This window comes from Boleophthalmus pectinirostris, unplaced genomic scaffold, assembly GCF_026225935.1.
Source record: "Boleophthalmus pectinirostris isolate CB_2022bp ecotype Guang Dong unplaced genomic scaffold, ASM2622593v1 HiC_scaffold_1, whole genome shotgun sequence".
Taxonomy (NCBI): Eukaryota; Metazoa; Chordata; class Actinopteri; order Gobiiformes; family Gobiidae; genus Boleophthalmus; species Boleophthalmus pectinirostris.
Window position 1 is genome coordinate 27,972,806 of NW_026570970.1, and position 72,089 is coordinate 28,044,894.

The 72,089-nt window shown below is 38.1% G+C and overlaps 1 protein-coding gene across 1 annotated transcript; it reads left to right on the plus strand.

The window, feature by feature from the left end:
- Positions 1-1,727: 1,727 nt before the first annotated feature.
- wnt10a (wingless-type MMTV integration site family, member 10a) lies at positions 1,728-40,121 on the plus strand. Its single transcript, XM_020920297.2, has 4 exons — positions 1,728-1,789; positions 4,232-4,497; positions 14,091-14,464; positions 39,576-40,121. Exons 1-4 carry the CDS (start codon positions 1,728-1,730, stop codon positions 40,119-40,121), a joined length of 1,248 nt encoding a protein of 415 aa, XP_020775956.1.
- The last annotated feature ends 31,968 nt before the right edge of the window (positions 40,122-72,089 follow it).

The following is a 72,089-nucleotide window of genomic DNA, read 5'->3' on the forward strand; positions in this document are numbered from 1 at the left end:
TACGATATCGTATGAACCTCACGGTATGATATTTTCTGAGATATCATGGGAAAGCTCACGATATGGTGGGAAGGCTCACGATTAGGGATGTAACAATATCCAAATCTCTCGGTACGATATTTTCTCGATATACATCTCACGGTACAATATTTCTTGCGATATTTTGTGGAGGCAAACGAAACTGTGAATATGCTACTTTTTCCTCTTAAAATGCCTTGATAAGACTTAATCCAAAGAACTAAGACTTTAAAGTGCTTAGAACTGTTATTTCTTCTTGTAGTCTGCACTGAAGTGGAGCAAAGGATCATGGTCTACGTAGTTCCCTCTATCTTTTTTTTTAGCGTTGCTGCACCATTACTCTTAATTTAAGCAAAGAGACTTGTAAGTCGATATATTGTGATGGTCCACGATATTATTGTGAGAACTTTGAGGATACGATATCACGATATTTCGGTTATTGTGACATCCCTATGAAACAGTGAACCAGCCTTTAAACTTAAAAATTACTTACATACATTTGGGGATTTAGTAAAAAATCTGTGCAAAAATAGGGTAAAAAAAAAAAAAAGTATAAAATAAATACATTAAACTCAGCTGCATTAAGATTACCAGGCATTCGATTCAGAATGAAAGCCTTATCTATTGAAACCAAAAGAAGAAAAATGCTTTGAAATACTGGCTACCCACAAGTAAGAAGAAATGTGATTACAAACGTAACATATCCCTATTACCACAATACCACAATTTGCCTATAGTTTATGGTTCAAAAAGTACTGCATTACTGGTTAATGTCAGTCGTTATGTCTCTTATCTTTATTCATGCACTTCTGCATTCTTCCATCATCAAAACTTCATTGAAGTCACTGATGACGGATGCGGGACTACTGTTGAGCCCTCCTCTGCGCTCTGTCCCTGCGCGTTCACGTGTGGCTCTGTGCACGGAGCGGTGTCTCTTCTTACATTATCTTCACAGGGATCCGTGTCCCGCAGGAGCAGCCACTTGACCTCTTTTGTTTTTTTGTTTTTCTTTTAAATTCATAGACAACAAGTGTACAGTGCATCGAGGTTCGGGATAGAGACAAAAAGACAAGAGAAATATATAACCTAGCCTACACTGAAGTATGGTTAAAGTAGGGATACACTTTCAAGGTAGAAACTGGAAAAGATAATCCGAGTTTTTTTTTTTTTTTTTTTTTTCATGGCTGGAGGATTCAGTGGTTGGCACTTGACCTCCCCCGGTACTTCTCTGACTGAGTGACGCACAAAGTGGGCTGGCAAAGCGCTAAGTGCACTAGTTTAGAGTGCTATTGGTGCGCACCGTAACATCACAAGTGAATCCGACTTCATTCTGTTCAGTCTGTCCCTTCTTACCTCTCACTCACTCTCTTTCGGATGTAACTTCTACAAATCAGATATCCAGCGGAGATACTGTACAGATGCGTGACGTTTCCTTTGCAAACTTTGCGTAACTACTGTACGTGCACCCTCCAGTGAGTAAGTTGAGAGTCTTGATGAAACTTCTCCTGAATGAAAGCGCCTCTCGCCACATCTGGACACGGAGTACAGCCGGATCTGTCAAGTCCAGCGGCAACTTTTACACGGACTTCACCTGCTTTTAACCGAAGTTTGGTTTTACGCACAGCTTTGAAGAGGAATACCACACTCTTAATTTTTTCATACACTTTGCAAAAACGTTTCTTAGTATTTTGTATTTATCAGCGCACAAAATGGAACTCTCGTGGATCAGAATTACGTGGATTGTGGTGATCGTTTCTGTTTTGGATAAAAGGTAAGTGGCGCGCAATTGACCAAACGGTGCCAATAGCGTAGTAGTAGCAAGTTAACACGTGCATTCAAATGACAAAACTTACAGAAGAACTAACTTTATAAATAATATGATGAAAAGACGTAAATTCTGAGTTATGTTTTGCACTTTTATTTATTTCGAGCTGTATGCTATTAGTTGTGAAGCAAAAAAAAAAAAAAATCCTTTGCTATTAACGTAACTTGCAAAATGATTACAGACAGAAGTTTTGGTGTAATTACGTTGTAGTTGAAATAGTTCGCCACCTGCATACTGCAAGCGACTGTGAATTAGCATAAGGTCTTTCAAGTCAGATCACAGGGCAGGTAAAGCACTATAAAGTCTTGTAAAGTTGAAAGGCTGCTGCGCTATGCAAATCCATCCGCCGCAGCTGTGTGTGTTGTTATACAGTGCTGGCTGCACACCTGGATCGTTGCGCACATGTCAGGAGCGGACTAGAGTATGTGCAAAGAGGTGTGCGAGCTTGCCTGTGACTGTGCGTCCTACATGGCTATACACAGACACTCACACGCAACCTATGTTTTAGCAATGAAGTAGCAATCAGGATGACCGGAGTCCGTTTGGGTGAAAAAAGTCTAGAGAGTTAAAATCGGTTTGTCGAGAAAAGTCCACATAGAGTTAATATCCAATGCAATATTTGGTTTTCTTTTAAAAACAGAAAGAGCGTTGATGTGAATGTTGTGCGTAATTGAATTTCATGAAGCTGTTGATTTTTACAAGACAGGTAAGATTCTCTGGAACAACTGTAAAACTAATCGCGTTGAATTTGAGCCAGCATGTTCAAGAGTGGGCCAATGATACGATCAGCTTTTTAAGCGAGTGACGTTGCACAGTGCGCAGTCACGCCAAGTGACCGGAGTATTAACGATAACAAACATAAGCCACAGTCACGATCAAATTAGCTTTCTAGAGGGAATTTCATGTTTTGGAAGATCTAGTATTTTCTTTTTTATACATTTTAAACCCAAATACTGTTCTGTTTAATTAAATTGTATGGGCATTTTAAACACATTTACACATTAAAGTACGCATGTGCAGGTGCAAGTAAAACTTTTCTTGAGTTAATTTATTTTGTGCAATGTGAATAAAATAAGGGGAATTTTCTTTGCATTCAACTTGTAAAAACTGGACTGAATAGAGATAAAAGTTGTGGTCAGAATTTAGCTATATTATTGGAGTAGGACTACTATGCAGTTGAAAAGCAGACAGAAACCCGTACTCATAAATTGTCAAACTGTCAGACTGTTAAACTGTTATTCTTTTCATTTTTTCTTCAAATTACAATTGATGATTCATTTTGATACAACTTCAAAGTCAGCATGTTAATACTTATTCCATAATTCTTCAACTATGCAAGCAGTTTTCAGATTCAGATTCAGACAGCTTTATTAATCCCACTAGGGGCAATTAGTTTGAGCAGTAAAAAAAAACACAGAGTGACAAACCGAACATTCAAAACATTCTGAACATAGAGGAGCTCAGAGGTCAGTGAAGCATCCAATAAAAAGACATTACATCTAAGTGAAATTTAAGAGAATTTAAGGGGAGTAGTTGGCATAAAAGATTTCAAATACCTATCTGTTATTGAATAGGGGACAATATAGAGATGGCCTGAAGGCAGCAAAGAAAACTCGCTTACAAAAGGAAACCAATTGACTCTGCTGAACTCCTTTGATTTTAGAACAGATTTGAACAATATAATTAAGACTTCTCTGTTCTTCTGTTTGACGGAGAGGCTGTTAAACCAACAACTAAAAGAAAAACACAGGAAACCCTCAGTAAAAGACACAAAGACTTCAGCTTCCTCAAATGGTGCATGCTGGCCACGTTTGACAACAGATGCAGTATTCACATCAAATTTACGTCCAAAAAAATGCCCATATACTTCTAAAAAGCAACGATTTCAACATTTTTCATTGTGGCTAATGCTCTCTGCAGCTGTGCTTTTGTGTTGTCTAAAATCAAGGATGAGCTACGTGGTTTCAGCAGCATTCAAATCCAGAAAATTTATTGTGACACTAAGTAATAAAGTCAGTGTAATATAACAGTCCATAAAACTTGTAATAACTTGAAAGTGGACCAAAATGGGAAGATGTACCTGAATTAACATTGCTTTACCTCTGACATATCAGAGTTTGGTATGTTCATTGCACAAGTTTTGATTTAAATGACTCACTATATACAACTTGTCAGGCAATTACAACGGCAGGCATTACATTACTGAGGTTTTTCCAATCAGGGTTTTGTTCATTACTGTGGGAATCTTCTTTGGTGACACCCAAGGAGCATCATAATAAGAGACATTACCAGTGCTGCTGTTTCAACATGTGTCAAGACAAAGAATGAAAATTGATTTATGACATTGTTTATCTCGTAAATAACTAAACCTGTACGTCCTGTTTGCAGGGTAGACTCCAATGAAATCTTGGGCCTGAAAATACCCAACGGAGAGCCCATTTTGAACGCCAATACGGTATGTCTGACGTTACCCGGTTTGACGCGGCGCCAACTAGAGGTGTGTATGAGAAATCCAGACGTGACCGCTTCGGCGATTCAAGGGATCCAAATAGCCATCCACGAGTGTCAGCATCAGTTCAGAGGGCATCGCTGGAACTGCTCCAGTCTGGAAACAAGGAACAAAATACCATATGATAGCATAGTCTTCAAAAGAGGTGAGTGGAGTTTGGTCATAATGAATTTAGTGTAATGTCTTAGTACCATAACACTTATATTGCACTTGTCAAAATTCCCAAAGACAGTTTACATAAGGAAAGAAACACAGACAAACTGAAGATAAAGTTACTGACAGGCGGTTTTGAAGAGATGGGTTAGACTAGAGTATTTTAGACAACAAGTTAAAATTGTGTCCCAAATGTTTACAAGTGGCAGGATGAAAGAGCATTTGGTAAAGACTGAATTTGACAAGTGTGAAATTGTAATGGTTAAAGCAGCTCCAAAACGGTTACTCTTTGTGGGTGTTTCCATCTTGTGCTTGCCAATATCTGATCAGACCTAGCTGAGTCCTGGTTTAGATCTGGTTTAGTCGTGGGTGAGACCTAGCCAGACTGGCACCACCTCGTGCCTCCACTCAGTTTCATTTCTCTACAGCGACTAGGTCAGGAATCAGAATACACTAGATGTTTCACAAAAAACCCGGGAGTGTGAGCTCGGGCACCAGCTAATCAGCAATCAACGATTTCCAAGATCGAGGATTTAAATCCGGAATAAAGAGAATGTTTAGTGAATTTTATCAAGAGTAAGTACGTTATTGCCCTTCTTCCCTTTTAATTTGGGAAAAGCTTTACATACATCACGACCAAATAGCAGCGATTGGTTAAATGAAAAAAAGTACCCACCTACCATCGAGCGAACGAATTCTAACGCTGCGAGGTCAGACGGTTTCTGCGAAGTGAAACCAGCTGATGAATCAGGCTAGGTGAGACCTGCTTTAGTTGTGAACCTGGTTTAGTTTTGGGTTAGACCTGGTTTAGTTCTAGTGGGATATTTTTGTTTGTTTTTTTCAGTCTGCAGAGATCAGTATTCAACAAAATTGGCCAAAGAAATGAACTGTGTTAGACTGATAACAAGTGATACATGTTGATTGGCCTAAATACCAAAGGAGGAGGAGATAGCTATAAACGTTTCAGTCCAATTGAATTTATTTTTGTATAGCCCAAAATCACAAAAGTAGTCACCTGACAGGGTTTAGCAAAATTGTTGAGTAACTAATAGAAAAGTCATTGGTTATTAACAGACAAACAGATTCAAATTGAAAAAACAAACCGATAACTCACCCAGAGCATTCCCAGGCCTCAGGCAGTTCTTCTGAAAAAAGACAAAGATTTTGTCTTTTTTGAGAAGGATGTTTTAAAAAATGTGGATATTTGGCATTGTAGTAAAAGCTTACGCAGTTGTTGTTTTTACCACAAATCAATCATTCACTGCCAGTTTAATTAAGCAAAAGTATTATAGTATTAAGCTTTAAAGATTATAGAAGTAATTAAAATTTGGAGCAAGGCCATTAATGTGGGTGGAGGCTGTCAGTTTTTATTGCTTTTAACGTTGAGAGAATAACTGTGCGGCCAATTTTAACTCATTATAGGGTATATTACACAATCTCTGGATCTCAATAGAGCTATGAACATGGCTATGAACATTATTATTTGGATTAGAATGGCTATGAACACTGTTACTTGGATTAGAATGGCTATGAACACTGTTACTTGTTTGAATACCTGCATTTGAATTGCATTGGTTGAAGAATTCATTAATAATAACCCATAAAAAAGTTTAAGTAATGTTGCATTGTCTTGTTATTTTCAATGTTCTGTGCAATATTTTGAAGGAGAAGGTGGGCAGATATATTGGCAAATGGTCAAGATTGCAAGGTGCAATTCTAAATCAAAGTTTAAAGATAGTTGTCATAACTTAATTTATTGAAGCAGTGAGTATTATGTGGAGGAATTCGTTTTGTTTGCTTTTTGATCAAACAAAAGCAAATGCCCCATTGACATAAATTTCACAATTGCTGTGTTTGTGTATTCAGCTGTAACTAGTTCTGCTCCACTAAGTCATACTCAAGGAATTAAACCATAGATTTTGATCACTTTTGTTTTTCAAGAAGAGGTGATATTTTGCCTTGTATTAGTTCATTCTAGTTCATATTAAGTTATTACAGCTAAGCAGTACAAATCAGTCATAACAAAGTATGTATTTTAGAATCGCGTGCTCACTCCAGTTCACAAGTTTAGCCTTTAAATAGTTTAGCCTTAAAATAGTGAAACTATAGTCTTTAAAAGATGAAACTGCTTAAAAGAAAGAGTCTTATGGGGATTAGCCACCGCAAAGAAACGCAGCCCACACAAGTACTATACGTAAAACACAACTCAATAAATCGTAAAGAGATATAACTTTTCAAAACTTCTATTATTTTGCCTCAGGAATGGGCCTGTCCATATGGTTAGCCTATCTGTAGTGACTAACATTGGGATCTACTTTCTCAAAACCTTACAATATAATCCTCAATGGAGCGGACAAAAGAGCAGGTAGCTTCAAAAGCAGTTAGTCACCTCAAGATTACCAAAGCTTGAGAATATCAGTTTTCTGTGTTGCTTTGTGATGCTGCGAGTCAAACCACAAAAGGATGAAAGCGGATCTGTGGAGCTGGGAAGCCCTCAGACAGACTCATCCACGGCTAGTGACTGGAAAAAGGCATCAATTTCTTAGTAGCCACGAGCACTGGACAACTGTATACAGACAGTGTGGTTAGACGTTTTGGATGTCCGAGAAGGTTAGCTTAGTTTCAGATTAGTGGCAAAAGTAAGTGCAAACAGTGATGGTGAAATGTGTTTTGAGACTTAAAAGTGCTCTGTGTATAGCGTTTCTGGTCTATAGGGATGGGTCCTCACCTGCTTGTCCCCATGGAAATATTTTGGTGTGTTGGTCATGTTTCACAGTTTAGGGATGCACCGATTCAGGTTTTTCTGTTCTGATATTGATGCCGATACTTTGGCTTTAAATATCTGCTAATAGTCAATGTCAACCAGTAATAGAGCAGAAACAAAATAAAGCAAAACTATAATTTACTTAATTTAAATGCACAAAGTATATGTATAAAATATATTCAAATGTGTTATGTAACTGTTATTTATCATTTTAAGTAACTACATAACAACTTCAAAAAATATTACTAGTGTGAACATTGTCAAGTAAATTGTCTTATTACATAAACTTACAGACCAAAGTAGGATATTGACTGAACTGATATTGACTGAACCAGTACCAGTATCACATTGGTGTATCCCAACACAGTATGGCTTTAAGTTTCTCTATCTACATAGAAACAGATGTAACCACCAGGCCAAGTCACACGTCAGATCTGTGGAGAGGGGACTCTATAATTGTATAAATGCAAGTATATGTTTAGTGTCTGTGGTCTATGTTTGGCCAATGTTTTCTAAGTCCAGAGGAGCGGTCAAACACTTTTTAAAAGCCGATGAACTTTCACTTGGATGACAAATGTGGACAGTATTCAGTGCAGTTTTTTCCCCCGAGAATTGAAATTATGTCTTAAAGTTGTGCATGTTTGCTATTACATTTGTTATTTTTCACTACAATTGACACATTATTACTCAAACCTCATGAAAGCAAGTAAGTGTTGCTCCCTGGCTGGTTGTCTATGCTTGTCTTGTTCCTCTTCCAGCTAATTGAGTGTCTTCTCCTTGAGACAATGGCGATGTCTATGGTGTGGAAATCCCCATCGTAACTTCTCCCGTATAAATGTATAATCTTTTTACGACCTTATAATTTATGCTCTGCTTGATCTGAAAACATTTAGCCTGAATATAATGCCACATTGATTGACCTTTGCTACTGTACATGCCGCTACACTTTCCATGATCTTGACTCATTCAAAAGCTGTTTGCCATCATCTTATGGAAGACAGTTGCTTTTTCGTCTGGTGTCCCTGGTTCGCCTCGGGTGCAGAAACTCTGCGGCATCTGACATAAACAAGCTCTTTAAAAGCGAGTGATTCATCTGATACACGCCGATAGCATTTGTTTCACTGTTGCTAAAGATTGATCCAAGTGGAAGATCTTACAGACTTAGTTGCGTAGTTGCATGCGGATACTGCTCCACTGCCAGCTGAGTTTGCATAAGGTAGTTTAGAGATTAAAAGTTAGGCCCATTGTTAATCCTGAGTAAATGTCACAGAATAATAAACCAAATTTTGTTACATAAATTACTGTAATATTCAGGTTTGCATGCCCCGAACTGTTATATCAGAAGAGGCAACTTGAAGGAAAGAGCCAGGGGAAAATGAAGTTAAATTTTTTGCCTTTTTGGACTTTTTTATTTATATATAAACAATGTCAGTTGTAAGGGCTAGCACATCATATCATTTATATTTTAGTTCCAAAAAAACTACCACTAAAGGGGAAAAATGTCACCATTGTTAAAGTGGGTCAAAATTAAATAATTAAAACAACCTACTGACTTCCAAAGCTTTCCCAAAATGACAAAGTTGCATTTTACTTTACTGTACTCAAATACTGACCTAAATTTTGAGTTTAATGGCTTTAACCTTTTCTGAACACATTTACTATATGTAATTTATTAGCCTACCCATAAACCTAGTCTTAATTGACATCCATCCATCCTGATTGACAAGAGAAGAAGATGCTCCCTCAGTGCTTCCATTGGTCTGCTCCTTCCTCTCCGAATGCTTTTACTCCCATTGCCAGAGCCAGTGCTTGTGAATTCGCTCACAGCACTTTCCCAACTCTCAAAAGCATAAACCTGTTTAGTGGGTTTCTGAAACACAAAGTGACAGTTTCCTTTCAATCTTTAATTCATTTTGCCACTTCCTCTGCCATCAGTTCATCCGGGCGTGGCACAAGCGGTGAATTATTTCTTACATTGATCTGTTCTCGGTCTTCAGGGGCTCTCTGTGTGTCGCGGAGCCATGACTCAGAGCCAAAGACAGGAGCTAAAACTGTCCCATGTACTGGTGCGGGGGGTCAAGGTAGAGCAAGAAAACAGGGCACTGACTTCTAAAGCACTGCTACTACTTCAGATACATAAAGTAAAAGTACTTTCAGTAATAACTGCAGAAGTAGACAGTGCACTTGAGAAAGATCATCAAGAACCACAAACTAATACCTCAACTAATACCTCAATACCTTTCCTTCTAATTCTAAAATAGCAACTCAGCCCCAACTTTTACTATTACTGCTACCTTTGCTAGCACTAGTAATAATAGTAATAATGCATTAGTCTTATACAGCACTTTCCCAGACAGTTCAGTGCATTATTCATCTACTCTACAATCAGCGGTGGTAAGCTGCTGTTGTAGCCACAGCTGTCCTGAGGCAGACTGATAGAAGCTGCCAATTTGTGCCATCAGCCCCTCTGACCAGTGTGGGTGAAGTGTCTTGCATAAGGACACCTATTTTCCCAGCGGTTTCCCATCTATGTCCTAACCAGGCAAGGATTTGCTTAGCTTCTGAGACCTAACAAGATCAGGCTTTGACATGAAAGTTGAGCCACATTAGTCTATTTTTATTGTGGGTTGACAGTGGGTTGATCCCTTTACCATGTAATGTGCATATTGAGATTATATCCTTGGGCAAGACACTTCACCCACCAGCTTTGTGTAGATTTGTGTGACTGTAATTGGTGGTTGTCTGAGAGTCTGATGGTGCAGATTGGCAGCCGTGTTTCCATCACTTAGCCACAGGGCAGCTGTGTTATTGTTAGTTGTGACTTTTGATGACTTTGTTAGTAGATTCATTTCATTAAGTGGATGCAGAAATTCTCTTGATAACAAATGTAACTATCAAATTTAGTTTTGAATTGGAAATCAGTTGCAAAGCAGTTTATGGTGGATGAAACAAAACAGCACCTGTTTGTTTCAATGGGGCTTTTGATGTTTTGCCTAATACACCAATTTGTAATTTAACTATTTAACTATTATCTCTCATTTATTCAATTGGTATTTATTGTAAAACTAAATACATGGGAAAAACACGCATTCTGTCTATGAGAGGGATCTTTTCTCCATAAATATGAGCTGCAACTTGTCCTAGCATCAGCTGCTTGTCTCCATGAAAGATATATTTAATGCCATAAAGTGAAACAATCTAGGTGCAACAATAACATCTCCATGGAGACAAACATAGTGTACCTTTAACTCATATACACATTTAATTAAATAACCTTCATAATAAGATATGGCTACTTTGATTAAAGTATTTAAAAGTTTGGCTATAGTTTACACATTGAATATCAAAACAAATGACTCCATGCAGTATGCAAAGTGAAAGTCCCTTTATCATTTCATACACTACCAAAACAGCAGACCATTCATTTACTTCCAATTGAAAATAAGGAAGCAACATCAAACACGCTAACAAGGCCAGGCCTGGTTAATAGTTTTTTATTTGACTCCAAAACGCAGTCTGAATCATTTCCCCCTCGAGCAGCGTGCTATAAAGTCCTGAGTGGTTTCTTTTCATGTTTTCTTTACAAGTTTCCATTATAATCTCTAGTGCAGTAGCAGTAGCAGCCGTGATGGGGGCTGATGTAAAAGTACCACAGTAATGCACAGACAGTGAGCTCAGAGGCGACAATAAACAACAAACAGGCCACACTTCATCAACACACATTCCACATTCAGACAGACATCACTTTACCAGAGGAATTTATTCTTCTGTCATAACAAGTCAATAAAATACTAATATATAGGTCTAACATGGTGATAAAAATGTACTGAAGTAGTTTAAAGTTCAGGGAAATTCAAAAGATAAATGTCGAAGTGAAAATACGTGTGTAAAGTATAATTTAGAGTTCTGTTATGTCTAGTTTATTGCTTATTGTTTAACTACTATTAAGAGATTCTACAATAACATTCTACAATACAGCTATCACCACTATACTTTTCCTACAATAAAACTATATCACTACTTAGGTCAGGAGCATTGGCGCCACAGTGAAGCGTTTGGGGACCCATCTTCAAATCTTGATTCAGGCTTGGTCAGGACTAGCCTGATTCATCAGCCGGTTTCACTGCGTAGAAACAGTTTGACATTGCAGTGTTAGAATTTGTTCGCTTGATGGTAAGTGGGTACATTTTTTCATTTAATCAGTCGCTGCTATTTGGTAGTCATTAAGCTTTTCCCAAATCTCGTAGGAAGAAGGGCAGTAACATCTTTCCCCTTGATAAAATTCACCAACATTCTCTTTGTTCCGGTTTTAAATCCTCGATCTCGGGAATCGTTGTCAACACTGAATATATCACTCTGCACTGGTGCCCGAACTTGCACTTCCGGGGTTTTTGCAAACCATCTATTGTATTTTGATTCCTGACCTAGTTGCTGGAGAGAAATTAAATTGAGCAGAGGCACTAGGTGGCGCCAGCCTGGCTAGGTCTGGACTGCCTTAGGTGAAAGATTTTACAGGTTTACTACCACTTCTACTTTTAGCGAGCAAAGATCATCCAGATAATTTGCACCTTTCCCGTTTGAGTAGAAACACCGTCTCTCCTCATACTAAGATCTTAAATTAGATGCTCAAGTGAACATAAAATGCTGGAAAGTAGTTTCATTTTCAATATTTTATGCATCCCTCAATTAGACATGGATGTACCTTTTCGTAATACAGTACATTGGCAGAGTACTCTCTCTATCTAGACTGTAGTTAGTGGTGTATAGTTGTACTCATTACACATGTCATATAAGTTTAAATGACTCTTAATGAGGAGGATGTGTGCAGAGACATTACACTTACACCCATCTAACCACCTCCCCACAGTGTGTTTAAGGCACATTTAAGTCATTACAGGGCTAAGACAGCATGAAATGAAACCAGGTTACAGAAGTAAAAGTTGACTTGCTTAGGTGCGGTCTTCATTCAACTAAACGGAGCATATTTTGATCATTTTAGGTTGCTTTATGAAGAATCTGTCCTTAGGCGGGATTACCTCAGGATTGTTGTTAGCTTGTAACTGGGATGACATTGCCTGTGTTTAAATTTGATTATTATCTGGTTTCTGGATTTTTAAGAATGCAAATGACATGCAAATGGAAAACAGCTAAATGATACGATGTGAGTGTACAGAGGGACCATGATCAGAAAGAAATCAGAATTTGTTTGATGAAGTTGAGGTTTTAATAATCAAGAGTGCAAAATCATAAAATTGAGGATTATTATGAAACATTGAGTATAATTGTAATCGTGCAGTGTCGGTAAAAACTCAAATCGAACTTCTCAGAGGTCACATTGAAATAGGCCGTTGAAGTAGGGACATTTGTGCTCTACATTTGACCCATCTTTCAATACACTGGCTGGAACAACCTGTCAGGAGCAGCGGGTGATAGATATCAAAATTTAATCCAAACTAAAATATCCTTTAACCATACTAGTGTATATTGGGCAGATGTGTGACAGCTACCTTAGTTGTGATAGAAATTGCTGTTCACGAACCCCTTGGAGACATGTGTTGGAACATTTAATGAGTTTAGTCTCAGATGTTTCCTCTGGTTTTATGGACTTGGCGTGACTATATTAAAGTGTGAAGAATTTTGTATAATACCGTGGAGTCAAAAAAAACAAAAAACAAAAAAACATTGTTGTTTTTGCCTCATTGTCACTGTCTCTTATGAAACAGCATATTTTTTCTATGCACATTTCCAACAAAACTATTATGCTGCATACACAACTTTAGTTTGTAAAGCTTTATTTACAACTGTTTTTAAACATGTCTCCAGCTGCTTTATTACAGCTGTTTTATATGAGGTTTATAGTCTTGTTTACTGCTATTGGCATATCAGTGAAGAGGCCAAAGGGGATGTTAATATTTATGTGTTTAAAGAACAACATGACACTTGGTGGGCACTAAAAGATTATATTAGTTATTAGTGAGTATTAGTTTAATTTATGTATTGCCTCCAAGAACTCCATGTTACTGCTTTGGAATGTTCCACAGTGTGGCATTATATTTACAGTATCAACCTTGCTACCTTACCTATTCAATTGCAGGTCTTTTAAGTCCAAACAAATCCACTGAAAAACATGCATTCTTTGTGTGTGCGGGTCTGTGGGATATGATGCTGGTGTCACCTGCTTGTCTCCATGGAGATAGATAAGTTTAATACCATAATGTGGAAAAAGCAAAAGAATAGACAGTATGTGGTAGACACTTATCAAATTATTTACATGCCGCAGTGCAGCTTTAATACAAAAATGGGACTGAAGTAAACTTAAACTATTGTGAACAAATATTTTCACTTTTATTTATTATGCTGATAGATGAGACATTGAACAGCTGCATAAACCCAGTCAGTACAGCGATATTAACCATAAACCAGGTCAACAAATCTGCAAACTGACAGTTAAACAGGAAATTCCACCATAATATTCTGATCTATACCGGTGTTTATGGTCATGTTTAGGTGTTTTCAACAGAAAGGTGTGACAAACTGACAAACTGTTGATTGGAATTTTGTGTGAGAGACTTGTGTAAGAGCATAGATCATCTCACCTGTTGTAGTTCCAACCAAGCCATGTCAGATTGTGTTCAAACAAAGCTCTGATTAAGTCTAACTTGAGTAACAGAGCTTCTAACAGAATAGTGCTTTCACTTAGTTTCACACCCCCAGGGACTGTTAATGACATCAGCTATAAAATATTAATAAGAAAGCACAGCTGTATTGTAAATGACTCTATAAATAAAAACTGATTATTGATTATTATTTCTTCCTCCCAGGTTTCAAGGAGAGTGCTTTTGCTTACGCCATCGCCGCAGCAGGGGTGGTCCATGCCGTGGCCAATGCGTGCTCTATGGGGAAACTCAAGGCGTGCGGTTGTGACGCTAAACGGCGCGGAGATGAAGAAGCTTTTCGACTTAAACTCCACAGGTTGCAGATAGAGGCCATCCACAGAGGGAAGGGGATGGTGCACGGGGTGATGGAGCACTTCCCAGCAGAACTGCCCAGCGCCCAGGACTCGTGGGAATGGGGCGGATGCAGTCCCGATGTGGAATTCGGAGAGAAGTTTTCAAGGGACTTCCTGGATTCGCGAGAGACGTACAAAGATATCCACGCAAGAATGAGGCTGCATAATAACAGAGTGGGAAGACAGGTAGGTCAATTGAATAAGTTGTATTGGTGAACAAATTTGTGCACAAGTTTAAACGTGCACGATGATGTTTTGTGCTTTGCCACAAATGTCTCGCAGTATGGCATTAAAGCTTTTTATCACCATGATTCAAGTAGGAGACCAGCTCTATCCAACCTAAAATTAAAATCATTAAGTTAAGAAATGCATTAAACATGTTATATGTAACTTTTCTGGAGCACTGTGTGCCAAACTCCCTTTCAGAGAAGTTACTTAGTGCTCTTTTAATATTAAGAGACCTTTTTGAATACTGTAAGTAATTTTGCTAAAGTTGGATTCCTGTGAAGACAAAGTACTTACAGCCAAATTTGTATGTCTTAATTACCTATAGTCTACCAATTACAGCGGCCTGAGTGTTGACCGCTGCACTAATACAGCTCATTATCCAGGCTGAACTCACCGTTTGCCCAAAGCAGTTAGAATAGGCCAAGTGTCCCCTCAGGGTATTAATACTTTGCAGTGACATCACACTAGGCGTGTTCTACGTGTATGTATATGGCAGAATGGTCATTATGTACTATGGTGACACAATGCACACATTAGCAAACACTGTCAAAATAAATAAATAAATAAAATTCTAAATACATTTAAACAAAACAATCTGAGCGTTCATGTTCCTGTTTAGGTGTTTGAGAGAACACGAGAACACTTGGGGGTAAAAACGACAAAATATTTTATCGGAAGTGCCTTTCGTTTAGACGGTGACAGCGTTTTGGGGGCTTAAAAGTGCAAAAGTCTGAAACCACCTTCCAAAGTGGAAAAGTTGAATACGCTCTGCCGTAGCGTTTCCGTCTACACTGCCCAAGATGGACAACTCTGGTCTGATCTGCTCACGTCACGTACATGTTTACGTCACATTCATCATGCATGCCTAACCGAATTCCACACACTTTTGCATCACCGTATGCACGCAGATTTCTTCCCGAAAACACTTGTCTAAACGCGGAATAAAAAGTGAAGACGTGACGCCACTTTTTTGTCTTCTGTTCAGACCATCATCATATAAATGTAGCCTGAGAGGGACTTGTTCAACAGTAAAAATCAGCCCCCCTGCTGTAATTCCAACCAAGTCAGTCCTTTATGGCCAGATTGTGGTAAAATAAAGCTCAGATTAAAGTCTATCAAAGCCTAAAACAGCCTACAGTTAGCATCACACCCTCAGGAAATGTTGATGAAATCTGCTGCAAAGAAAAAATAGTGTAAATAATGAAGTTGCTATGGTAAATGTAAAGTATTAATTGATGGAATCAAATATAATCTTTTTAATCAGAGCTCGGTGACTGTATAATCTTTTTAATACAGAGCTCAGTGACTGTATAATCTTTTTAATACAGAGTTCGGTAACTTTTCCTTACTATCTTGTCTCACCTCCCTAATTGGAGCTTCCCAGACAAGAGCACTATGAAATACTAACTAGTGTAGTTTACTGCTATGTGATTCATTATGATTGCTCAATTTTTCCTGGTATAATTTACCCTTGTGTTTCCAAAAAATCATTGTTGTTTAGTTAACTGGTGCAAGGGCCTGTCAAGACACATTTTGAAGCACAATATATTGTTACAGAGAAATATTGAAATTTAATACTAATCATAGACTGAGTAGACATAGACATAGAGTGTGATGTCCTCTACTCTCAACAGTAGTTTTATGCATTATATCATGTACTTTTATACTGTATACTGTACCTTTCTCATAGTATTTAACAATAACATGATTTATATGAGATTAAAAGTTAGCTTACTTTAGTGGAAGCTGACTTAGACTGGTTAAGAGGGTATGTGGCTCCTCATATGTGATATGTCTCCAATCTGTAAACAGTTATATATAATACCATGTTAAATGAATTGTTGTTGTATACACAGTGGTATTCAAACAGGGTGCCTCTGGCTTAACAGCTGGTATGCAGTGGACTATTTGACTGGCATATCTTTGTTTCATTGTGTGTTTAGTCATATTTAAAGGCTTTTGACCAGTGGGGCCTCACCACACTCACCTGATGTCTTTCTAAGCAGGGAAACATTGGGAATTCCCCTAATAACAAGCCTTTTATCTATAGGTTTTCTTCTGTCATAGCCCCAGGGAGAGCTCTAACTCATATACTGTTACTCAGACTCTACTGGTATGTTACAAGTGCTGGTTTGACTTGTTTTATTGCTATATTGTCACAGCAGTTTTGATACTAGTACTTATACATATACGGGTGCATCAATGACATGAAATACCCATCATTTCAATTTGGGAATTAGAAACATGTCAGTAATCATGTACCAGTTATTTGATTGAATGACTTTTCCGTTAATTGCTTTAGATACATTTTGGGGAGTTTTCCTTGCGTGGGATACAGAATACACACTCCAACAAAATGTGGCTGTTTACGAGGAAAAGAGACAGGAAAAAATATCAGCGAGGACTGAAAAACATAGCATATTTCTGCTAAATCAATGAGCAAAACGAAACTCTGTTAGTCTGAGATGAGATAAATGTAATTTTATTTGTAAATGGTAGGTGATCTTGATTGACATGATCTTGTTTCACGTGCGTCACAAAAAAAAATAATAACCTGATTGTACAATCACATTTGGTCAGACTTGAGACGCGACGGTGGGCGTCAGGACCACACTGATATACATCTGTATAAAAAATAAATTGAGAAAACATTCTGGATTTGCCAGGCAAGGTTTTGATTACATTTTACAATTATCATTATCGTTGTTTATTAAAGTCAGAGAAGACACAGAATTGTCTAAATAATCCTGAAATATGTGTATTCCCGTAGCAGGGATAATAAACAGTTTTTGTTTGTTTAGTTAGTAATTAGAAAATTTGTTTAGCTGGTAATTTGTTTATAATACCCATTCCTGCAGTCATGTGTTTACCATTTTGTTACTCAACAGCACTTTTAGGCAAACCATGTGTTGATAGAGTTTTGGATATTTTGGGAAGATGCCACCTGCTGCCATGTCGGTTCTAGTTGCTAATGTAAACAACTGTAAGCTCCAAAAAACACACAAAGGCTGCTCAAATGAGTTCAGTTAGTTTTTTAGTTAAATTAACAACTGTCTCATGGAAAACCCCATAGATATACCCTGTATGACGTCAGCTGCCCCTGTATCTATGCAATATCTGCGGTGACTGTCCTTCGTGACCTTAATTGGCAAAAACATAAGGTATTTCCTCCTAATTACCTTTAGGAGTCTGCCTCCTCCTGGGGCAGTGAGGAGGCCATTGTAAAAGACAATGCTAATCTTCGGTGATGTCTCTTGAAGCCTGTCTAACTCTCTTATTGTTCCCCATTTCCTCTGAAGTCATTTGGGCTTGTATCTCTTCATCGGTTTACTTCTGGTGGGCCTGATTATTTAGACATAACACAAACGAGGAGCGCGTCAGACATCTTTATTAGCACATGGCTTCGACTGTAGCTCTGAACAGAAGTGCTATGGTAGACTCGGAGACTTAAGTGGGTGAGTTTGGATGAGGTCATAGGAAATAAACAAGTCTGTGTCGTTGTTTTGTGTCATGTTGCTTGTGTTTGATATTCTGTTAGTAGTATAGTACTTCAGAAGAAATACCCACTATACCCACTATACAGTTTTGAGCACAATATAAAAATACACAACACTAATGGTGCTTTTCATGACACTCCAGTTAAAACCACAGTATACAACATTTTACACAATAACAAAGGGTGACTAAATGTTTTTGTTTTTTTAATTACAGATGTTTTTTTTTGTGAATGGGCTTGCATCTCCACAAACCTGACTTCATATTTTACTTAGTTCCATGGAAATCCTGCTCTATAATATTCCACAATATGCCATACAATATATCTATATCTGTAGAGACGTTCCAAAGGATCGTTTTAATTTTGTATTGGACTCATGCAAGTGACTTACCACCTTCAGAATGTTCTTGTTGATCCTATGCTGGCATATAAACTCATTGCAATACCATTTGGCATCTTGAAATGTAATCTTGTATGATGGAATGCAATCTCCAGCATCAGTAGATACACAAATGGATAAAACAGCAATATCACTGCTGTAACAAATACTCAATGATACGACAAACACATGAATTGATATATAATGTTTCAAAATGTGTCATGGTGTAATCATTGAATGAGGTCAGTAAGCTTAAATACATTCCTGGTCATGTTTCAATATGAACTTGTATATCTCTTTTAATAACTTCACCTATTAATGTATATCAATTACATGTATCTTATCTTATATACCTTTTATAGCTCAATGTTGTAACTTTCTTTATGTTGTCATTTGGAGACAGGAGACCTAAATTTTCTCTTCCCATTCATCCACTGTTCTAAAGTCTGTGTTTGTTCAACCTCGAGCTTTAAGTGTGGCATCTTTCATCGTCTGATTTCCTGCACGTTCCTGGTCTGACCTGCGGTGGCAAAAATAGTAAATAGTGTACAATAACAAAGCCTCCCCAGCTGCAGGATATGCTGTCGACAGATCATTTGTAGAAGCCAATTAAAGTAGTGTATGGATGCCGCTAATACTACTACTACTAAAACTACTACTACTACTATTACTACTACTGCTGCTGCTGCTACTACTACTGTACAATAACAAACCCTCTCCAGCTGCAGGATACACTCTCAAGCAGATTTGTAGAAGCCAATTAAAGTGGTGTATGGATGCTACTGCTACTACAACTACTACTACAACAACTACTACTACTACAACAACTACTACTACTTCTACAACTACTACTGCTGCTGCCGCTGCTACTACTGTACAATAACAAACCCTCCCCAGTGGCAGGATACGCTGTTGACAGATCATTTGTAGCAGCCAATTAAAGTGGTGTATGGATGCTGCTACTACTACTATTACTACCACTACTACTACTACTACTACTACTACTGCTACTACTGCTGCTGCTACTGCTACTACTGTATAATAACAAACCCTCCCCAGCTGCAGGATATGCTGTCGACAGATCATTTGTAGCAGCCAATTAAAGTGGTGTATGGATGCTACTATTAATACACAATACATAATTACTACTATTATTACTACTGCTACTACTACAGTAATAACAACAACTACTGCTACTGTACAATGACAAACCTCTCAACAGCTGCAGGATGCTGTCAACAAATCTGCTACTGCTTCTACTACTACTACTACTACTACTACTACTGCTCTTGCTGCTGCTCCTGTACTGTTGTTGTTGTTATTTTACCATTGTTTCTTCTGCTACTACTGTTGCTAGGTCACAAGCCAACCAAAATAGCTTCCAAAAAAAACAAAAAAAAAACAAATTATTTCTATATAAATATTATGTCTTTCAATCTAGATATGTGTGTGCTATTGAAAGCTCACTTTATAGGGATACAATTCAAAACATAAAATAATTCCATAAAAAAACGTGTGTGGAAAGTATGCAGACAGGAGACAGGAGAGCTATACATATTTTCTTATATTCAGTTATGGGTTACTTCTTCTGTTGTAAATAATTGGTACCCGAACAACCTAACTAATGATTAAGAAAGCTAAAGGCCATTCAGAATTATAGAGCATGACGAAAACATGACTTTATGCGGCTCATTTGAAATCACATTTGGATTTACTAAAACTATTTAAGATGACTCACATTGTCTGAGAGGTAATTTAGGGTGCAGTCTTTCCATAGAAATAGACAAATGTCAGTAATGTATCTTGGTGGCCTTTAAATGTTAAGAAAATGCTGCTTGAATAAATATAGCTGCTGTAAACCAGAGTTTTCATGAAGAGGTGAAATCCATTGACTCAGAGAGAAAGGGAAAGAGTGTGAGTCAGTGTGTATAAACTCAAACATGGTATAGACTATAAAGAGCAAAGAATCTGTCAGCCGCCCACACTAAACGGAACACAAATAGAAGAGACTCAACAGGTGGAGGCATTAACTCAGTCGGGCCGCTGATCCGGAGGCTGGTGGTTCGAATCCCGCTCTCGACATCATTGGGAGAGTATTTAGATCCACAAAATAACAGGTTGACCGTGTGATTCTAGCTCCCACAGATGAACGCTGTTGTTGTGTGTCCTTGGGCAAGACACTTAACCCACCTTACCCCCAATGTTTACATACACTGGTGTATGAATGTGTGTGTGAGTGGGTGACTGGTTCCTTGATGTAAAGCTTTGAGTGGTTTGAAGGTGGAAAAGCGTTGTATGAAAATTTATAAAAAAATGTGACCATTTACCATTTACCACTATAACTACTTCTACCATTACCACTACTACATGACCGCTACTGCTTATACTACAACTATTGCCATTACTACTACTAATAATAATAATAATGCATCAGTTTTCTATAGTACTTTTTTTGACATTCAAAGATGCTTTACAGAGCATTATTCATTCACTTCATACCCAGTGATGATAAACTACTACTGTAGCCACAGCTGCTCTGGGGGAGACTGACAGAAGCGAGGCTGCCAATCTGCACCATCAGTCCCTCCGACCACCACCATCACTCACACACCACTTTCATACTAGGCAATATGGGTGAAGTGTCTTGCCTAAGGACACAACAACAGTTTTTACTACTGGCACCCCCCCATGGCACCTGATATTCCCAGCGGTCTCCCATCCAAGTACTAACCAGGCCCGGCCTTGCTTAGCTTGACAGGATCAGGCTTTGACAAACTGGTATGGCCACTACTACCATACTACTATTCCCACTATACTGTTACTACTGTTTGTTTTATGTGGAATCTAAGTTTGCATGAAATGAAAGTAACAAGCAACTGAAATTAGCTGTGGTGTTTTGTTTCAATTAAGAGCCAACCACATAATCATGCTATACACAAAGAAAGTATTTTGTGCCATACATTATGCCTGAGGGTACTATGTATGCAACAGGTTAATGAGGTACTACTTCTATCACTGTTTCCAATTTAAACGCAGTATACACAGTTGTGCACCCACACCAAAGCAGCCACTGGTGTCAAATACAAAACATGACATGTGTAGCTATGCTGTAATGCTGTTATCCTTCTCGTTCTCTAGTCTGTGTTGCTCCACCCTACAGGTCTGTCTCAATAACAAATTTTGAAGTGCAGTGTTTTGCCACAGAAAAATATCACGATACACGATAATATTGAAACTACTTTATATACCATGATATAATGATCCTAGAGCCTGATAATCCCAACAAACCCTTCTAAATGTACAAAACATTGAATAAAAAATGAAAAACAAAACAACACTTTAGTAGTAGTCATTAAAGTTCTAGTCATAGAAACTACTTTTTGATCCTCTACAGCTTAAATTGTAAAGTACCACAAAAAATTACATAATTTTCTGTTAGAGCAAAAAACAATAAACACAATAAATACTGACCCTCAAAACATATAGTTGCAGCTATAATGTATGGAACGATAAGTCAATATAGTAATTATTGTGTCCCCTCGCTCTTACCCACAGTCACACTAACCTTTAACCCAGGGGTGTCAAACTCAAATTCACAGAGGGTCAAAATTAAAAACTGGGACTAAGTCGTGGGCCAAACTAAATATTTATTGAAAAATTTCAACAACATCTGCATGTTTTCTCTTCTTTTGAGATATGTAATGTTAAACCTTTTCTTATTAAAATAAACGTTTAATAATAGTTTTGCTTAAAAATTTAATCCAAGACAAGCATAATATAAAATAATAACAACATTTTAAATAAATAATGTCTCTATAGCCTATGTGTAGCCAACGGGCCATATTTGATATGATCTCATGGGCCTGCTCTAACCCCTGTCCATCACCCTCTAAGCTCCTCTCCCACTACTCCTTCTCACCCAAGGGGGGTGGGACCCCTTGGGTGAGACACACACACACACCACCCATCAGCCTCTTTCCTCCTGTCTCATCATCCTCATTTTTGTCTAAAAATGGCTCTCAGTTTTAATTTCCTGAACATAAATGGCTGTGATTCTAAGGCAAACAATAGTCCAATTTCTTCCACCAGAGTCTGATCTCTGCTCCAAACACATGCTTTTACCGATGGAGAATGGACTCCATTATAAAGACCTAAGCACATAAATCAGAATTAGGAAGGAAATTTGTGCACTAGAAAAACATCAAGCATTAAAAGATGAAAAATAACATTACAAGAAATTCTACAAAACACAATTATTCAATCTTGATCTTAATTGCTAGCCCTTCCAGTCCAGTCTTTCTATCTCCACTCCGACACTTTCTTACACCCTGTTTTACTACCCTTTTAGCCCCTGCCCCAAAACCCCTCTCTCACCCCCTATTCCACCCCTCTCCCCCTCGGTCTTTCGCCCCTGTCCCCCTTCACAGCGCCCTCTGAGGTGCTCTTAAATCGGGGTGAAGAATGCAGAAGTTTTGGGAGAGGGGCGTGCATGTCTCCTCACGCCCACCTCAGGGTTCTCACGGCGGCGGGCTTGTTTTGAGGCCTAATTAGTGGCTGCTGGCAGTTTGAAAACAGATGTTTAAAATCCTGCTAAAGATTTTTGACTTCAAACGGCAGGGCGGGAAGTCGAGAGAGATTCGCCCTTCCTTCCCTCCCTCTGTCCCTCTGCTCCAGCTCCAGTCCTGCAGAGCTGTTTACAGGAATGATCCACTGATGGGACAGCGTAAATAAATGGGGCAAGAAAATAAGATGTCAGTTGTAATAAAGTATATTTAAAGATGCACTATGTAACTTTTATCGTGGGGGGTCTGCTAGCAGTTGTCTCCATGAAGATTTTATTGCTTTGCCAGGAATTTCCCCCATCTATTCAGTTACAGGTGTTTACAATATTGACAAAAATACCCTGAAAATCATACATTGCCACTGTGGGCTTGCATATTCAGAGATCTGAACTGTAACTAGGCCTGTTTGTGTCACCTTCTAGTCTCCACCGAGATAGAAACATTCAATTCTATACTGTGGAGCATTTCTGGCAAAGCAACCCTGTTTCTATGGAGACAAGCAAGTCCCTCCTGTAGAAAGTTTACATAATAGAGCACTGCAGCTCAAGTTTCTCAAGTTTCTTAACACTAGTTCATGACTCTATCTTTTCCCATTCACACGGTTTTGTAGTCACAGCAGCCCTGGGGCAGACAGACATGAATGTGACTATAATCTGCCTCTATTGCTTAGTTATTTGCATGTATATTTTTCACATTTGTGTTGGCAAACAGTTGAGCGTCTCGCCCAAGGACACTTTGAAGTGGCTTTGAAAAACGATAGTAGAACTTGAACTTCTAACTATTGTGCCAATGGACAAAGATGTGTCTGATACTTGAATGATGCATCCCTTTTATGCTGTCTTTAAATTACTGTAAAATTATTAATTGTATGCTTTATATCAGGGGTCTCAAACCTTTTTCCTCCAGTGAGCTACCTTTACGAAACAAAAATGCCAGAGAGCTACCAATTTCAGCAGCCGCAAAGAAACTGAGTAAATACAAGAGACACGGCGAGCCTTAGATGGTGACAAGTTAGATGCCTATAAAACATAAACCACTGCCCATTTATCGATGCACCAAGTTCTGCATAAAATTATATTTTTACAATGGTAATTAATAAAATTTTACTTATTATCCACAATACATAGAATTCAGGAATCCCTTGGTGAGCTACTTCTAAGGGGGTGGAGAGCTTCTGGGAGCTCCCTAGCTACAGTTTGGAGACCCCTGATTTATATACAAAAAACATATTGGTGTAATGTTGCTTGCCCTTGTTTCATTAGACAGTATATTGACATTATATTTTGGATTAAATTTTGATTAGAGATCTACTGCAAAATAATTATCCTTTAAATCACCGTTAAGCTGCACCACACGCCCTCATGTCTCAAAGTCTCTCATTATTTTTAGCTCCTGAGATGTTTGTTTTCACTTTTCCAAGCCAAAGCATACAGTAGTTTGTATTAAATTGGAGTTGACACCGTGTTTAGCTGCTTATGACATGTTGGTTTTGACAGTAAATCTTTCTTCAAATTTTTTTCAAAAAAAAATTTGGGAGCCTCTAAAGAAATAGTTGGTTTCCAGTTGGGAGAGCTGTGTTGGGTCCTGCCTGTTGATTAGGCAGGTGGTGACAGTGCATTGGGCTGCCGTGTGTTACTGGCAAGTGTCTCGCTGTAGTAATTATACTGCATTTTACTAGAACCGCCTCGAGTAACGATCATACTTGTCAGGAAGGAAACCGTAACTTATCCACTTTTCACCTATTTCTCCTGCAAAAACATGTCTCTTTAAATCATTTTTACAAGCTCCTTTGCAATGATATGTTTTGCTGGTGCACCAAAAAATGACTAAAAATAAAAGTTGAATTGTTGCATCGAGAGCATTGTGCAATAGATGTAACACTGAGTTTGAAATGAAATTATTCACACTTGGAATTTGCCTGGAGGGCTTTTTATCTAACGTGTTGTTTGCTTGCTGATGATGGAATGACCTTAAAAATATTCACGTTGTTTTCAGTCAGTAGATTAATTATATTTGTGGCACATTTAATTTCGAAGGTGCACGATGTACAGTAACTTTATGGGTCATCTGCTTTGCTGCGTTTTCCTAGAATGTTACCTAATATGACATTAAACATCCATCCATCTATGGTAAATGGTACGGTACTACATTAGAGGTAAGCGCTCTACAGCAAGGAACCACTCACCCATTCACAAGCACCTTCACACCAGTGTACACAGACACTGAGAGCAGGGTGGGTGAAGTGTCCTGCCTAAGGACACAATGACAGCGTTCATCTGTGGGATTCATCTCGCATCGCTAACCTGTGGGTCGGTGGATCTGACCTCTCTACCAAAGATGTTTTATGTTGAGAGCGGGATTTGAACCACCAACCTTTGAATCAGTGGATAAACTCTCTCCCAACTGGACTACTGTTGCCCCATCTACATTGCATTTATTTCAACATGTTATTTTTATTGCTCAAAAAGAAATCAAAATCACTAAAAAATTTAAATTATGCTTTTACTGTTAGTGGCTTGCCTCTCCATTGATCTGATCTCACCTGTTCACTCTAACTGCTTGTCTCCATAGAAATTGATAAGTTGTGTCTTACTGTGGATCCATTCAAAGCCGTTATGTCTGCATGCAGATGGCAGACCCTTCACTCAAAAAGTTACACAGTAAACAACACAGTTTAAAGACATCTTGTGCATGTTTGGTTTGAAATAAGAGTATTATATTAAATTATTAAATGGCATTAACTAGATGGGACATTTGAAACTTGATAGGTTGGTAGTTATTTTTTTTAGCTTTGATCCACTGTGCACAATGTTGTTAAACTTGACAACCACCTGTCAGAATATTTGGCTAAGTGCAAAAGAAATGGTATTCGGCATCTGATTCATTGTGTAAACATATAAGCAAGCTGCCAAATAAAACATGTACTGGTTCAATTGGGTATAAAACTGAAATCACTGTTACACATTAAAGGGCTCATTATGCTGTTTTCTGATCTATGTTATATTGTTGGTTTCTCATCATAAACATACCTGGAATTGTGTTTTGTTCACACATGTTTAACACACAAACCCTGTATATTTTGGCTGAGTTCTTCCCTCAAACAGAAAAACACTCAAAACTGTTCCACCTTGTTCACTAGAATCATTTGGATAATTTCAACTCTGTAGTCTCTCAAAGCTGTATCACTGCAAGGTAGAACAGAGCATTTTGTGTATAGGGGGTAGGGTATGTTTTCAATGAGGTAATAACATTACAACATGGCTTAAAGCTCACAAGAGTCAATTTTGTATAACCTTTTACCTTTCACGATGACAAATAATTTCCTATTTTCTTTGTTCCATCTTAAGACCAAAAATCCATGCATTTGTATTGATTCAAAAAGTAAATCCTTACCAGAAATCTTTAAGCTTATATGCATTAGAACCTTATTAAGTTTCTATGAATACACACCATGTAACTTTAGTCAAAAACAGTGAAGTGAAACTGTAAACTTCTTCATTGAATCCACAGCAGTAAAAGTCTGCGTGTGTCACCTAAATTACATGGAGTTGCTCTTCAAAAACCCACCGCATACAACCACCACAATTTAACCCATTATGTGCCACGATAAGGCCGCCCTGTAGGTTGATAGTGTCCAGTGATAGGGAGATTCTCAGGCTCTTTTATGGCTAATTTCTCCTTCGGGCAGAGATTAGCTGCTTTGGACTGCCCATTCACGACTAATGCAGTGACTCATAGGCCACACGAAAGCCACAAGAGGAGCGTTTGATCAGAAAATAGAAACATTTTAGGTCATTTTGCATCATCAGTGGTCCGCCAGGCTTAAGTACTGAAGTTCAGAGCTGTTATTTGAAATGACCAACCACAGGCAGTAGAAATGGACTGCTTTCTCATTAACATGTAGGTCACAGCTTTGACAAACAGGCATTGTTTTTTATAACAAATGTCTGCAGGTGGTAGTGTTCAGTCTGCAATTACGTTTTATAAGAGCATTTAAAGGGGAAAAAGCGTGTCTTAAAATAAAGTAATGATAACTATTATAGTCGTGACTTTGAGCAGAAAATATGCCTTTAACAACCAACCCAAAATCACAAATTCTATTACTTTGATACTTTGACTAGAGTTTAAAAATGACATGTATGTAATTACTATACGTAAATGCCCTTCATCTTAGTAAAAGCAGCTTTTTGAAAAAGACCACCAGAGCTACAAAAATTAGAGCATTGTTTATAACTGCCACACATTCAAGCAAACATTTGAATGGATTGTTTTGATTTTAGTAAAACTATATACACACACATTTATGCACTCACACATTCATACATTAATGCATAGCAGACACAGGTTGGTAGGCAAGGATAATGTCTTGCCCAAGGGCACGGGCATGGTATTAAACAATCGGCATATGCCATAAAAAAATAAAAACAAAAACATATTGGCCAATCAGAATTTTTTCTTATTTGTACTGCTTATTCAGAAATGTTAGTGTCTCTGTTTTGGCAGGATTGTGCTTGCACTTTGAACAGTTCTTAATTATTAGAAAGCTACAAGTGTGCAGCCATATTGTGTGTATCCATGTGTGCGTTTAGCAGGGCCTTTGAAGCGTGCGTTTGATTTGTTTTAAGTGATGTCTGGGCTTAATGTGCTGCAGTAGGATTTGTTTGTGTGCTCTGTAATTGCTTTGGCTTTAAACCTCCTTTAGTAGATTTTCTTTGAACTGATGAACACAGCAAACGCACCCGGCCCATGTTTACCAGTTAGTCCAGCTTCATAGGCCTCAGATTAGGATTTTCCCTACCTGTATTACTAGTGATGACACAGGGATTGACGGGTAATTTTATAATCTACTGCCCACTGTGACTACTGAGTACTGAAATTTGAACTCATTACTGAACGTGCATTTTTGTTACACCTCACACATCTTGCCTTGTATAAATGTGGTGGTCAGTGTGCCCAATGGCACAGATTGGCATTCTCACTTCCATCAGTCTACCCCAGGGCAGCTGTGGCTACACAAGAGGCTTATCACACCACCAAATATTGAGTGAATGAAAAATCTTTGTAAAGCTTTGAGTGTCTTGTAAGGCACTATATGAATCCATACCTGTCAGACATGATATGTTTCAGAACCTGGAATAAGGTTTGTATGCTATGATGTTGTTCCCTCATTAAAATCATGTCTGAAGAGGTTTTAGATGCCATCCAAACATTTTTGAGTAATCTAGTGATCTCTCCCAGGCTCTATTCGAATCCCCCTTATGGTTAGCAGTATAATCCAAGTTCAGCCCACAGGCCTATGTCACCCATGGTCCTGCACAGTAATTTTCCATAAATATACAGAAACATGATTACAAGACAATACACTACAACTTCACAAACCGGGTGTGAAGTAGTTTCATTAGCGAAATACATGCCAATTGTAATATAATAGTGCTCTCCTCTGGAGAGGAAAGTGAGGGGTGACTCAGATCATCAGTAACGGAAGTGAAATTTATCTAAACATGTATGTATGTATTAATAGCTCATTAGAAGTAAAAATTAGAAGTAAAATACCCACTCTTTAAAAATATATTTTGAAGTACAACATGACAATAATGGTTTCATGTGTTTATCCTCATTTACCACAATGTAAGAGTTCCTTACTTCTAGTTTGTGTCTGGACACAGAATGAGATATAATGTGAGAAATGGATCCTGCCTTGCTGGCGGTTCACTGGTAAAAGCTGCAGGCCTAATATCTTAGAGTATTTTTTAAATAAAGTATGCTCTGAAAGTTAATTGTAGTTGTCTGTATCTCTATGCCAGTAAACCTTAAAACATTTGATCAGGAAATGAATTGTATTTTCTTTTGCACTTATCACTTATATCACTGAAGATGACTTGAATGCAGATCACTCACTCACATCGCAACATGTTTGAAGATATTTGACCCCTGGGGCAGGATTAGGGGGTTACGGAGGCGGCAGGCCTGGCTTAACCTTACCTTGTTATCAAATGTAGAACAGTGGTTTTCCAATGAAGGCTCAGGGCCCAGTTTCCACACAGAAATGCCTTCTTTTTTTTCTGTTTTTCTGAGGTTAAATGTGCACAGTGTAACTTTTCTAGTGGGGGGGGGTCTGCCACCTGCTTGTTACTATGGATATGATATTGCTTTGCCTTGAATGTTCCATAGTATGTCATTAAACTTATGTATGTTAATTCAGGCTTTCTGTGAGCTGGGTCTCCTCTCCATAGACCTGTAACTTGACCCGTTGGTGTCATCTGCTTGTATTCACAATGATAGTTACATTGAATGTTCTACTGTAAACCTTTTCAGGCAAAGCAATGGTAACAGAGAATGCACAGTACACCTTTTATTCAACCTTTCAGAAAATAAGTGGCTTAGCATTTCTTATTCAGTATTTTGTGACCCAGATTGTACTAGTAGTAACAGTAGATGCTGTAATAGTAATTGCAGTAGTAGTATTGTAGTAATACAGTGATAAGATAAGTGATAAGTGATTTATTATGCACTTGTAATGCTTTGTCATACCAAAGGAATTTCACTCCAAAATAGTCCAAAGTTAAAATCCACTGCACCTTGTCCTTGAGTACAGTTATGAGTACAGTGATGAGTAGAGCTCTGAGTCGAGTGAGTCAGCTGGATGTGAATATTTGGTCAGTGAAACACGGAGGAGGTGAAAGAGTTTAGTAACACTTTCTTTGGCAGCGTGCGCAGACGGGAGCATGCAGTCACACGCACCGCTACGGCTAATTTACGCTCTATCTGCAACAGCTACTCACAACCACAGGATTCATCTGCACAACACGCCAACAAGGATGGGGTTAAGTTAACAGTGCTTATGTAGTTATAGTAGAAGTAATGAGGCAGCTAATTGTTGGTAAAAAATCAAAGTTATAGTAGTGGTAGTAATAGCAGTAAATGGTAAATGGTCTAATTTGTGTATAGCACTTTTCCACCTTCACAGCACCCAAAATGCTTTACATCAAGGGTCCACTCACCCAAGCACACACACACACACGCACACACACACACAGACACACACTCATACCTCAGTGTATGCAGAGAAGGAGCTTTAAGTGTTTTGCCCAAGGACACAACAACGGTATTCATCTGTGGGATCTGGAATCGCAACACCAACATGTGGGTGAGTGGATCTGACCATTCAACCAGTGATAGTAGTAGTACTGATATAGTAGTAATAGTAGTAGACAAGTGATAATACGGGTAATTAGTAATGTCAAAGGTTATTGTCTAGGTAAATAAAAGTAAATCAAAGTAGTCATGTAGTAGTAGTAGTGATTATGAAGGTCATTTTAGGTAAATAAGTAGGCAGTACTCGTAGAAGTTGTAGTAGACAAGTGAAGCTAATTGTAAAACTAAGTAAATCATCAAAAGCAGTAATGTAGTAGCAGTGGTAGAAGTAGTATCAAGAGTAGCATCACAAATAGTAGTAGAAGGCAAGTAAAGGTAATTATAGCTAAATGATGGCATGGAGTAGCATAGAAGTAGAAGTAGAAGTAGCAGTAGAAGTAGAAGTAGAAGTAGCAGTAGAAGTAGAAGTAGCAGTAGCTAAAGCAATGTGAAAGGGAATTGTTTGTTATTGTTGATAAATTACCAAAGCAGCCATAGTAGCACTTGTAGTAGTAGTAGTAGTAGTAGTAGTAGTAGTAGTAGTAGTAGTAGTAGTAAAAACAGCTCAAGTAGCAGCATCAGTAGTTGTACCAATGGTAGACAATAGTTGTGCAAGTTGCTTTAGAAGGTAGAGAAAAGGTTGTAAAATAACAGTAGTGAACAGGTTAAAATCACTATCACAGGTTTGAACATGCAGTCATTAACCAGTAAATATGTGTAATGAGTACACAGTGTTAGGGTTATTCTATGGTCAAACTGTTCCTTTTAAAAATATGGTAAATAACATATTAAAAGACTTCAACCACAACCATTTAAAGCCATTGAACAGTTTCCCATTGAAAAACACCATATTGTATTATCAGATTGAGCTCAGTCTTTGATAAGTACGCTTCAACTGTCATGTGTTATGTCTCTGGCTCTTTCTACACTGTTTGATAGTTTGACCTTATCTCGTGCATCAAAGGAGATAGAAATATTTGAGCATTTCTTGTAGCTGCAAATCCTAATACTCTTGAAAATATGAGGCCCGAAGGCAGGATTAGGAGGCGAGGGAGGCATCAGGCCAGGCTTAACCCTGACTTGTTATTGTAACATAGAAGGCTCTTATTGTGAAGGTCTTTTGTAACTGATACAAGTTCAAATTCAGATTCAATAATAATGCTTTTAATAAGACTTAAAGTGTCCATATTATGCTATTTTTGATCTATGTTATAATATTGTTTTCTCATCAAAAATGTACCTGAGGTTGTGTTTTGTTTCATTCACACATGTGTAACACTCGAACCCTGCATATTTAGGATATTATTCTCTCAAACAGAAAACACTCTCTTCCACCTTGTGATGTGATGTGATAATAAAGGACATTTTTGTACCATACACCTTCACTAGTATCATTTGGATAAGTTCAGACCTGAAATTGTCAATCTCTACTAAACTACAGGTAAAAGTAGCATGACATCACAAAGTGGACCAGAGCATTCTGAGCTTTGGAGATGTAGATAGAATAATTAATTAATTAATAATTTTCTTCACTAAAATGGTGAACTCTAATTCTTTTGGTAGTTGTTTATTCTGACAAATATTTAGGATTACACTGTGGGCACATGTGATAGAATACCAAATGTAACACAATGTTTGGAGATTTGATTGTTGTGTCTTTGAGCAAGGCACTTCACCCACATATCCCTCTGCTTCTGCAATTATTCACCAACAAAGAAAAGTAAGGAAAATACTTTTAAACAGTAGATTAAACAAAACAAATGTTAATAAAAGGTGCTTCCAACTCTCTACTTGAAACTTAAATCAAAGCACTAATACATAATAGACTAACTTCCTTGCGTGACGGTTTTGCATAACTCCATCTTGTGTTGTTAAACTTACATCACAGAAGAGGCCTCTGACAGTTAACTTGTCTTCACTTAGCCTCCGCTGACACTGCCCACATACCATAAAGTACAATCCATATTTTAACACACAACTTCTCCCATGTCACTGTTCTTTAACTAATGCACTCTGACCCATTTAAATGAGCAGTAACCAGGCCAAACGCATTCCCTCGCTGCCTGTATACTGTACAGTTACGTATGACATTGTGGGCAGTAATATTTTTGCACAGACTTAGTGTATGGGGACTTGTCTCTAAAGATATGAGTTAAAATAGGTTAAGGTTTGGCAGTAATGGTAACTATGGTTCAGTTTGTTTACTCGGAGTTGTATTTTGATGCATTCATTCATTCATTTCAGACTTGAGTGCATAGAAAATTTCTGTTTTCACCTACCCCCTTTGACCTCCCACTAACGTTTTATAAAAACTTTGGGTTGCATAAAGTAAAAAAAAATTGCTCTGTAGCAATTTTTCAACAGTAAAAACATGTAAATATAAAATGTACTACTGCTCCTGCTTTAAAGAGGTGGAGTTTATCAATCAAACAATGAAGTCAATGGTCCCATTTATATTACTAAACTATTTTGTAATGGTCATGTAAAATGTGTAGTTATGTAGTAGTTTGCTAACAAGTAGAAAAAAAAGCATAGTACATCGTCTGTAAGGTTAGGATCACTCTCCAAGAAATTTATGCAACTCAGTCCTCAAGACACATGGAAACCCAACATGTGTGCCCTGGTTTAGTGTATATATAATGTAGCCCGCAGTAATGTGCCACCAACATGTCCCATTTGATCTCAGTCTGGAGCGCTTTACAGACGCCTCTGTCTCATTCTCCAGCCCCATTAAAACCCATTAAAACCAGCCAGATGTGTGTCTGTGTATCTGTACAGTAATTATGGAGCAGCAGTGGCCAACTTAAACCTAAAGTGTTTGTCATTAGTATGTTGTATTTTTCTATCTCAATAGCATGGTTGGCCATGTTGATATTACCTACTTCTTCTGAGAGTTTACACTTCTCTGTGATTGATTATATCTGCCTGTCACTCACCCAGAGCACGTCACAGGTTGATCTACAGTGGAAAGGACAGAGCAAGATTGCATTTTTGAGTAAATAAGTAATAGCACTGATTCACAATAAAACAGTCTCTGATTGGTCTACATGATCACATGGTTGTATCGCCAATTAAAGAATAATTATTATGTCGCACAGATTTGGTAACCCACTATCATATGATTTTAGTTCTCTTTTAGTTACTACATACTTTATTAGTTACGTGTTGTGCTGTGTGAAGAACAAAATCTGCAGGAATTATATGAAAGAAGTTTGTGAGGTGTCCATTTTCTACTGCTTATTTGGGATCAGGTTGTGCTGGCTGCAGTCTGTTGTTATGTTCAGACCACATCGGCATTGTGTCAAAAACTCTAGTTGGATGATTTTGAATTTGAGGCCAGATGATTGACACCAAAGATGTATAGCAAATTTTGTCAAAAGTGCTGAAGAAGTGCTTTCAGATCTGACATTTGTAGCTGATTGGTGAACTCTCAACTGGCATGTCTGCTTAAATCCACATATTGTCCTTGTCCAATCTTGTCCTTTCAGTGCTGGCCCATCTATAGCAGAGAATAGCAACATAGGTTGACCGGTAAACTTGACCTTAACCTTTCTGGTAAAATAATATTTTTATGGTGGGAAAATGGGAAAGTTTTTTTTTTTTTTTTTAAAGTTTCATTTCTGTCCTATGCTTTGTAACTTTCTAAATCTTTTTAGGGTTTTAATTGAGATTAGGGTAGAAGAATTACTAAACAAAGAAATGCAAAATAAAGCGTTCTTGCTATTTGGAATTTCTTTGCACTCGAAAAAACATGCAAATTTCTATTTTGTACAAGTCTTAACAATTTCTATTATTAGTGCTGACAGAATGACTATACAAAGCTAATAGCCAATAGCAGCAGGATATGACTAACAGATACAGCCCCTGGAGATCGACAAATGATTTGTTAGCAAACACCCACACACGCTGTAGCTCACACGCAAACCTCTGCACCAAAACTGAGCGACAAGCCAAAAGATAATCCCCCGATCCACTCCTCCTCCTGTCACTGTCTTTCCTCTCCTTGCTCCAAACTCACAATTAGCACGGCCCACCCTCCACCGCTCAGATGTTCAAGTGCCCCTGGCTTCACTTTTAGGATGCTCTACAGAAACATACATGGAAAAACAAACAAAAAAATCACTGCATCAGCATGTTTTACTTCTATTCATAGCAGATAATGTTAAACATGGAGGAAAAGTTTGTGTAGTTGTTGTAGTCATCGTCATGGAGATACAGGTCATATTAATAACAAGGATCACAAGCTTTTATGTGATTTAAGTCGTCTATTTTCATCAGTGATCTAAAAGTCTATCAAAAAATTATAGTTTGAAATTTGAATACTGAATTTGGTCAAAGTTTATTTGTACACAATGTGATTTAAAGTGATTTATGTGCATTGAAATCACATACAACCAAATCAAAACATAAATAAAGCAGATAGAATCCTTCAGTGTGTCAGATACACAGCTAAAATATGTGCATTCTGTCTGAGCCTACATGTGCTGTGCAGAGGGACAAGCTGAACCATACATTTTTGCCTTTGTTGGTTTAAGGATCACTGACATTTGAAAGGAAAACTTCTAACACAAGAACAGACAGCTTCCCCATTTCCTATTAGCTTCTAATGACTGGGGCGTGCGGGCTTGTCAAACTCCCCTAATGCCAGTACGTTTGTTCTGGACATATATGTTTATGTTAAAGTTTATTTGTTTAGCTTTGTTACCTCTTTTTAACCTGAAAGTCCAAAGAATGCAGGTTTGAATTCACATCAAGATATCAACAGAGGACATGTAACTTCAAAAGGATTAAAGGGTTCATTTTCTGGTTGATAGTTCGCCACCTTATTGTCTCATAGATATGTTATCGATTTTTCTGGATGTATGGCATTGAATGTGTCTACTTTGAAATTATTTTCCCACAGATATATTATTGCTCAAAACTTTTCACATCTGATCTGCAACTTAGTCTGGTAGTGTCACCTGTTTGTCTCCTTGGAGATAGATATGTCACATGACATACTGTGGAACATTGCCTGTGCAATAACAATGAAAATGTCCAAAATCAAGAACAAATATTTATGAATATAAAAGTGAAGTCAAACTCTTGTTATCACTGGACATCACCAGTCTCCAACCTAAATCTACAACAGAATTACCGGTACTAAAAGACCAGAACAAACATGACACTGATTCCAAGATCCTCCATTTCAGAAAATAATTAAATCAGTATATTTATTACATTTCAATCTTTTTTTTTTTTTTATTTAATTTCTGTCGAGTAACCAGGTTATCCATAAAATTGGAGTTAATAAGTCAAAACAGAAATGATCTGCAACTTGGCCTGCTAGTGTTACCTGCTTGTCTCAGTAGAGATAGATAAGTCAGATGTCATACTGTGAAACATTGACTATGGAATAACATTTCCTCACGGACAAACAGGTGATACTTTAGTGTAAAATAAAAGGTGTAAATAAATAGTAACCACAAAACAAGTTTAAAGTTTAAAGAATAGCTCTAAAACTTAAGTGCATTATACAACAAGCAAAAAGTTTAATTGCTTCACACATAGAAAAAATGCCTATATGATTTTGCAGTTTCTCTTACCTGTGTACATAAAAAAGTAGAACTACAGTATCTATAACTCTACAGAATAAGGCTTGGGAAAGGCGTAGAACTACTCTCACTCTAGGACACCACTTTACACATCGATCACTGTATAATCGACGCTGTCAACAACCTCTCCAGACGCTACATTTTAGGGGAGAGTGTCCATAAACATTATAACCAACATTTCTAATCTGTGGATCCTAATCTGCTTCAACTATGCATGTGTTTATTTCTTTATGCAATTTGGCCCCATGAAAACACCTCTTTCACCTTCCCATTATTTTCCTATGGGCTTTGAAGTGCCTTGACTATTGGCGTTGCATTTAAACAGTAGCAATGTGGATGCAATTACCGTCCGCGGGTCAGTTTGTCTCTTGAAGGTTTAAGTGGGCTGTAGAGCTGGAAGATTAGAGACTACACAGTATGTTTAGGGCAATGCCAGTTGTGATTCTGGGGTTGCCTTGGTCCCTATGAAAAAAAAAATACTAAAGGAGAGGTTTGCGCTGTGAAGTTAAGGCTATATTATAATGTTGTTTACTCAATGGCAGCGCAGCCCCTAGGATCTGTAAACCACTGATTTCAGGTTTGGAAACTTTCTTTTCAACACTCTCTGTATACCACTTTAAAGTGTTTATGTGCCTAATGCATAGTTAGTGTTCACTTGCTCTGCCCATTACACACAAAAGAAGGGAAAATATTTAGCATTCCTATCGTCATGATGCAATATTTGGACATTTTTGTCAGCAATCTTTAATTTTACAATTCATGTGAGAAATCGAATATCAAAGGACTGACGTAGTTTAGTAATAGTAGGTACACACTGTAGATGTATGGTTGATTTTTGACTCAAAATTAGGTCAAGTAGGTGTAGAGGTGGAAGTAGCTGTAGTAGAAGTAGTCACAGTAATAGTAGTAGCAGTAGTAGTGGTTTCCAAACTCAAAAGGTTCAAAAGTGGGTCAACTTTACAGCTAGATTGAATGTATTTAAAGGCATGCACTCACATACAATGCATAGGCAATTAATTAAACAAAAATATTAGATCCAGATCTTATGGTAAAGATGATGGAAAACTTACTGGCTGACAGTAAAGTGTAGCAGTCAAGAGTAATTTAGCAAACTTACTTAACAGAATGCTTAGAACTTATGTCCACAGGTTTCACAATTGGAGTTCTCACTGCTAGGTCCAGAAAATGAAGACAAAACATTGAAAGAGCCCAAAATCAAAAACAGATGTTCATGAATATAAAACTGAAGTTAATTCAAACTCTTGTTATCACTGGACACCACCAATCCGGTAATAAACTCCAACCTAAACCTGTAACAGACTTATTAAAAGACTAGAGCAAACATGATTGACAGTGATTCCAAGATCCTCTATTAGAGAATTAATGAAGTCAGTTATTACATTACAGTATTATTATTTTTCTTTCATTTGTGTCAAAGAACCAGGTGTTCCATAAAACTGAGTTAATAAATTGAAAGAAAATATATTTTGAAAAAGATATACATTTTGTTCAGATTACACCAAATTTTAAAGGTGCATTATGTAAACTTTATGTTTGGGGGTTCACCATCTGCTTGTCTTCATAGAGATTTTCTTGCTTTGCCTAGAATATTTCATTTTCAAATACAGTTACATGTGTTCTTATTTAAAACACACTGAATAACATAATAACTTAGCCTTGTCTCCATGGAGATTGGTAGGTTTAGTACTTGCTGTGTTTATATTCCAGGAAAAGCAATTACATCTTCATGGAAACAAGTAGAAAAGTTGCATAGTACACCTTTAATTAAAGAAAAAAAAAAAAAGTAAAAGCAAAAGTTTGACTGTCAGTGCAGTGGGTGGCCTTGTGTCCCTATTGCCAATTGCATCTTATCTATTTTAAAAGTAGTCATAACTCCTAAACATGTGTATGCAAAAATACCTACACACCTACATACGCAGACAAATAGATGCGTTACAGAATAAACAACATGGATTAGGGGATTTCAAAGTATGTGTTTTTTAGTTGATTCAAGATTATTATCGAAACGTGGGACAAAATCAAAAACGAATTTCTATCTATTCATCTATGCATGACGGTTTCAAGTAACTATTTCCTAATACTTGTATATCTTTGCCATGATTGGAGGCACAAGTTGTGTAAAAAGTTGAAAAAGCATTACTGTATATGTTTGGGTAGTGCCTGCATCCATCAGTGATATTTGATATTCACCATCAGACCAGGACCACCAAGGTTTTAATGCGGGGCCAATCTTTCTTCATTCTTTGGTTGTACAGTGGAACAGTGAAGTGGCAACCTATAAGCAAACAAAAGTGACGGAGTGACCCCATGTGCATTACATCAGAAACAGAATCAGATTTTCTAAATGTGTACAGTATAAATCTAACTAACAGTCAAACTTAATTTTCTTATGTCATTGCGTAGTTTTTCCCTCTACAATGGTTCAAAAGGTTGCTGGGTGGGTGAGTTGCATACCAGTAGTGATAGGAAGAATACTTTGAACCTGTATTTAGTTACAAAATACTGAATACCTGCATTATCAAGTATTTTCTAATGTACTGTTTTACATAGTCCAGTAAGAGTTTTGTATTCAAAATACTTGCACAAAATTGACTCTTGTGAGCTTTAAGACACGTTACAATGTTGTTACCTCACCAAAAACATACCTGGAGTTGTGTTTTGTTTCATTCACACATGTGTAAGTCATCCTTTATTACTGGTCTGTCTACATCTCTATAGGTCAAAACACTTGGTTGCACCTTGTGATGTCACGAAGAGGTAGTTTTCAAGAACGGCTACCTTTTACTTGCCAGGCTGGTGCCACCTAGTGTCCCTGTTCAGTTTTATTTCTCTCCAGTGACTAGGTCAGGTCATACACTAGACGGTTTGCATGAACCCGGGAAGTTATAGACCATGCACCAGCCAATCAGTGCATTCGAAGAGGTGTGAAGCCATGATGTCAAACTCAAGCGCCTGTCTGGGTCCCTTTTTTGGAACAGCACAACAGTAAACAAAGTGGTCGAGATGGATGTTGACGAAGCCATACATTCTGTGTTGACAAACATTCCTGAGATCGAGGATTTGAAGCCAGAACAAAGAGAATGTTTGGTGAAATTTATCATGGGTAAAGATGTTATTGCCCTTCTTCCTACCGAATTTGGTGCATTATATATGTCACAACCAAATAGCAGCGATTGGTTAAATAAAAAATGTGCCTGCCTACCGTCGAGTCAACGAATCCTAATGCTGCGAGGTCAGACGGTTTCCATGAAATTAAAGTGGCTGTTGAATCAGGCAAACCTTTTACCTTTAGTTCAGTGAAGATTGTCAATTCCAAGACTGAAATCATTCAAATGATATTTGTGAGGGTGTATGGAGTGGGGCGCTTCCTGTATTACATTACATCACAAAGTGGAACAGAGCATTTTTCATTTGAGAGAAAACCTCAGTCTAAATATGCAGGGTTTGTGAATTGTGTGTGTGTGTGTTTGAATGAAACAAAGTATGTGTGAATGAAACAAAGCAACAAAACCGTGGTATAGTGGGTTTGGTGTATGCTCATTAACCAGAGGGTCATCATTTCAAACATAATGTGTCACTGAGCAAGACACTTCATCCACAAATACTTTAAAATGAGCAACTTTATTGTAAAAGCAGAAGTTGAATGCAGACTCCATGACCCATGACCACAGGGTTGGGAATTTTGCAGATTCTTACTATTTAATTTCATATCACATACTACAATTGATCCAAAACAGGAAAGGCGAGAAAAAACATTATCAAAACAATGGGGAAAAAATACAGATCATTGTCATTTTTCATTTTATGCACATTAGCTATATTTATATAAAATCATAAAACACAACACATTTTCTAACCTTTTTGTCCCTTTTTGTTTTTTTAGGTCGTTATGAACCACATGAGGAGGAAGTGTAAGTGTCATGGGACTTCCGGTAGCTGTCAGCTGAAAACATGCTGGCAGGTCACCCCTGAATTCAGAGTAGTGGGCTCCATTTTAAAACAACGCTTCGACTACGCCACGCTCATCAAGGCTCACAACCGGAACACGGGTCAGCTGGACCACTCTCACCACGGCAACAATCACCACGGAAACAGCCACGACTTCCACCATAACAACCATCACCACAATAACCATCGGCATCACCACCACCACCATCGCCGGCGACCAAACTCCAACGAATTAGTCTACTTTGAAAAGAGCCCCGATTTCTGCGATAGGGACTTAAGTTCAGACTCAGCTGGGACTCTGGGTCGAATTTGTAACAAGACCAGTCCTGGTATGGATAATTGCGAAAGTCTCTGTTGTGGGAGGGGCCATAATATCCTCCAGCAAACGAGGAGTGAAAGATGTAATTGCAAGTTCCACTGGTGTTGCTATGTGGTGTGCGAAGAATGCCGAATAACAGAATGGGTCAGTGTCTGTAAATGATGAACTGAAATGAAAAATAAAAGACATTTTCAGTTTAAGTTTGACTGGGCTGGAGGACTGTAACAAGAAGCCCCAAGCTCTTTCTGCAATGGACTCCTGGTTTGAAGGAGGTTGAAAGCAGATACAAAAACTGCACATGAAATGGGAGCGGACGTTGAACTAGAGAATTGAATACGCTCCCAGACTAGTGTGAGACCATAGACTGGACATGGACTTTATTATGTGGAAGAACAACCAAAATGTGGTCTGATCTGTTAGAAAAACAACAAACAATAGATGCATAAACTGTATATCATATAAGCAATGGTGACTTGCTAATTTTCAATATATGCTGCAAAACAAGGTCCAAATTCATTTAACACATTTCCAAAGACATGCATAACATGTTTTTCATGTTCATCACAGTTACTGCCAAAGGGAAAACACACAGTGGAATTTTAAAGTTGCATAATTGTCAATGTAAATATACACCCTCATTTTCAACAAACTCATTATAACTCATTATAAGGAAGTATTTATCAAACTACATCATATACCTGATGCAAAATGGCAATAAGAGTGACTATATTGTAAGCTAATATAAAGACTGATACTACATGTTGCTGCTTTATGGAATTTGAGGTTAGCATAGCATTTTTAATGGAGTAATGGACCACTATTGATATTTTGCAGCTGATGTAATCAACATTCCCTTGGGGGTGTGATGCTAACTATAAGAACTGCTCAATCTGAGTCTTGTTAGACTTTAACCTGATCTTTATTTTAAAACAGTTTGACTAGAATGAACTGGCTTAGTTAGCACTACAACTGGTGATCTTACTTGTGCTGTTAAACAAGTCCCTCTCAATTAACCTTACAGTTAGCTAAAATTAGCAAACAGTTTTTCAGTCACTCTCACCTTTTTGGTTGAGAATCAGATTCCTTAACTGGACCATGAGCGAAATGAATGAAATGTGTTGTTTAAATCCATTTTCTGTTTTTTTCTTGAGATTTCAGATGATCTTAAAGCTGTTTTGGCAGTGTGTGGCAATGTGTGTATTGTGTCTCCATGGTAACTGATAAACATTCCACAATACACATACATGTATGACACCCATAGACTGTAAAAAAGAAGTGGACTGAGCGATTGTGACGTCACCCATGGCGTTCAGCTCCACTCAAATGAAGCTCCCAGTGCTAACGGTTACAGGAGCGAATTTGGAGCCCGGCTCCATATTTGGAAATCCGACCGCGAGTATCATAGCAACCACAAGACCCATTCATGATTGAGGTTATGCCTTAAATGTGCCCGCCCTTCTCACCGGAAAGCGAGAAGGGGCCTTACTTAGCAACGAAATGCACTAGCTGCTAGCTAGTAGTGGGAGCGACCTCGGGAAATGAAGGCATCTGATTGCTCCATTATTTATGTTCATATCTCGATTTAGGGACAAAATAGTGAAATGAAAAATTCAGGATCATGTAGAGCGGGTTAATACGAACATTTTAAGACCAAAATGATGAGGCTCACAGCAGCAGTTAAAGAGAGAGGATCCAAAAGATCCCAATGGAAGTCAATGGGAGTCAGGGTCAGAAGGAGCCAGAAGAGCCACCTGACACACTTTCTATTTGGAACGCGACGGCTAGTGCGTTAGCTACGTCTATTCATATATACGGTCTATGATAACACCCGCAGCGTGATGTCACTGCAAAGTATCAATAGGCCTATGCAATAACTTAATACACTGCAAATGGACAAGCAATTATGTAATGACCTGATTGGTCATCTAAGCCAGTGTATAATATAAACAATGTAAATATTGATAGAGTAATTATTAGTGCCTCGGTAGACTTGGCACAAGAACTGGCTTTCATTTTTCACACTAAAAACTTAGTGCACTGTGTAACCTTTCTGATGGAATGACGCCAACTGCTTGTTTCCATGGAGATGTGATTGCTGTTGTTCAGGGTATTTTTGAGCAATGAATAAATGTAAGAAAGAGTTAAAAGGGCCCATATTGCTCTGTTTCTGATTTATCTTCTAATATTGTTTTCTCAACAAAAACATACCTGGAGTTGTGTTTAGTTTCATTTACACAAACCTAGAGAGTTCATCTCTCAAACAGAAAATACTCAGTTTCACCTTGTGATGTCATGTGATAATACAGGAAGTGCTCCATGTGGTTTTAAATCTCCTACACATTCACTAGAATCATTTGGATGATTTCAACCCTGGACTTGCTCATCTCTACTCAGCTCTAGTCATTTGAAAACTGCCAGTACATGACATCACAAAGTGTAACAGACCATTTTGACCTTTGAAGATGTAGACAGACTTGTTTATGTTTTTGAGGAGGTATGAACATTATAACATGGATTACAGCTCATAAGAGTGAATTTTGTGCTATATAATGTTAATCAATACTGTAGCATTCCAAGCAAAGCGATTACATCTCCATGGATACAAGCAGATAGCAGACCTTCCTTCAGAAAAGTTACATAGTGCATCTTTAAAACTGTCTGTATTTGTGCATCACTATTTGTAGTATACACACATCATCCAGTTGTACATTTTAAATATTATCTTTTCTGCCATTGTACATTTAATCTTATTCATTGTGTGTGTGAGAGTGAGAGGCTTTCTATCAAACTGTAATTTATTTCAAATGTCTTGTGTGGAAAGCGCAAGATAAAATAATAATGTTTCTGGTGTTAAAGTTGTTTTTGCACATCCAGAATTGTAACCAAGAGATCTCTGGGAAATACCAGCTATATGCATTTCATGTCCTAATTGTAAAGTAATGTATTGTATGTATTTGTATGTTTTAATATGGTTAATATCTAAGTTATTTTTATTTTTGTGGATAACTTAATATTTGTAAGACAATAAAGATAAGGCCAAACCATGAAAAGGGGCTTTAATGTGATGAAATAATAAATGACATGAACGCAGTTCTGTTTTTTGTATTTGTCAGTGTGTGCTGTAGAATAAACTGTAGTAGCCCAAGAGTTAGAAGAAGAGGGATGAAGCTGGAGGAGTTTATTTACCATCAGTATAGGACACAGAGACATGAGCCCTCAAGACCTTGGGATTGTATGGTTGAGGATAGTATTGACCATTTACTAGTGTATTGACATTTGCCTAGTTTAGTCCAGTCCAGTCTGGCTATGCTTCTATTGTAGGTAGTATTATACAAGGTGTTGGCAGTGTAGGGCTGGTACATGACAGAAATACAATTGTACATACAATTGTACAATGCAATATAATACAATTGACTTAAAAGTCCACTGTTAGAGAAAATATTATACAAAATTGTGAGCTTTAAGCCAAGTAAGAATGTTATGACCTCCTCAAAAACATACCTGGTATTGTGTTTGGTTTCATTCACACATTCACATTGAGTAACCTTTTATTATTAGTCGGTCTACAGCTCCAAAGTACAAAATGGTCTGTTCCACCTTGTGATGTCATGAAATAGCAGTTTTTAAAGCTATCTACAGCTATCTTTGACCCTTCAGAACGAGATGGACACTCCCAGGGTTGAAATGATCCAAATGATTCTAATGAAGGTGTATAACGTTTAAAAAACACAGTGGGGCACTTCCTGTACCACTACCACATGACATAACAAGGTGGAACAGAGTGTTTTCAAGAACTCAGCCTGCAGGGTGTGTGTTAAACATGTGTGAATGAAACAATACATAACTCCAGGTATGTTTTTGATGAGGAAACAACATTATAACTTAGATTATAAAAGAGTATTATAGCCCTCAGTAACAGTGCCCTTTAATTTAAAAATATTTCTACTCAAGTATGGGGTGTGATTAAACTAACTGAAATAACTGTAATTATTTCTTTTTAAGCATATAAAATAGTCATCTGTCAAACTGCAATTCCACTGAAAGGCTAGAATTCAATACATAATTTCAAACTTTCCTCCAATCCAAGTACCACACAGTCTTAACATCAGCTTGTGTAGTGGAGCCATGAAGGCTTTATACTGGTCGGGGGTTTGCGTGCCGAGGAAACCCTGTTGAGCGTCCTCCCCGCTTGTATATTCTGCGCCCTGGGGGATGTGATGTGTCAAGTGTACGCCTGCAAGGGACACACTACACTCAGGCCAAACAGATGTGCTGTAAAAAAGGTGCTATTCCAGTTTCTATTCTTATCCAAACATACTTCCCCCGTCCCAGAGCAGGAGGGGCTCGCTCGTACCCCCCGCCTCTGCCCATCCCATCTGTGTAGGTTGACATGTACATGCGTCTTTTCACTGTATCCCATGCATGACTTCACACACTCCTCTTTTCACATGTCTAAATACTTAATGTTTGTTCTGCTGGTTACAGAGGTGGCTTGTATTGAGTTACATTTACTCAGTTACATTGAGTTTGGTAACTTTGTGAGCAAATTGAACGCATAATAGCAGTTTTACCTTCTACTGAATTTTATTATAGAATATTGTTTAATTTACAACCTAATTTACAATACTGTTCCTGCGTGCTGATTTGTCTCCATTGACCATTGCTGTTAATGAAAAAGAAGGTTTTGTCAGATAAAATCGTACGCAAAAATAATGCATTACTCTAAAATATTTAACTTCTTTAAGCATTAATTCACTCCACATACTCTACACTGGTATAAGTAACTTCTTTAGCCACAGCTGCCTTGTGGTGAACCAAGTCTGCATCTGTGGGTCGTCACACTCACTCACAAACAGGAGTACATTTATAGATTGGGAATATTGGTGAAGTGCCTTGCCAAGATACAACAACTAAAGTATGCACTGGTCAGCTGCTATTGAACCAGCAAAATAGCATCTTAAACATCTTTTACTCTACTTTTTGCTTTTAAAGGTGCAGGTTTTCTGGTGCAGGGTCCACGTAGAGATGTTATCGCTTTGCTTGCTTTTGCTTGTTCCACAGTACTAACTTATTTATCTCCATGGCAACAAGCGGGTTACTTCAACAGGAGAAGTTTCAGGTCAGATGTGCATCAATAAAACACATGTAATTTAAGAAATGCAAGGTAGGTAAGTTCAAGGCAAAGCGATACCATCACCATAGAGACAGGCAAAAGTTACATAATGCACCTTTGAAGTAACAATACTGGATTTTGCTATACTCCCACTTCTGGGTTATGATGACATGTCTAAAATTGTCTCTATTGAGAGTATCAGTTCCTGCCGTGTGTTGACAACAGGCTAACGCAACTTATTCCTACAGTGAATATTTCCTTGGCTTAAGCTTCAATGGCAGTCAACCATTCAACTGTATTGTCTGATTTCAAAACATGCACTCATCACCCAGTATTCTGACACTTCACAGCCTTTTTATCAATTTCAAAACAATCTAATTCACATTCAGAGACGTCTTTACAACATTTGTTTAATATTTATTCAATATCCCATTTCTTTAAAAAAGCATTAATCTTCCTGAGAATAGTCGTGGCCCGTAAATGTCAAAAATCTCCAGGTCTGAACTTGTGCGTTGAGTTTATTTGAACAGTGGCTCTTATTTTGATAGAGCGCCTGTCCCAAAGCAGCTACACGTTTAAAAACTGAAACAACATAGGCCCACTGAAGAAGATTTATTTTGTTATGATCCCCTGGCATGAGCTAGCAGGTCCGCGTCACTGCTAACAAGACCCTCTCTAATGTTTTTCAAGACAGGGTCAAGATGTTGTGCAATGGAGCCTAAATGGACACTCAGTATGCATGTCAATAACAAATATGTGTGCACCATTTTCACTTTCACATTAAACAGCAGTGTGGGGTTGTGCTTAAACTGTCAGCAACAAGATGCAAGTACTAATAATTGTACTCAAGGTTATGCATACTTACTGCAGCATGGCATTGTTTTACTCAATTAAAGAGAAGTAAAGAGTAGTCATCAAATTCAATACTAAAATAAGTGAAAAAAATAGCAGTGCATGGGTTAAAGGGCCTATATTATGCTATTTTCTGATCTATGTTATAATGTTGTTTCCTCATCAAAAACATACATGGAGATGTGTTTTGTTTCATTCATACATACACACAAACCCTGCATATTTACGCTTAGTTCTTCTCTCAAACAGAAAACACTCCACCTTGTGATGTCATGTGGAAATAAAGGAAGTGCTTAATTTTGTTTTTAAACTCCATACACCTTCACTAGAATCATTTGGGTGATTTCAGCCCTGGAATTGCCAGTCTCTACTGAACAAAAGGTAAAAAGTAAACAGTTATGTAACTTTTCAAATGGAGTGTCTGCAACCTGTTTGCCTCTGTGGAGATTTCATACTTTGCCTGGAATGTTCCACAGTTTGGCTTTAAGCTCCTAAGACCCACACTCTTGTATAGCATGCTTTATTGTTTTCTCTTTGTTATTTGGGCTGATTAGGACCCAATGAGTGCAAAACAATTCATTTTTAATCATTTTGATGGAACCTAATACAGTCACAATTGAATAAAGATTTATTAAATGCCTGAACAACCTAAAATGTGTTGGACATATATCTTCACATATGTGGACACCAGGTTCTAGGAGGCTACACTTTACTGTCACCATCTCAGATCTGTTTAGACATGACATAGCTCATAGAAAGCATATATCTTTTTAACACATTTTAAAAATAAAATCACCCATTACTGAATAAATGCATGTTGGACATGTTTAATACCTTGGCACATTCAGGAAATTCACGACATCTCCATGGTGGGTGATCTCTCTCTGGGAACTTAAAAACCAAACATACCTGTCTGGGACGCGTAGCCACCAGTATCATCATAATAAATAATAGTAAACGGTTTCCACATACCTCAACAAACCATATTAATAAACTTGGACCTTTTAAGTTTAATTGATGTTGTTGTTTTACAAAGTGCGGTTTTATCATTCATTAATTCCTAAAGATAAACAACATAATTAAAACATGTCCTGGAGGCTGCAGGAAAAATGTCACTTGAGATTATGAGGGACTGATAAGGGATTAAAACGGTATAATAATGACTATGTTCAGACAGTGGGACAGAGCAAGGCAATTTTAACCAACAACATGCTAGAGACTTTATGTTCTTTACTATAGAGTTTTTGGTCCTGGAGGCTGCTTAGAAAAGTGCAAATATGAAAGACCAGTCCATACAAGCAAAACTAATAAGTAAACTGCTGAATAGCCTTATAACATTAATCAAAGTTGTGTGGGCATTACATTGAGCCCACTCGCCACTTGTGCAATTAAACTGTGGTTTTGGTTTAAAGGATCAGAAATCAGTTTATAAAAAGTGATCGCACAGAGGCGGATGTGGTTAAAATGAACAAAAGTTCTTAGATTGCATAAGTGAACCATGGCTACTTGGCTGCCACTCTTGTATACAATAAGATTAACTCCCACAACAACCCCACCTTCTGCTCGTCTTGGCCATTATTACGAACAAGGTATTGCACTGTTCTTTGTACCACCTGGAATAATGAAGGTACATAGTGAGCTTAGGCATTTGAATCATGATCAACCCTTTAACCATGAAGCAGACAGCTCTAAGAGGGGTATCTGTGTTCACACTTGTACACACACCACAAAAAATCTGGGAATGAACTAGAACGAAACCCCAAACTAAAACTGGATCAGATCATGAATGAACCAGGACTAGAATTTGTTAAGGTACATTTTATTCTCCCTCTAGGGAAATTTGCCAGCTACATTTGACTCATCTTTCAATGCCACTGGAGCAATTTGTCAGAAATAGAAGACACCGCATTGCCATGCCCAGGCACCCGTCTCCAGATCTTGAACTAGTTGGTTAGGTCTACCATAGTTGGAGGATTGTACCTGATGCATGATGCATGTTTTGGGCTGAAGGGGTAAACCAAAGTACCAGGACTAAACCCACACAAACACAAGGAGAAACATGCAAACTCTGCACAGAAAGGCCCAGTCAGGACTAGGACTTTACAAACTCAATACACCTTCATAAGAATTATTTGGATATTTTAATATTTTTATTTTAATCCTGGAAATGATTTTTTTATTGAACAAAAGGTAAAAGGTAGCATGGTTCATCAGCAGATTTCACTTTGTGGAAACCGTCTGACCTCGCACTGTTAGAATTTGTTGCTCGATGGTAGGTGGGTACTTTTTTTAATTTAACCAATCGCTGCTATTTGGTCATGACGTATGTAATGTGCCACTAATGGGGCTAACTGGTATATTAAGCTTTTCCCAAATCCCAAAGGAAGAAGGGCAATAACGTCTTTCACCAAAAATTCTCTTTATTCCAGCTTTAAATCCTCGATTTCGGGAATTGTTGACAACACAGAATGTATGACTCTTCGCTGATTGGCTGGTGCCCGAAAAGTGGTCCCCACTTTCAGGGTTTTTGTGAACCATCTAGTGTATTCCAATTCCTGATCTAGTCACTGGAGAGAAATTAAATTGAGCAGAGGCACTAGGTGGCACCAGCCTGAACTATGTGAATGAAACAAAACACAACACCAAGTATGTTTTTGATGACGTAACAACATTATGACATAACTTAAAGCTCACAAGAGTCAATTTTGTGATATATATACTGTATATATATAAATAACCTTTAATTGCATAAGGTTCCAAAAGGTTACAGGCAAATGTACTATTCCCTGAAACCCAGTGTTCCCTCTAAAGTTAGTGATTTTAAACTCTTAGAAGAAGATAGGTCATGTGTTTTGATAACTAATTCATCTTCAAATTGCTTGTGGATTAAAGTTGGATGTGACACTTACCAGAGGAGGCACTTCCACATTATCTCTAGCATATAGTCCTTTCAGCTTCTTTACAAATACTTGATCTGAACTAACGCTGCAGTTTGATCTGTCTAACTAATTCATGAGCTGCTCCTTGGGCTGGATCGAAAAGGAAACAAGTATCATTTTTTCTGTGTTCTTTGCTCATTTCTTATTGAGAGCAGAGGCCAGCGAGTACATGCTTTTAACACCATTTGTGACATGTTACGCTCGACCTAAGCTGACACCTGCTTTCCTGAAATACCAGCAGAGCAATGGAGGAGATGGTGTGCAGGAAAAGCTAAGACGTATTCACTTAACACAGGGTCCACATGTACACAGCGAGATTTCGTCCATGTCAGTCAGGGAGATGGGGAGTGACACAAGGAGCAATTCACTAAAATATTGATCAGTGAAGGTCAAGTATTTCTTCACATGGATGAGTATATGAAGAAAACATCATCCCCCAAGGACCACCCACCCCCTCCATGTACTTGTACTTCTACTTTCAACTGAGTTAAACATCTTAAAATACACCTAAGCAAAGTTATAGTTATCAAACGAAAATGGTTGTTGGTTTATGATAATGATGCATTAGGCCTCCACATTTTGTATGTTTCTAGTTTGAGTTTCATGCTTCTCTCACAGCTGCCATGATACTATTGCATGCATGTTTATGATGAATTAATGCTCAGGAATGTTCAGAAGTTACCATAGAGACACAAATACACACATTAGCAGACAGTGCCAAAAAAATGTAAGATTGTATGAAAACTCAAGATAAAAATACAGAATGGATTTAAACAACACATTTTCACGAGCCTGTGATTAATACAAACATTTGTGGTCCTGTTCAGGTGTTTGATTTTCAACAAAAAGGTGACCGTGACTAAGTAAAAAATAGTGAGATAATGCTGGCAAGCTTGTGACTGTAATTTTATGTGTGAAAGACTTTTTTAACGGCACAAGTCATCTCATGTGTCGTAGTTCTAGCTAAGTCAGTTCTTTATGGTTGGATTGTGTTAAAACAAAACTCAGATTAAAGTCTAACCTGAGTAACAGAGCTTCAGACGGATCAGTTGTTCAAGTTAGCATCACCTGATTCATCAGCCAGTTTCACTTCGTGGAAACCATCTGACATCTCAGCATTAGATGTTTGCTCGACGATAGGCAGCTAATTTTTTTATTTAACCAATCGCTGCCATCTGGTCATGACATCTGTAATGTGCAACTAATGGGGCTAACTGGTATATTAAGCTTTTCACAGATCCCGTAGGAAGAAGGGCAATAACATCTTTCCCCTTCATAAAATTCACCCAACATTCTCTTCCAGCTTTAAATCCTCGATCGCGGGAATCATTGCCAACACGGAATGTATGGCTTCATCTACATCCATCTCGACCACTTTGTTTACTGTTGTGCCTGGTCATGGCTTCAAGGCTACAACTTCTGGGGTTCGTGCAAACTGTCTAGTGTATTCTGATTCCTGACCTAGTCTCTGGAGAGAAATTAAATTGAGCAGAGGCACGAGGTGGCACCAGCCTGGCTAAGAATCACCCCTCTATGTTAATAACATCAGCTGCAAAGTATCAATGCATATTACTATCACTACTGGTCACACATACCCAGGTTGAAGGGATTGTCTTGCCCAAGGACAAAACAACAGCAGGCATCAGTTAGAGTGGGGAAAACCATTTCGTAGGACGACATATTAGGTGCATTGTTGACACATGGATGAGGCATGTAAAAGATGGGATTAGCATGCCAACAACCAAGAACTAAGTATTTGCAGATTATTACAGTCAGTTTGAGCAGTACAATACGACATCTGGACAACAAGGTGATCTAAACACTTTCTTTTTGATCATGTTACTAAATAGTACTGCAAAAGTGCATTTTTCATGTGATTCAACAAAACAGAGGAATTCCAGGTCTTTATGTGATGAAGGTCAGAATGTTTATCAGCTCTAAACAGCCTTGACTCCAGTCACAGTCATTAGTGAAACTGCTCTCAGATGTACCAGGCCCATAAGGACTTAAGGACCATCCTGGGAAATTTCCTCCTTTGGTCTTAATGTCAAGAGTGAGTTTGATTGAATTGGTAGTTTATTAGTGGTACCATAAGTCATTTGCAGTGCATGGAAAGTTATTTGTTTCATCAAATTTTTCATTTTAAATGTCTCTGAATTTCTGTTTTTGAATTTTGAAAACTAAACTTCTTACATTTTGTATTGCATGTACAAAACACAAATAGTTAAAAAAATGATTAAAATCCACCTGTCATGTATTCAAGCTTCTATTTGAAGCTCTTAAATACAGTAATGGATATTTGTTGTATTTTATATTTTTTAAATTATACATTACTGTATTTTTCAGACTATAAGTTGCACTTTTTTTCATGGTTTGGGTGGTCCTGTGACTTATACTCCGGTGCGACATATATATTAAAATTTTCAGACTGACAGCTACGAGAAGGCACTCTAGGCTTGTGTGTCAGTATCTAGTACTACTATTACTCCTGTACCACTCTCACTTCGCACTCTACTGCGCATGCCTCCTGCAGAAATAGCCACTGTCTTGCTGCAAATAGTGAAATATACAGCCCAAAATGGTAATCGAGCAGCAGAACAAAAGTTGGGAGTGAGCGAGAAACTTGTGATTGACTGGCGGAAAGCAGGGATGAAGAACACATTTTCATGACAATGGGGCAGGTGCACCTTGTAACTTTCCTGGAAGTCATTGGATGAATCGACAAAGCCTGAACTTCAATGACAATCGAAACCATCCTGTCGGGATTCAGAAAGGCCGGAATATTTCTAACTGGAACTGATGCTGAGTCTGACGACAGCTACGCAGAAGAGGAAGCAGCACACTGTTTACCTCATGGATCTATGGTTTTTCTCCGGAGGTTGCGCAGAAGTGACATCGAGGATGAAGAATTCAATGGATTTAGTGATTTGGAGTGAGACTGTGAGTTTGGTAAACTTATGTTATGTTGTTTATGCTATAATTATCTGAATAACTGTTAATATGTTACTTTAAGATATTAACGTTAATATGTTACGTTAATAATATTAACGCCTATTCAGTCTGTTGTTCTCTATTCTGTTGTTGTTACTATAACTTGCCTTTCAAGATGAAATGTCGTTTCCTGGCCTCTGATTTTACAAAATACATTTCCCCAAAATGTGCAATTTATAGTCCGGTGCGACTTATATGTTTTTTTCTTCTTCATTGCACATTTTTTACCTGCTGCGACTGATACTCCAGAGCGACTTACAGTTCAGAAAATACGGTATATTGAAATTCAAAGGTTAAGGGATACTTCATTTGACCCATTCCTCTTCTGCATTTGACTCATTCTTCAAAGCTGCTTCAGTATAGAACTCAGGGCCCCATCTCTCATGATCTTAGTGTCCATAGAGAAATGCCCGACACACACATGCAAACCCTACACATGAAAGCTGAAGTTTTGATGTTGTTACTTTGAGGTCTAACTTATTCTTAGGTGCATAGATATATATAGATATAACCATGCAAAACCATGTATTTTCTTGTTTCTTTATATGGTGTGAATATGGGGTTTTACAGATTATGATTGGCTGATGAAGTTTGAGGGCGGGTCAACATGTACTATCACCAATTATGTCAAAGGTGTGCTGAGGCAGAACCCATATCATTATTGAAAACAAACCAACACTACTAAAAAAAAACTTTCCTACTTGCTACTTTCAATTTACAAAATAATCTGTCTGTCAACATCTCTGGAGTACATGTTGTCACCAAACATTTAATTTCCATGGGATCTACACAAAGCACCGGGTGTGACCTTGAACCAGTCAAGTGTACATTAATGACTTTAGTGTAGTCAGGTCGGGACGGCAGCAGTAGCAGAAGTGTCCGCGGGCCATTGTACCACCTTACTGGAGTTCACTGTCTCTGCACAGACCTGCCAGGCTCAGCTCACCTCTCATTCCTTACATACCTCTCTTCTTCTTGCACCGTCCATCCCCTCTAGATTATCCTTCCCATGATCCCGCAGGGCAACCTTCTCTACAAAAAAGGTAAGCCGCGGATGGTTAAGATCAACCAGGGCTAATTTATTTGACAAGAGCTTAGTTCATCACACTTCTGTACAAGGTAAGAAAAGAATATTGCTTGTAAGGTGTCCAAAGATGTTGATGGTGCTCTAAGCAAATATGCACTTGCTTGTCTCTATGGAGATGTTGATTTGCCTGCAAGGATTTTACTCAGTATGGCATTAGACTTGCATTCATTTCATTACAGGTGCTTATATTGCTCAAAAATACCTCAAAATACATATTGTGAGTAGGGTTGCCTCTGCACAGATCAGACCTATAATCTGGCCTGGTCGAGCTGTTGCTTGTCTCCATGGATATGTATATAAGTTTAATACCATACTGTGGAACATTTAAGGCAAACCAATAACATCTCCATGGAGACAAGCAGGTGGCAGACCCTCAACCAGAGAAGGAGGTCAGTTCCGGCAACTTCCATGAACCATCTAATGGCCTTGTCACTCCTTGACAATTTAGCCTATGTATGCCGATGTACCAGAATTTCCCTAAAATGCTGGCATATGCTGAAATATAGATTTTTTATTTTAATTTTTTTCAATTTTGGGTGTATATATAGCATATTTGTAATGAGATGGATGTATAAATAACATATTAGTAACTTATATAGAAAGTTTTGATCAATTATTTTTAACTTATATCAACTAATGCTTAGTGTGTTGCCAGTGTCCATAATTTATGCCCAATGACATGTCTGACTTATGCACAGTGCATGGCGCTCACGTGTTGTCGTCTATAAAAAGGTTGCGATTTAACGATTCATAACTGCGCTAGACATCGCAGTAGCAACATTAATCAGTGTGATCTCTTCTTCTCCTGCTTCTATTGGCACACAACTAGTACAGTGACAAATCGATGAGATCATGCTGATGTTGGAGGACAGCTAGTATGTATTCTTGTCTCACCCTTGACGGATCCACCATGTCTCGGATGATATGTGTAGTATAAGTATAAGTTATGGGTATGCTAGACATTATCTCAATGTTTTTGGACTTATGACTAAATTACACCTAACGTGTGTGAGCGTGTGTCAACAATCGCAGAACTTACCTATGGCCCACGTATGGAGGACGTATAAGCATACACTGACATACATCGAGACATTTTCAGCATGCTCAAAATTTTTCAACAATCTTATCGTATGTCGACATATGCCAACATGCTTCAGCATGCTCATAATTTATACAAAACTTACCTATAACTTATCTGATGTACGCCGACGTATTTGTCAAATTTTTCAGATGTCGACATACGCTGGCTAAATCATCAAGGTGTGACAGCCCCTTTACAAGGCCTGTTAAGACTAAAGGGGACTGGTAGCAGCTCAGAGGCATAGCATTCATCCAAGAACCTGAAGACTGGTGGTTTGATTCCAGTTCTGACCAATGTGCATATGCCCTTTAACCATGACACTTCACCAAACATCTCTGTTTGTAAATGTGAATGACATTTGCTTCTGTTAGTCTGCGGTATGGTAATGCACACATTTATAAAGAGGCATGCCTACAGGAACATTGTTCTTGCATTTGACCCATCCTTCCAAACTTGTCAGGCAGAATAAGTGACCACAATGTCACCCACAAGTATCCTTTGTCAGTACCAAACTGGATGTGGTGGACTATTCTGTATGTTTTGGTTGTACATCTCTAACGCACCTTGAAAGACTTACAAAATGGTTTAAAGCTGCACTATATAAAGCAGTCTTACCCAGTCCACAAAGCACCCAAAGTAAATTTATTAAGCAAATCTACACTTGTCGATGTAAAATCAACTTTGCATTTGAAGGATTTATGTCTGAGCAGCAGCAGCAAGTAGTACTTCCTGATAGAAAGCTCGGCAGCGGCGGACTGAAATCACCTAGCACCTACCTTACTGGCAAAGTAAAATTTCGCTGCTGCTGAGAAAATAGTCCCTCAACATGTGACGATTCATGCAATGTAATGTTAGTTTTATTTTAAACATTATTCTATCAACACAGACATTTACATCTATAGTCTGGTGTAATAATAGATTTACTTCTGGTGTTTTGTGGAGTGGGTAAGACTTTTTTTTAGTGGCAGGCTAACTATGGCCATTGACATGTTTTAGCCTAGCACCAGCGACCTCTGCAAACAGAAAGCCTGGATGGAATATTTCAAAAAGTTTCTCCTCACGTCTCCAACACTCTGGCTCACTAGGAAATGAGGTCCTATGTCCAAAATTCCAGACTGTCCCCTTTAAATTGTTCCATGGAAACAAGCAGGTCAGGTTCAGGTCCAGTTGTGAGAGCCGAGCCTTTTCACAAAAAGACTGCATGTTTTTGTAAGATGCATTTTTAGGAATATAATCACCTCGAATAAATGCAAGATAGATCATTTTAATGCCATGGTGTGGAACATCCCAGGCAAAGCAATAACATCTAGATGGAGACTGCAGGTGGCAAACCCTCAGCCAGAAAAGTTACAAAGTGCACCTTTAATATTTTCTTCAATGCAACACACTTTTTCAATCCAAAACACATTTTATAACTCACTACTGAACAGCCATTTACAGTGCATTCCATTTGTCTATAACTAAAGGGAAGTGAATTAACAAGAATGTAGCCTGTAACTTTCACCTCCCTCTCTGCACAGGTGTGACGGTGTCGAGGTACGGCTGTTTCATGTGGAACCACCCCCCCTCCCCGTTACCCCCATCACCCCTCTCTATCCCAATGCTAACCACCACAATCACCTCGAGCTAAACCATCAGAGACCTTGACTTCCTATTCGGATTTACCTCAAAGGCGTATCTTGATCACACATATACAAGATTTATTCATGTTAGCTATAGTAGTGGTTCTCAAACTATGGTACAGGGACCATTGAAGGTACACAGGGTCTTTGTAGTGGTACCCAGGAGGGATGGGAATTTCTGGAGATGAAAACTGTTACCTAGATGATTACAGACTGGTTGAGATTGTGTTAACTCCTGGTTTAATCCTGTGGTAATCCTTAATCCTGGTTAAGGTCTGTTTAATTATAGCTGCAATTGACTCCTGGTTTAAGTCCAGTTTTTTTCATGGTAATGTAAAGGCTATTTTTATTTATAGGCTCACGTTTGTCAGTTTAAAGGACATATATTACGCAAAATTGTCTTTTGTGAGCTGTAAGGCATGTTAGAACATTGTTACCTCATCAAAAACATACCTGGAGTTGTGTTTTGTTTCATTCATACATGTCTGAGAAGCCCTTTATTATTAGCCTACCTTTTACATTATAATTCTAGTAAAGGTGTATTGAGTTTAAAAACACAGTGGAGCACGGTTTGTATTACTTCATGACATCACAAGGTGGCAGAAGCCTAAATATGCAGCGTTTGTGTGTTAAACATGTCTGAATGAAACAAATCACTACTCCAGCTATGTTTTTGATTGGAAAATAATAATATAATAATATGGGCTCTTTAAAGTATAGTTGGACATCCACACAGTGCAGTCCTTCAGTTTTTGTTTTTGTTTTTTTGTTTTTTTTTGTTTTTTTTAACTAGTACAGTATGTTTCAGAACCAGTATTGTTGGATACTTGATGCTGGATCAAGTGAGAGAATTAATATGCATTCATTTACAACCAGCTGAATTGTAATACTGTATTTATTTATTTATTTATTTATTTATGTAATTTAATATTGTTATGTTTGGGTTTTTTTTTTATAAATATGCAGGTGTTAAAAATTCTTCAAAATGATTTCTCTGTAAACATATAAATGTTCATCTTTAGCTCTTTCCACAATTCACAATGAGTATTCACCGTGATCTTGTCAACCTCAGTAACATTTTAATCACACTCCCTGCCACCGTTTCACTGCAAGTAGCTACATTTTTAAAAAACACCCACGATCTAAAATATTGTATGAAGAGTTTTATTGGTACTTTAGACTCCCTCTGATCTACGGCTCATAGATTTAGTAGTGACAGAGGGAGTTGATCAGGTGCACATTAAGTGTAGGAGCGCTGATGTAGAACAGATTGGGACATGTCAGGAGGGGAGTGCCACAGACTTGAGTGTTCAAACCTGCCTCTCGCTGTAGGCGCTCAGCTACAGTGGCTCTGTGCTGTGTGCGTGCATATTAAGGCCCTCTGCAACTGTGTTTTTATGCTGTTATAGACCTCCCACTAAATTCGCAATGAGGTGGAGATATCCAAGTATTTGATCCAATTATAGGATAAATGATCATTATTAAAAACCTGAAAGCAGAGCACAGCATGTTTCAGCATTCTACTTGTGAATATTTTCATGTAAAGTCATTATTTTAAAAGCTGTCATTTACCATATAAGATAGTATTTTTCCTTTTCTTTTATGCCAACCAGATGCCACCATGTCATTTGCACTGAAATGTAAATTTGTACCCTTAAGCTACCCCTTATCGAAGTTTAAACATGTTTTTTGTCAACTTTTATTCAGGAATGAAAGATTGATCGAGGATTGATTGACTATGACATATGGCCTTGGCTTCTGATTAAAGAACTACTTAACTAGTCAACCATGCGTGGTTTTTTAAAGTAACTAAACCGTTCTTCTAATGGGGTCATTAGATCTAATGTCATTTGTCACCTCGTACGTTGGGCATGATTTAAAACTCACATTGCCTAGTGGATGCAAATGATTGTGCAAATTGTGTATTTAAGCAGAAGCCTCTTGAAAATAAGATATTAAAGGTGCATTGTGTAACTTGTCTGGTGGAGGGTTTGTCACCTGTTTGTCTCCATGGTAATGTGTCTAGAATGTTCCATAGTATGGCCATGAATGTATATCCATGGAGACTTGTAAGACAAATTACAGGTTAGACTTGTGGAGAGATTACCCAACTTACAGTAAGAATGAATGTTTTTTTAAGATATTTTTGAGCACATGAACACCAGTAGTTGAATCAATGTGAGATAGATTAGTTTAATACCATAGACCCTGTCCAGAAAAGTTACACAGTGCACATTTAAATCTCAAGATGCTAGCAAATAAATTATTCATGATAATAAAAATATAACTTATTGGTCATGTGAGTGTCAGGAAATGTGCCCTCTGCATTTAAAATAGAGGTGAAAAATTCCTTAGTCATCCAGGTAGAATCCATGGCAAAGGAGAAATTCAGTTTGTCGACTGGACAAATGTTTATTTAAATAAGTTAAATTAAATAAACTTTTGTCCAGTCGACAAACTGAATTTCTCCTTTGCTATTTAACCTAGAGGGCATCTTGCTTAGGTGCCTGTGTCCAGATCTTGAGTTCTGATACTGAACTACTATGCATGTTTTAGTTTGATGTATAAATAGCACCAATCGTGAATCCACGACATGTGAAAAACGTGCAAATGCCACACAAAAATGTCTAAAAATGGCATTCACTGAGTTGTTCAGTTTGTCAGTTTGAACAAAAGCTAGCATCAAATATTTCCGTGAAGTCATACACGTCTTCACCTCATTCATCTTTCACACTTTCTGGTTTGGCTCTCATTCACCCATCCCCAGTGCAAAACAAACCAGCTTTTTGTTGTATCAACCGATACCAATGCAGAGATGGAAATTAGCTTTATTTCCTTAAACCAAAAATGGCATACGTTCAGTTCAGTTCAGTTTATTTGCCATTTGAAGTATAAAAAACACACTGGAAAAAGAGTGCACAGCATTCATTCACCCATTCAAAACATCATTTAGTCAAAGATATACAAAAAATGACAAAACTGATGTGTTATGTAGCTGTTATTTATCCCACAAGTAACTGCTGGACAGCTTTGTGTAAATAAAATTCAAACATTATGAGACCAATTTCAGATCCAGATATTTTTTTTAGTATGGGCACTGGTATCCAATTCCAGTATAGTATTGGTACATCCTTAAATTTACAAACAACTGACCTGAAATAAAATCAGATTTAGTGTGTGTGTACCTATGAGATCACGGTAAAAAAAACGCATCCCTCGATCTCTAGTAGCACAAAAACAATGATATAATTTGAAACGACCATCACCAGATGTCTTACACCGCATTCCTTTCAGTGTGTGCCATCTCCTCTATCCAGCCCTCTACCACTACCACTCACAAGATTACACTAAGGTCCAATGACGTTCTTGGGTGTCTATGTGTTTTAGACAGCTTAAAAATTCCCTCTGAAGTCTCCGCTTCAATGACACAACCCAGAGACATCTGGATAGCTGCACTATTATTGCGGCTATGACATAAAGGCTATAGTGTTACAAGCGTCAACAAACGGCATGTGCTTGGATTGTCCGCGGATGCTGTGTCTTCATTCATGTTTGAGAGGGTCCGTGTGCAGACTACAAAGACATCACAGCTATGCAAACCTGTGCCTGTACCTCCCAGTGTCACAGAAATAGCCTTCATCTCACTTAGGAAAACCACAACACAGGGAGAGGAGGAGATCGGGGGGGAGGACTCAGGTAGAGGAGCAGATGAACAGAAGGGGAGGAGAGGGGGGGGTTTGGAGTTTGGGTAAGACTGATGGACTCTGCCTGAAGGGGAATTCCAGCCCACCACACTTCTGATGCACAGGTGTTGCGTACAGGTACTGCATCCTCTACACCAGCTGGCATCGCACTGACACAGGTAAATGCACTTGATGGATGTAGCATAGCTTGGGTGATGGTTAATTTATGATTGGAGTGTGCAATGAGGGTAAAGTGTCTTGCCCTAGGACACAACAGCAGAATACACACAAGCGCAAATTCCCAAGATATGAAAATGATTATGTAACTATGTGAACTCTGGTGGAGGATTCACAATCTGCCAGAATATGGTATTAAAGTTATTAAACCCACTGAAGCAAGTTGGTGTTGGCCAGTTACATACAACAATGTACATGTGGTAAAAACATCAGTGATAGAATGAACTTTACATAGATAAGTGCAATGCCATACTGTGGAAGATTTAAAGCAAAGAAGCAGGTTGGCTTTAGTCTGATTCATCAGACTGTTTTACTTCATGGAAACTGTCTGACCTCGCAGCATTAGGATTCGTTCACTCGATGGTAGATGAGTACTTTTATAATTTAACTGATCGCTGCTATTCGGTCTAGACGTATGTAATGTGCCGCTAACAGGGCTAGCTGGTATACTAAGCTTTTCTCAAATCCCATAGGAAGAAGAGCAATAACATCTTTCCCCTTGATAAAATTCACCAAACATTTTCTTTGTTCCAGCTTTAAATCCTCGATCTTGGGAATCATTGCCAACACAGAATGTATGGCTTAGTCTACATCCATTTTGACCGCTTTGTTTATTGTTGTGCTGTACCACAAAAAGGGACCCAGTCATGGCTTCACAGCTCTTTGGTCTACAACTTCTCCATCTAGTGTATTCCGATTCCTGACCTAGTCACTGGAGATAAATTAAATTGGCACTAGGTGGCACCAGCCTGGCTAGGGTGGCTTCCCTTCCACCAGAAAATTTGCATAGTACAGCTTTGAGAGTTGGGGATTGTTCATAGATGTCCACATCCTAAAATGCAAATCTTGACATAGGTAACCTGATTGCCCTCACTTTCCAAATAGGAAGTGAACATGTCCTCGTTTGGCTCCATCGACTTCAGTTCTTATTTTAAAAAAAAGAAAAAGTTGCCCCTCTCTGTGTAGCTTCTACTGTCAGGCTCTTCATTTTAGTCTTAAAATGTTCATATTAATCAGCTCTACATGATCCTGTTTTTTATTTTTTATTTCACTATTTACTAATATGAAACTTGGCTCCAAATTTCCCGTCGCTGAGCTTCATTTGACTGGAGCCAAATACTATGGGCAACGTCACACTTCCACTCAGTTCACTTCTTCTCTATACAGTCTCTTATTTTACCTGAGGGAGAAAAAAAACTGACATTGTCTATCCTCATACCTGAAATCAGATCAGAGTATGTATATGTTTGCAGCCTAAGTTTAGAGTTGAGCAATAACTAAACTTGATGTGACACTGACACAATATAAAGTAAGATGACAGACATAGCATGTGCATGAGCAATATTCAGATTAGATTTCAGGCAGATTTGACATGAGAACTCCAAACAGGAGTCAGATTGATGAGTTTATTACGCTGACAGGACTCCAGTGATGTGGCCGCGTGGGTCGCCTGTCAGTACCTCTTTAAGATAGAATTACCCTTGTGCTTTGTGTTTCGGCATAACACGACAAAGCAGATGTAATAGTTATAGTTGCTGGAGGTGATTAGATAGTAATAAAAACATTCCAATGTAAATGACTTTGCCAAATATTTGCGCAAAACTTCAAAATGTGCCCTGAGTAATACCGTGTAGAAACTTAATACAAATAGCAGTTCACAACTAAATGCAAACTGAAACTGAGCGTAATATTACAACTATAAATAACAGTTTAAGTGACATTTACACCTACATGTTTGGCAAAATGCAAAATTCAATCATGTAATATGCCACACTGTTTTGTTAAAAAGTATATGGCAGAATACAGCAGTTCAAGTTTCAGTTTTAAGCATTACTTTAACTACTTCGGGCACAGTGTAAGAATGATCACTGTCATGGAGATGTTATTCCTGATTACATTACAATTCTATCATCATAATCATACAAAAAAGACAGTCTCGCCACTCCACATAGTGATTAATAAGTTGGTTGCTATACTGTAAAACATTTTAAGCAATGCATTTACTGTTTATCACTGAACTTCTTGCCTTGGAGTCTCCCTGCAATGCGTAGAAGCTGCATGCAGAAGTGTGGCTGCTATGGTTGCATAATTGCTGGTATCTATAACTACTTAATTAAAGTCAGATAAAGATGGTGGTCATGGTTAGAAAAACACCAGTGTAATTCATATGTTACTTACTGCATAAATACAGCCTGCACAGTTGTAACTCCCGCTCCTTTGTGATATATTATGCAATGTCATAGCAACTACTACCCTCTCCATGGATACACTATGTTATTTGGTTCACAACGGGGACTGGCTTTTGACTGTATACGCCGCACCTTGTCAAAGCGCCAAGATGAGATCAAAAGCACATAGAGCATCTTTGTCAGTCTGCGCTGTGCAGATACGTGATAGGGGAAAGTGGACCTTCCTAATCTCCTATGAAGACACTCACAGACAATGTCAAATTAAAGGTGAAGGCCGTGTGCTTTTTAAAGGAGCAACTTTTCAGCTTGTTTCCATGGAGATGTGATATTTTTTGGTTATTTGGTTGATTTTAAAACCCGCATGTTTATACTAGTATGCTTACTTTTATCTTTTATTTTAAGCACCTATATTATGCTATTTTCTGATTTATGTTATAATGTTGTTTCCTCATCACAAGCATACCTGAAGTTGTGTTTTGTTTCATTCACACATGTTTAATTAACACACAAATCCTGCACATTTAGGCTACGTTTATATGATGACTGTCTGAACAGAAGATGCAAAAGTGGCTTTGTGTCTTCACTTTTTATTCCATGTTTAGACGATCGTTTTCGTGAGAATTCCACACACTTTTGCGTGTGGAATTTGACTGGGTATGCATGCCAAATTTCTGTGTACTGTATGTATGTGATGTAAACGCATACGCAACATGAGCTGATCTGACCAGAGTTTTGCATCTTGGGTAGAGTAAACGGAAACACTACATCGGAGCGTATTCAACTTTTCCACTCTGGAGGGTGGTTTCAGATTTTTGCGTTTTTAAGCCCCAAAAATACCGTCACCGTCTAAACAAAAGGCACTTCTGATAAAATATTTGTCATTTTATCCCACAAGCGTTCTTGTGTAAACAGGCCCTGAGGCTGAGCTCTTCTTTCAAACAGAAAACACTCTATTCCACCTTGTGATGTCGTAATACAGGAAGTGCTCTATTACGTTTTAAAACTCCATGCACATTTACTAAAATCATTTGGATAGTTTCAGCCGTATAGTGGCCTGTCTCTACTGAACAAAATGTAAAAGGTAGCTCTTAAATTTGCTGTACTCTTGCCAACTCTGTCTGTGTACAAGTAGGTGATGCTATCAGGCCAAGTTACAAGTTATATCAGTGGAAAGGCGACCTTGTTCATACTCAGAATGGATGGTTGCTTGGGGTGTAACAATATCCAAATCTCTCTGGACAAAATTGTCATGATATGCATCTCACGATACGATATTTATTGCAATATTTTCGAGAGACTAATATAAATGTAGATAGGACACTTTTTTTGCTTTTAAAATACCCTGACAAGATTTTAGTGTGAATTATTTCCATCATAATCTGAAGAATTCAAATAAGGAACATATTTCTTCATGTTTTCTGCACTGACATGGGATATGTAGTTCCCTATGTTTATTAGCTGTTGCTACTATAAAACCATGCATTTAAGCAAAGGAACTTGTAATTCGATATGTTATGACAGTCAACGATATTATTGTGAGACTTTTGACGATATGATATCACAGCTTTTTGGTTATTGTTACATCCCTAATGTTTACAACTGTATATTAAAAATGTGTACTGAATAAATGCAAAACAGATTAGTTTAATATCATCACCATGGAGACCCAGCACTGCAAAAAAATTATAAACGCGCCTTTGAATGACGATCCATGTTATTTTTTTAGCATAGGATCATCATACAGTACGCCAGCTATCTATGGTGAAAGAAGAAGTCAGCTTTAGAAAATATAGCCACGAGCGACAAGTATTGTAGAGAAAGGCAGGAGTTAGAAGATCAAAAAGCCCTGGTATTATCCATGACAAATAGCAGTAGTTGTGTGTGTGTTTTGGTCTGGTCTCAAGCCACAGCCTACACAAAGAAGCCTGTTTAGACTGTCACTGCAGCAGAATGCAATTAACAACATTGTGTAACATAAAAATCACTTTGGTTAAACAAGTTTTTACAGCATATGTCATGATGCATTTTGGACGTAGGGGGCCTGTTTTGGTTGGACTGTCACAGTAGTTCACGTATTGGTTACAGGGAAGGAAAACATAGTGGATGATACAAACATTATGGTGAAAGGTTTTATATTGAACATACTGATCTGAAAAAGACTGACAATACAACAAAAGTTTGTTTCTGGAAATTGTTTTTTGTTTAGCTTTTTATTTTAATTGTCTCCTATTCAGTGGTGTGTAAAAGTGGCATGTATTTTGGTAACATAAGTCTTTTGCTAAACCAGGATGGGATGAATAGATAGATGAATATATAGAGAGATAAATAAATAGATAGATAAACAGATAGACAGATAAAGCAAAAAAAGCAAAGTCTATGTGGCCTATAACTAAGGTATAACAGTGAGAACCAGTGCACTAGTATATAGAGGCTTTGCACCGTCACGTGTCCCCCATGGCAACAGTACCTACACCACCATGACACCGGGCACGCTATGCCATTGACTTCAGTAGCATCAGAGAAACATGGGCAGGTTTTGTTGTGTATTTGGTTGTTCTGAACGTTCTGAACAGGATAAAATGATTCGTTTCTTCACTGTTCCTCTGGAAACTACTCATCAGGAGCTCAAACAAGGGAATTATCGAAAAAAAAGCCAGGAATTATAGCTAGAGAACATAAACCGTGAAGAGATTTCCTATGGTACCATCAAGACACACTCACGTCACTTTCATCAAGGTATTTGCTATTTAAATTGTTTCATAGCTTATTTAAAGAGAGAAGCACATTTACTGAACTAAAATTTAAAAAGAAAACATTTGCAGTGTGAGTGGCAGTAGAAACTGTATCTTCCAACGCACATATAAACATGTCACTCGTCGTAGGACCCATGTTTCCATTATTGCCTTGCTTATCCACAACTATGTCTTCTAGAATTAATCGCTTTTTGCAAGCAGATCTCTCTAACGTTTGTGAGGATCTTTTCATGGCAGATTTTTTCGAGGTTCGGCTCACAGACTCTTCGACTCGTGCTCCATGTTGATCATAGGAGCCCAATGTGGGTTCGTTGAATCGTAAACTAGTGCAGGTTTTCCTTGATAAATTAATGAAATTTTAGTTCAGTAAATGTACTTCTTTCATTAAATAAGCTATGAAACAATTTAAATAGCAAATACTTTGATGAAACTTCGGGTGTCTTGATGGTACCGTAGGAAATCTCTTTGCAGTTTATTTTTGCTAGCCATAATTCGCGTCTTTTTTTTTGATAAATCCCTTGTTTGTGCTCCCTGATGAGTAATTTCAAGAGGAATAGTGAAGAAACGATTCATTTATCCCTTTCGGAGCATCTAGAACAACCAAATTCACAAAAAAACCTGCCCATGTTTCTCCGATGCTACTGAAGTCAATGGGATAGTGTGCCCGGTGTCATGGCGGTGTAGGTACCGTTGCTATAGGGGTCACGTGACGGTGCAAAGCCTCTATTGTGGTAAGATCGGGAATATTTTACCTTCCTCTTTCTCCTTCAACTATTCATCTCCTTCATCCATCCTTCACTCCTTCTCTTCATCCCTCTCTCCCTCTAACCTCCCCATAAGTCTTTGGACTAGTTTCTATGTCATGCAAGTTCACCAGTATTTCACCTTTTTCTCTCTCTTTCTCCGCATCCTTCTCCCATTCACTTCTTCCCTCTCTCCTTCTCTTCTTCATCCCTCTCTCCTCTGCCTCTTACCTTTAAATCTTGCATTCATTTGTATGTCATGGTTGGTTAGCCCGTTATTTCATCTTCATCTCTCTTTTTCGCCTCATCCTTCTCTCCATCTCTTCATCCTTCTCTCCTTCTCCTGATCCCTCTCTTTCACCTCATCCCTCTCTCCTCTGCCTCTAACCTTCTCTGTGAGGCCTCGCACTAGTTTGTATGTCATGTGAGTTCACCAGTATTTCACCTCTTCTTCTCTTCATGCCTCTCTGCTTTTCCTCATCTTCCTCCTTCTCCTGACCATTCTCTTCATCTCTCTCCCTCCTCTGCCTCTAACCGCTCTGTGAAGCCTTGCACTAGTTTATATGACATGATCAGTTAGTCTGTCATTTCACCGTCCTTTATCTCTTTCTCAGCCTTTTATCTTTCTATTCACCCCCTCTCTCCTCCTCTTCATCCCTCTTTCTTGTGTTTCAAACCTCTCCGTCGGGCTTTGAACTAGTTTGTATGTCATGGTAAAGTATTGACTTTCCGCTCTCTTTCTCCTCCTCTTCTTCCTTCTCTCTTTCTCCTCATCATTCTCTCCTTCTCCTGATCCCTCTCCTTTGCCTCATCCCTCTCTCATCTCCCTCTAACCTTCTCTGTGAGGCCTCGCACTAGTTTGTATGTCATGTAAGTTCACCAGTATTTCACCTCTTCTCCAGATCATACTCTTCTTCTCTTCTCTTCATGCTTCTCTACTTCTCCTCATCTTTCTCCTTACTCCTGATCCGTCTCTTCATCCCTCTCCCTCCTCTGCTTCTAACCGCTCTGTGAAGCCTTGCACTAGTTTATATGACATGATCAGTTAGCCTGTCATTTCACCATCCTTTATCTCTTTCTTCTCATCCTTTTCTCTCCCTATTCACCCCTTTCTCCTCCTTTTCATCCCTCCTTCTTCTGTTTTTAACCTTTCAGTCGAGCTTTGAACTAGTTAGTATATCATGGTAAAGTATTGACTTTCCGCTCCCTTTCTCCTTCTCTTCTTCCTTCTCTCTTTCTCCTCATCCTTTCTCTCTTCCTCTTCATCCCTCTCTGCTTCTCCTCCTCATTCTCTCCTTCTCCTGATCCCTCTCCTTTGCCTCATCCCTCTCTCTTCTGCATCTAACCGCTCCGTGAGGCCTTGCACTAGTCTCTAATCTGTGGCTGAGAGCAGCTGCTGCCCTGTGGCTCTGCAGCACCAGGGCCCTTATTACAGCTCACATTCACACACATTAACATGCACACACACAAACACACACACACACACACAAACACACACACACACAGAGCACAGCGCACTCGTGTAATGTGGCGGGGCAGCTGGACGTGGCGTGCCGAAGACTTCACCAGAACGACCCAAACACTGAACCAATGCTCCCGCTGCTACTGCTGCACTATGGGACTTTCCAATGGAGTAATAGAACACAAGGAGGGATGACAAAAGAGTGATGGAATGAGTGAAAATAGGAATGAAATCATGCCAGGAGATGGACACGAGCTGCAGGGAGTGCCTTTAATTAGATTGTAATTAGACTGTTGTTTGTCTGGTATCTAAAAACCAAGCCAAAAATGTTCACGTTGCTGAAATATGGACACGCCAAGACCAAGTGAAGATGATCAACAGGACGAGCCTGTTATTGTACACAATAAGACTATTGTGCTCTAGCCTTACATTTCAGTATACTTACACAATGTTGTATTAAATGGAAGTCTTTTAAGTATTTAACAACTGTAATTTATCTTGATCTTGATTTTTGACTGCCCACTTTCCAACACTGGAACACGGCAACACTGGGATTTCCCCATTGTGCCATTGTGGGACAAATAAAGGTTCTCTCTTATCTCCTCAGTAATCTTTCTTGACAACATTTTTGATGTTAGGTATTTGGGATTTGGCTTTTTTAACTTGAGGGCTTTAACGTCTGGTAAGGGGTAAAACTCCGCCTTACTGCCTCTGCTCATTTTAATTTCTCTCCAGCGACTAGGTCAGGAATCGGAATACACTAGACATTTTGTAAAAACCCCGAAGTGCCATACATTCTGTGTTGGCAATGATTCCCGAGATTGAGGGTTTAAAGCTAGAACAAAGAGAATGTTTGGCGAATTTTATCAAGGGGAAAGACATTATTGCCCTTCTTCCTACTGGATTTGGGAAAAGCTTAATATACCAATTAGCCTTTGAGGTCAGATGGTTTCTAAGAAGTGAAACCAGCTGATGAACCAGCTAAACCAGCTAAAACTCCACTCCACCAGTTCCCCAAATAGTGAAGGATGAATGAAACAAATCACATGTTTATCTATTCACATGTAGATCCACAAGTTGTTAATTTCATGATAATAAATACTTTAAAATTCAAAGGGATGGGAATTTTCTTTAGACCATCTGCAACTCGCTACTCCTCTCTCCTCTCCCATCCCCCTCTCTTCTGTCCCCCCTCTTCTCCACCTCTCTCTCTCTCCTCTTCCCATCTCAGAAGCCAGAGCTGGTGGGTGCCTGTAGCCGCAGAGGTTTACCGCGTGGTTTTAAGCTCGCTCAGATCTTGACCATCTCACCCTGTGAAGTCCGGCCCACTTATCTGTCCATGGCTCTGTTTTGCCACTGTGTAATACTCAAAGAAGTGCTCTGCTCCTGTACGGATTCCTAATGGACAAGGTTAAAGCCAGTGGTAAAGCAGAGGGCACGGCTAAGTCGACATAAAAGTAAAACAAACTAATATCTGACATGTAAACCAGATCTCAGTGGTTTGGTGAGCACAGTAGAGAGTTACAGAACAAGAAAATTTAGACTGGACTCTAATTACACCCTTTGAAAATATTTAGACAAATCAATTAAAGCTTGCATAAAATAATTCAGTTAGTTCATGTTAATGTTAAGTATATACAGTATATAACTGTATTTTCTGATCTATGTTATAGTGTAGTTTCCTAATAAAACATTCTCAGTGATTTTATGTAGTAATACAGGAAGCCTCCATTTAAATTTCATACAAATTCACAAAAAAACATTTGGATTATTTCAGTCAGTTTGGAGATGTTTAGTAATAAAGGGTTACTCAATGAATGTGTGAATGAAACAAAAATACAAATCCATGTATGTTTTTGATAAGGTACCAGAGTTATACAGTAACATCACAAGAATCAAGTTTCAGTAATGCATTTTTTGTAATGATTCTCAAATTTTGACTTAGTTTGGAGGGATAATATTTGGTGTAAATATAAATTATTGTTTTACACAAATCAAGAAGAAATTTGAAAGAAAAGTTGTCAAAAGTATGTTGAAAATTACAGGAAGTAGAGCGTACTAATACATGTGGATGACGTCACACTGGGGAGAGTTCTGTCTAAAAGTTATTAATTTTTTTCTCAACATGATTTCAACAAAATAAATGTGTTGACTTACATTTTTATTCATCAAATAATAATTTCTGTGTACATTAGAGGAGGAGTTTTGGCTCAGTGTACAACATGGTTGCTATGGGTAACAGTAATGGAATTCCCTGATGTGACATCATAATTTCCTAACCTGATTCTTCGCAGCATTAGTATTAATTTGCTCAATGGTAGGCAGGTACTTTTTAAAAATCTATCCAATCACTGCTATTTGGTCATGATGTATGTAATGAGCTGGAACGCTCAGTGGTGTCCAAGTAACTGCTGGCACAACAGCAAGCAAAGCAAAGAATGAAAATCCTCGATTTCAAGAATTGTTCCCAACACAGAATGTATGGTTTTGTCTGCGTCCATCTCAACCACTTTGTTTACTGTTGTGCTGTACCACAAAAGGGACCCAGACAGGTGCTTGAGTTTGATGTCATGGCTTCACAGCTCTTTGCTGATTGGCCGGTGCGCGGTTTACAACTTCCAGGGTTCTTGCAAACCATCTAGTGTATTCCGATACCTGACCTAGTCACTGGAGAGAAATGAAATTGAGTGGAGGCGCCATGATGACTTCCAACCATGAAGTAAAATTTGAAACCTAAATCTTTTTTTTTATTTTTATTTATTTGTTTTTTGTTAGCAAAATCTTAAATATAATCATCTTAACTGTGTTTTAGTAAAATGAGTCGTCAACATGTCATGGACACTTTAATATGATTGATTGAGATTTAAGAGCAGGACCACACCTCAAACTCCTTCTCTTCCTTTTCAACGAACCACAACTCACCTCAACCACACCTCGAATTACCCAGAAGCCCTATTTGTACCGGCCTATCCCATCAGCACAGCACAGTTTGTCTCAGCTATCTCGTCCCCACCCTCCCACCCCATCTCTCTTGTTTGTGTCTCAGCCTAAACATCTGCTGAGTTGTGCCCTGTATCGTCTGCGCTGACCACATGAGACAGAGCCCTCATCTCGAGTCTCTATCCACCCACCTCCACTTCATCATATCATTATCATCCAACAATAAATCATCGCATATGTTGTTGTGACGTGGGCTGCTAGTGAGTCGAGAATGGGAAAATATATCCCTGTACAACCAACAGTGAAATAGTTTTGCCCCTAGAAACTGTAATGTATGTTCTTTGTGCCAATCCAAAGCTCATTCATTTGCTATGGGGAATTATAATATTGCTTTGTATAGTCCAACAAAATCACTGAGGGGCATAAGATACATTAAAACTAAAATAACTAGTTAAAACAATAGAATAAATTTTAAAAATCTTAAAAGTCAAAGAATAAAAGTGGGCTATTGATTAGGGATGTAACAATAACCAAAATATTGTGATATTGTATCGTCAAAAGTCTCACAATAATATCGTGGGCTGGTACAATATATCACATTACAAGTTCCTTTGCTTAAATGCATGATTTTGTAGTAGCAACAGCTTATGAACATTGGAAACTACATATCCCATGATTCATTTAAGTGCAAACAACATGAAGAAACATGTTTTTTGATTTAATTTTTGGGATTATGACGGAAATAATTCACACCAAAATCTTGTCAAGGTATTTTAAAAGCAAAAAAGTGTCCTATCTACAATTATGTTAGTCTCTCTAAAATAGCACAGATTTGGATATCATAACATCCATAATATTGACAATTTGCAGTGATATCACTCTGGGGGTGTTATACATGTATCTCTAATGGTGGAATGTTTACGAGTTACCATGGTGACACAATGCACACATTAGCAAACAGTGTCAAAAAAAAAAGTTTTAAGATTGAAAGAAAAAAAAGAAAAAAATCATGTCACGGTCATATTTAGGTGAGGCTGACTAACTGAAAAAACTGTTGGCTAAAGCTTACTAGTTTGTGATTGTAATTTATGTGTGACAGACTTCTTTAACAGCATAAATCAGTTCTTTATGTTTAGATTGTGTTAAAATAAAGCTCAGATTAGAGTCTAATAAATCCTCAGACAGATAACAGATAATGTATGTTCTTTGTGCCAATCCAAAGCTCATTCATTTGCTATGTGGGGTTATAATATTGCTTTGTATAGTCTAACAAAACAGCTGAAGGGCATAAAATCCTGGCATGGTAAATAATAGCGTTATGAGTTGCTCTGTTGTGTTCAGCGTATCTCACATTCCTACATCTTCACACTTCATTTACAGCTGTCTGTAACCTTGAGGATGACTGCATCAGCAATAATGATGCCCATCAAATAATATAACATCCAATTGCATTCGTTCAGACAGTGTAAATTTATATGTGAAAAATGTGTCTGTTTTTATTTTTAAGACATTATTTTAGTTTTTCTAATAGTTTTTCTCCTGGCAGTGTCTTAAAATGCTATGTCAACATTGACTCTTGTGAGCTCTAATGTTGTTACCTTATCAAAGAGTATACACACATGTTTGAGTAAATCCTTTGTCTACATCTCCAAAGCTCAAAATGCTCTGTTCCATCTTATGAGGTCATGTAGTGGTAGTTTTCAAGTTAACAGCTACCATTTTACCTTTTGTTCAGTTGAGACATGCAATTGCAGGGCTGAAATTATCCAAATGATTCTAGTGAAGGTTTAAAAACACAGTGGAGCGCATTTTGTATTACCACATGACATCACAAAGTGGAACAGAGTGTTTTCTGTTTTTTTAGAGACTAACTCAGTCTAAATATACAGGATTTGTTTGTTAAACATGTGTGAACGTAGCAAAACAAAACTCCAACTATGTTTTTGATGGGCAAACATTATAAAATCAGAGAACCAGTGTAATATGGGACATTTAAAACAAAGGTACCACTAAGAAGAAGTAGCTTTCAATTACTTATCTACAAGGCTTGCATTAGATCTCGACTGGAGTACTCAGTGCTGATCTGTGACGCACAAAAGGCAGCCTTCTTAAAGGTCCTACATTACGCTAAATTCTTGTGAGCTTGAAGCCATGTTATAATATTAATGTTGTTACTTGTGTTTTGTTTCATTCACAAATGCTTGAGTAATCTTTAATAATTAGTCTGTCTACATCTCCAAAGCTCAAAATGATCTGTCCCACCTTGTGATGTCAGCTGTATTTTTCAATTTAACAGCTACATTTTACAATTTGGCAATTCCAGGGTTGAAATTATCCAAATGATTCTAGTGAAGGTGCATGACGTTTAAAAGCACAGTGAAGCACTTCCTGTATTAACACAACATCACAAAGTGGAATAGAGTGTTTTCTGTTTGAGA

Excerpts from the sequence above, each read along its gene's own strand:
- wnt10a (XM_020920297.2), top strand. The coding sequence starts at position 1,728 with ATGGAACTCTCGTGGATCAGAATTACGTGGATTGTGGTGATCGTTTCT. Across the intron at positions 1,790-4,231 it reads GTTTCTGTTTTGGATAAAAG|GGTAGACTCCAATGAAATCT; the intron begins GTAAGTGGCGCG and ends TCCTGTTTGCAG. Across the intron at positions 14,465-39,575 it reads ATAACAGAGTGGGAAGACAG|GTCGTTATGAACCACATGAG; the intron begins GTAGGTCAATTG and ends TTGTTTTTTTAG.